At 37.5% G+C, this 70,915-nt stretch overlaps 7 protein-coding genes across 11 annotated transcripts in view; 3 read left to right on the top strand and 4 right to left on the bottom strand.

The window, feature by feature from the left end:
• The first annotated feature begins 5,542 nt into the window (after window positions 1–5,542).
• Window positions 5,543–13,510, top strand: LOC127804863 (uncharacterized). Its single transcript, XM_052341923.1, has 4 exons — window positions 5,543–5,994; window positions 7,968–8,071; window positions 12,995–13,124; window positions 13,221–13,510. Exons 1-4 carry the CDS (start codon window positions 5,875–5,877, stop codon window positions 13,257–13,259), a joined length of 393 nt encoding a protein of 130 aa, XP_052197883.1. The 5' UTR covers window positions 5,543–5,874; the 3' UTR covers window positions 13,260–13,510.
• Window positions 13,511–13,652: 142 nt separating this feature from the next.
• LOC127804856 (pentatricopeptide repeat-containing protein At1g08070, chloroplastic-like) lies at window positions 13,653–16,049 on the bottom strand. Its single transcript, XM_052341911.1, has 2 exons — window positions 14,902–16,049; window positions 13,653–14,733 (listed from the first exon to the last, which is right to left on the bottom strand). Exons 1-2 carry the CDS (start codon window positions 15,844–15,846, stop codon window positions 13,792–13,794), a joined length of 1,887 nt encoding a protein of 628 aa, XP_052197871.1. The 5' UTR covers window positions 15,847–16,049; the 3' UTR covers window positions 13,653–13,791.
• Window positions 16,050–22,642: 6,593 nt separating this feature from the next.
• On the bottom strand, window positions 22,643–28,443 carry LOC127798933 (PGR5-like protein 1B, chloroplastic). Its single transcript, XM_052332591.1, has 7 exons — window positions 28,124–28,443; window positions 25,850–25,912; window positions 25,667–25,753; window positions 24,899–25,133; window positions 23,810–23,883; window positions 23,559–23,657; window positions 22,643–22,977 (listed from the first exon to the last, which is right to left on the bottom strand). Exons 1-7 carry the CDS (start codon window positions 28,352–28,354, stop codon window positions 22,888–22,890), a joined length of 879 nt encoding a protein of 292 aa, XP_052188551.1. The 5' UTR covers window positions 28,355–28,443; the 3' UTR covers window positions 22,643–22,887.
• A 1,516-nt stretch (window positions 28,444–29,959) lies between these two features.
• Window positions 29,960–31,988, bottom strand: LOC127798890 (probable xyloglucan galactosyltransferase GT11). The gene is given in 3 exon segments (XM_052332536.1): window positions 29,960–30,217; window positions 30,219–30,797; window positions 30,799–31,988. Coding segments are annotated over 3 exon segments (1,668 nt in total). The 5' UTR covers window positions 31,786–31,988; the 3' UTR covers window positions 29,960–30,115.
• Window positions 31,989–33,916: 1,928 nt separating this feature from the next.
• On the top strand, window positions 33,917–43,574 carry LOC127798902 (uncharacterized). Of its 5 annotated transcripts, none has more exons than XM_052332563.1 (5): window positions 33,990–34,025; window positions 34,997–35,081; window positions 35,327–36,106; window positions 42,366–42,482; window positions 42,585–43,574. In XM_052332563.1, exons 3-5 carry the CDS (start codon window positions 35,351–35,353, stop codon window positions 43,293–43,295), a joined length of 1,584 nt encoding a protein of 527 aa, XP_052188523.1. In that variant the 5' UTR covers window positions 33,990–34,025; window positions 34,997–35,081; window positions 35,327–35,350; the 3' UTR covers window positions 43,296–43,574. The 5 variants fall into 5 exon arrangements, with proteins under 5 accessions (XP_052188515.1, XP_052188523.1, XP_052188540.1 ...); XM_052332580.1 differs by lacking the exon at window positions 34,997–35,081 and adding an exon at window positions 34,186–34,244 and having other exon boundaries at window positions 33,994–34,025; XM_052332547.1 differs by having other exon boundaries at window positions 34,005–34,025; window positions 34,963–35,081.
• Window positions 43,575–52,409: 8,835 nt separating this feature from the next.
• LOC127791943 (expansin-A6-like) lies at window positions 52,410–53,998 on the top strand. Its single transcript, XM_052322163.1, has 3 exons — window positions 52,410–52,632; window positions 52,724–53,042; window positions 53,653–53,998. Exons 1-3 carry the CDS (start codon window positions 52,485–52,487, stop codon window positions 53,960–53,962), a joined length of 777 nt encoding a protein of 258 aa, XP_052178123.1. The 5' UTR covers window positions 52,410–52,484; the 3' UTR covers window positions 53,963–53,998.
• A 9,826-nt stretch (window positions 53,999–63,824) lies between these two features.
• LOC127814171 (protein INVOLVED IN DE NOVO 2-like) overlaps window positions 63,825–70,915 on the bottom strand; it is a 9,437-nt gene continuing 2,346 nt past the window's right edge. The window contains exons 4-6 of the mRNA XM_052355514.1: window positions 70,864–70,915; window positions 69,928–70,131; window positions 63,825–64,158 (exon numbers count right to left, since the gene is read on the bottom strand). The exon at window positions 70,864–70,915 is cut by the window's right edge and continues 236 nt beyond it. Of these exons, the coding sequence (XP_052211474.1) occupies window positions 63,928–64,158; window positions 69,928–70,131; window positions 70,864–70,915 (487 nt within the window). The 3' untranslated portion in view covers window positions 63,825–63,927. The remainder of the gene's footprint in view (window positions 64,159–69,927; window positions 70,132–70,863) is intronic.

Raw genomic sequence — 70,915 nt, forward strand, 5'->3', positions numbered from 1 at the left:
AACCAATGCCCTCAACTTCGCCACACACCACTAGAACCATCCATCAACAATTCCCCAATCAACCCCACTCGAGGGTTCAATCCAACCAACATTACACAATTCATTATCTCACATGATGAAAATAACTAGAAAATAATTAAATTTATTTACCTCAACTAATCTGGAGGAGAAAACCGATCAGACGCCCACACCGGCATTGGCTCTCGAGCTGCCACTTGCACCCAAAATCTCATTTTCAAGCTTCCAACACGCTCTTCAAGCCCTGAATAATTTCCAAAATTTCTGGGATTTTCTAGCTATTTTCCCCTTATTTTTCTCATTTTTCATTATTTTCTTTTCTTTTATTTTTATTTTTCTTTTATTTTTATTTTTCTCCACTATTCATTGTCTCCTACCTCCTGCTTGCGCACAGCGCACCTGCGCGCTGCCCACCGGCCATCGCCATTTGAGCCACTGCTGTTGCCGGCGCTACGCTTGTCGGTTGCCCTCGACCGCCTCTCCACTACCGCCATCAGTCGACGCTGGTGCGAGCCCCCATCCGCACGCACAACCACACCAGCGAGCTGCCATGGCCGCTGCTAGCCCAGCTCTGCTGTTGTTGCCCCTGGCTCCCATTGACGACGTTGCCGGCCACTGCTACTCAAGCCGTTGCCGACCACCATCTGTAGCCTCTATCACGCCACTACAGCCCACACACAACGCCACCGAGGGCCACCTCTGCTCCAGCCATGGTCGCTGCAACCAGCGACGCTACAAATTCGACCAGCCCGACCCTCTCTCTCGATCACTCTTTTTCTCCCACATTGCTCTCTCTCTCAGCTATAGCTAACTCTCAACCTCTCGCAATTTCAGCCTCCCACGAGCTCTCTCTTAGCCTTGCTCTCTCATTTCAAAATTACAGAGATAAGAAAAGCTTCCTGGAAGCTTCTCACACACACACACACGTATATAAATATACATATATATATTACACACATTAATCCCTCAATTATTCCATAATTTCATTTAAAAAATTATAATTACACTTGGGGATTTCTATAATTGCACTTGGACCATTCAAACTTTAATTTAAATTCCATCAAACCACATAATTTCTTGATTTTCTAAAATTTAATAACCGACATCTTCTTAGCAATTTCGATTTCTTCTTCCCTGCTCCTACACAGGACCTTGATTCCACCTCAAAACACTTTAGGGTTGCCTCGCTCGCAAAACCAGACCACCCCTAGGGTCCCCTCAGCTTCCCGGAGGTCCTCTACCACGATTCGGTATTGGCACCCACTCGGATTTATACAGAATTTATTCCGAAAATTATTCCCAGTCTAACTGCTTCCAGCGTTATTAACTTCGTTTCGAGACGCTCATCAATCTCTTGCATTCTTCCCTGGACATCCAAGTCCCGAGGCACTTCCTGTCGTCAATTCGATAATTTTTATTAATTAATTTCTCGAAATTAACTCTTGGACTTCCCGAACCACCTGAGATCCTTTCAAAATAATCGAAAATTATTTATTTTCAATACCATGTAATACCAAGTATTACACCTTCGCACTTTGGATTTTTGAACAGTTCTAGTGCCTTCACGCTTCAATTTTCAAATTGTTATTTCACCTTTGTGCTTTGATTTTTGGACCATTCTCGCACCTTTACTCTTCAATTTTTTGACCATTCTCACACCTTTACACTTCGGTTTTGAGACTATTCTCAAGCCTTTACACTTAGATTTTTGGATCATTCTCGCACCTTGACATTTCGATTTTGAGACTGTTATCTCACATTCATGCTTCAGTTTTTGAACTGTTCTCACGCTTTTGAGCTTCAATTTTTGGACCGTTCTTACGCTTTTGCTCTTTGGTTTTCATATTGTTCTTACGCCTTCACACTTCAGCGTTTGAATTGTTTTCACGCCTTCATACTTTGATTTTTGGATTGTTCTCGTGCGTTAGCGCTTCATTTTTTAGGTTGTTCTTGCACCTCAACACTTCGATTTTTGGACTGTTCTCGTGCCCTCGTGCTTCATTTTTTAAACTGTTATTACGCTTTCGCGCTTTGGTTTTTAAACCATTCTCATCCCTTGATGCTTCGATTTTTTGATCGTTCTCATGCCTTAGTGCTTCGATTTTTTTACCATTCTCATGCCTTCACGTTTCGATTTTTGGATTGTTTGCACTTCAATTTTTGAAATGTTCTCACGCGGCGCCTTCACAATTCGATTTTAGGCTTCATTTGTCTAATGGCGTTTTTGCCCATTTTCAATGCGTTCATTATCCTGAAGAACAAAATACAGAAAAGTGAACTACCACAAGATGAGAGTTATTTATTCATGCATCACTAAACGACATATATACATTTAATCATGTCTATGATACTTTCCAGAGGCGAGCATATGAAGTTTGAATTCTTTTGTGAGCTTTTGACATTCGAGCGATGAAGGAAGTTTCTTGGATCTATCGAAAGGACCCTTTGCGCCCTCATTACTCTTTTCACCTTGAATTATGCACCTAACCTTCATGGTAGTCAGTATGTTATTTCCCCTCGGCTCATGTGTCCACAAATTCTACCAATTTTTTGTTTATTGACTAGTGCCTCAATCTGATTCTTCAAGTCTTAGCATTTATCAGTACAGTAGCCTTGAGTACTGTGGAATTGGCAGAAGGCATCATTTTTCCTCCCCATAGGCTTGTCAACCTTCTTGGGAAATTTAAGATACTCGTTCCTTCGACGACTGCCAGGATATTGGAGCATGACAGTGTGAGTGGAGTATATTCTATAAATTAGAGTTGAAGAGTATCATTGTGTCTTTTGGTCTTCTTTCCCCTTCAACTTATCTCTCTATCGAAGTCTTTTTCTTTTATTTTCTATTCTCTTTTTTCATTTCTTCCAACTATTTGCATTACTTCGACTTGTAAAATGTACTTGTTAGCTCGAGCAAACAAGTCTGTCAGGGTAGTTGGATGGTCTAAAGCCATAGATTTTTTTAGAGAAGTAGACTTAGTTCCTTGAAGCATGGTTATCACTACTATTCTAACTTGTAGGTCTCGTATTTCTAGAGTTGCATTACGAAACCTATCCGTGTATTGTCGAAGAATCTCTTTGTTGCTTTATTTGATACTGAGAAGATAAGTTGTATCTTTTTTCCTTTAACTGTTGATGGTGAATGTCTTAATAAATTCAAATCTTAGTTGTTTGAAAATGGATATGGAGTTTTCAGACAAGTTGTTGTGCCATACTCTAGTGTGACTGTCAAAGTCAAAAAAGAGGCTCGACACATAATTTCATCTTCCTTTCCATGCAATACCATAAAGGACTCATAGTTCTAAATATGATCGTGAGGATCACCCTTACCCTAATATGCATTCATCTTAGGCATTTTGAACTTCTTCTGCAAAGGTTTCTCCATGATGGCTGGGGAAAAAGGGATTCTCTTCCTAGAGTGGTCTTCTGGTATAGGTAGAAACTTCTTATTCTCTAAGAATTTTTTTTATCATTCTTTCCATATCCACTATTTCATAAGCATGAAATGCTAACTGATCCTCAATTTCATTAATCTTTTTCATGATGCCTCTTGGTGGAGCTTGTTCCTAGTTAGTGGATGTACTTTCAATGGCCTCAAGGTATTTTCTTTTCTGAAAATCCCTTTGGTTGCCCTTGGGCTTTCTTGGTGTTTTCTCCATTTTTTATCCCTTATTCGGGAAGGAGAAAGGTCTCGTGCTCGAGTTATCTAAGAAGGAGTGGGCTGTGACCAAGTTCTTTGGGGTTTGGGGTAGTTTTAAAACTTCATTCTTGTGTTTCTTGAAGAGGGACTGGGTCAGACCTAAGCTTTTTCAGAGTCGATGGCAGTGTCATTTGCGGGTCTATATTTTGCATAAGTTAGTAATTTCTCGCAACGCCCACATTCTTTCCTTATGTTAGTATCACAAAAGCGTCATATTCTGCTCATGGCACAATGAATTTTTTTTTCCCATATGGGTCTATGAATTCCATGAGACAAGCACCCTGAGGGTTCTGGAGGTAAATTCCCAGTTCGCCTTGGGAGTCTGTCTTTGAGGCTGCGCTTTATGCTAGCCCCAAGGATGAGCTCTCAGCAAGCCCTAAGGGTGAACACCTGACTAGTTGTGGTGGTAGTGCCCCTAGTTGGCCTTGGGGATTAACTTCCAATAGGCCCTGAGGGTGAGCACATGGTTGGCCATGTGGTTATGCCCCCAGTTAGCCCTGGGAAGGAACTTCCAACGGGCCCTGGGGTGAGCACCTAGTTGGCGGTGTGGTTATGCCCCTAATTAGCCTTGGGAAAGAACTTCCAACGAGCCTTGAGGGTGAGCACCTAGCTGGCTATGTGGTTGTGCCCCTAGTTGGCCCTAGGGATGAACACCCTGTGGCCCTCATGACTGAGCCCCTACTTTATCTTACTGCTATTAATTAGTGGTACTCCTTGTCTGGGCCATCACAAACTAGTTTGTTGGCTTTTCGTACGGGTACTCACAGATGGCATCAATTATTGTTGTTAAATCTTTTTTATGGGAGATGTTGTCATCTGGTTGCTTGAGTCTATAAGGAAAGAAACAGTTAAACGACGCAGGAGGATTTTCGTGCAAACACTCCGATATTTAAGTCAGATGCTGAAGTTGCTAGAAACTATAGAGTAGAATTTACATTAGTATCAAAGACGTACATTTTTTGAAATGAGTGTCTGCCTATTTATAGAGAAGCATAGAGTAATTCGAAGTAATTCATGATTAGGATTCTTACAAATAACGTATATCTTGACATTTCTTCTTATAGATGACGTTTATCTTGTCATTTTAAGATTATAACTCCTTATAGAAAATTGTCTATCCCTTTCATGGAATCTTCAGAATGATTTTCGAATGTCAGAGTTATCTAGTTTGCATATTGTAAAGACTCCTCTATATTTAGAGAAATACTTTGGCAGTGGTGTCGCCCCCGACGACTAAGGAAGCCCCCTGTAGAGCCTAACTTTGAGGTTGTGCAACAATAGTGGGGCTGTCTCCTAGGGCTGCATGGTTGCCCACGCAACTGCGAGTGCTTTTTGCGGGGGCCCTCCACAACCTTCTTTGCCAGCCTGTGGGCCGTATTGGCAATTTTTCACAAATCTCCTACAACCCTTTATTATTGGATCGTCTCAATTAAGTTGGGTTAATTCGTTTATTTATTTATTTTTTGATATTTTTTCTTATGACACGTCATTTATATTTTGAAAAAAAAGTCAAAATAGTTTATAATAATAAATAAATAAAGTTGTGAATTGAAAAAAAAAATACTAATTTAGAAGTAAATAAATTACTTGTATAAATATAATTTTATATATTGCTATAAGATAAATTTTGTGGGGATGATTTGGATGAAACGACGACTGATAATCCCAAATTTGCCCCCACACCTGAAATATTTTATCAAAAACTGTTTGTCTTATCCCGATAAAAGATCTTTGACCCGTCCGAACAACAATGTATATGTATAATTGCAATTAATAGCTCACTGACACTAATACATTAATTATATCGCAGAAAAATAAATGTGGCCACTTTTGTTTTGGAATTAGGAACTAGCTTTCTTTCTTTGCATCACGTGCATTCGGCAAAGACCGAATCACATTCCATCCGCCCAGCCTCTTCTCCACTGTCCAATCGTCTCAGATTTGCAGTCCAGCAAAGTTTCTTACAATCATATTCGACTCTCTTCTCGAAACCCGATCCATTGGATCGGGCTTCTCTGTCTGTCTTTTCTTCTCATTTCTTTTTCTTCTTTAATCCCTTTTTGTGGCACCAACCCTAACGGACTCGATCGAATCTGCGGAATATCACATTTTTGAATTTGACGCATTGTTTGTCCAAGGTTAGTCAATTTGAATTCGGAATGAAGGAAAGAAAATCAGCCAAGCTCAAAGTTCAGCAGCAAGAGAAGCAACATCAGAACGACCACTTGTCCCCCTTCAAGTTCGCCAAATTGCTTGATCCGGAGGCGTCTTGGGATAAGGTTTGGACGTGTGACCTTAGATTGTTGGTCCATTAGTATAGTTTTTTCTTTTTCCCCTTAATTTTCATTGGTTTTACTAGCACGAGATGGATATATGCTAACGCCAATGACTCCAACGACCCATTGCAACCAACTGTTGATCAGGAGTACCAGTTTTCTTTATTATTAGGTGGGGTGCCCTATATTTTTGTGATTTATTTGTCTAATATTTTAGAGAATAATAGATTGAAAATTTGAGAAGGCAGAATATGGTTCAGAGATTAGGAGGCTAGTAGAAGCAACTTTGTCTATTGGGAACTTGGATCAGAGAATATGTTTTGAGTTTGTTCTTATATCTTGCCTCATATTTACTATAACCCTGTTCAAGTTTTTAACCTCTGACCGGCCAATAAAGAACTGCCACTGTTGAATGTCACATGTTAAGGAGTCCGGCAGAGGTGGTCCGGTAGTGAGATACTGGAAAGTTTGCAGTGGAGAAGTTAAATGCCACGCGTGGAGAAGAATTCCATGAATTTATATTGCCATTTTGGGTTAGGTGGGTAGGGGATTGGAAAATAGAACTAAGGCCTGATATAAGGAAGTGAAAACACAAATAGGGTTCCCCTTCCTGGTACTTTAGGCTATCACTTTCCTTTTATTCATTGACTTTCATAATTCCCAAACATTACCCATATTCAGTCTTGAATCTACAGCACCATGGGTAAAATATTGGATAAACAATGAGACAGAATTTAATAGCTTTTGTTGAAGATCTGATTATTTAGAATTGAAATTCAATATGACATAATATGACATTTAATAATATAGTACACAGAAATTTATCAGAATCATGACTATTCATCAAATATTATATACCTATGAATAAGAGGGTGGATGGGAAAGTTTAAGCTCGAGAGACTTAAATTTGTATTGGCACAACACAATCTCACACCATTAGTTTACTAGGGAAGTCTTGGGTATATTACTTGGTTTTGTGAACCCATAAGTCACTTTTAGCTAACCCTTTTGAGTGAATGGTTGTGGACCTTGTAGTATTGCAGGGTTAACTTAGAACCATTAATGAGTGTGTGGGCCAGGAAAATGTTTTGAGACTGACTTAGAGTTCTGTATTGGTTTGTCTGTATTTATAGCTCCCCTAAGATCATTCAGAAGGTAGATGAGGGGACTGGTCCTTCAAGGAAGTCAATTCATGCTGCCACTTGGCAGGTTGATAAAAAAAGTTATCATTAAATCCTAGCAAAGTTTGACAAAAAAAAATTGCCAACGGTGGAAATTGCTGCAGAGGGAAAATTTTGATGGTAAGGTTATTGTTTTTAAGTTGTAGTTCTTTCATCTTCCTTGATGGTATGAAAGAGACAAAGGGTGGAGTTGGGGCCAAAGAAGAAATTACTAAATGATTATGTATAACATATTGAATACTACCTTTCTGATGAATTGTATCTTTTTGCTGCTGGTGAAAGACTATCGACGTATCTCACTCTATGGCGAGAAAAAGGGTTAGTTTCATCAAGTTGAGTGAGTTTATATCTTGCTTGAGTGTTTCTTTCTAATAAGCTTATATCTTGCTAGAACTATGAGAGTAAATGTTATTCTTGAGTAATATAGGGTGTCTTGGTGCACAAGGCTCCCCATTTTCTGAGGGTTGGGGAAGTGTTATTTTTGTATGCAGCCTTATCCTTGTTTTGCATAGAAACTGTTTCCACAACTCAACCCCACGACCTTCTAGTCACAAATGAGTAACTTTACTATTGCTACTAAAGAGCAACCTGTTGATTAATATAGGAATTAATGAAAAAGGTTTAGATGGTTCAAAAGAAATTTGGAAGTCTGTAGCATTTGATGCATGAGTGGCATAGTTTGAAAGTTTTGCAGCTAGGGTAATCCATTATTAACAATATTGCTTGATCTAAAATTACTACATACTAATTTTATTTTTGTTAGTCCATATGCAATGTAACACGCTTCTCTTGCAGGATCAATTGGGAGATGTATTGCATTGGATTCGTCAAGTGTTAGCCCTAGTATGTGGGTTGCTTTGGGGTGCCATTCCCTTAGTTGGAGGCATATGGATCATTGTGTAAGTTGACTACTGTAGTCCTCCACGCTCAGCCATATTATATGGCTGATATTACTTGTCCTGCTTTTGCTCCAAAAGTTTCTCAATGTTATCTTTAAAGATCTATTCTTCAACAATCAACAATTAAAACAACACAAAGCCTTTATCCCACTTGAGATCATCTATTCATTAAAAAGAAAGCTGTTGGTGCTTAGATATTTACCTACTTGATGGTGTCATTAGCAGAACTATTAGGAGATTGTTTCAATCTTGTACTAATTTCTTAATTCAAAAGATAGACCTGCTTTTTGAGTTTGTTAAATTCGGAACATCAATGAATAGAAATTTGCAATTGTCTGAAATACTTGCTTTATTTAGGCGGGGCAGCAATTGCTCTAGGATTGCCAGATGTTTGTTCTTCTTACCCTGATAGCAGGATAACTTGCCTTCCATTCTAAATTCTAAATTATAATGAGTCGACATAATTGCTAATTGTTAAACAATATAACTCTGAAAATTCTACTGTTATACATTTACCTTGCCATGATCTAATCAGATTAGTTATCCCATAGGAGCTGCACCTCTGAATTTGTCTGAAAAGTTCACTAACATAAATCCATGCATGCAATAATATTGTCTCAAGGAAGATTTGTATTTTGGAAATTTGCATAGACAGGGTAGGTTCTTATAATTGATTGTGTTGACTGAATTTAAAGCAGTAGATATGTGGAGCAATTGGAAAGGATTGGAGGGATGAAAGATCATACCTGACAAATGTGATTGCATTTTTTGTGAACATTGTGCTTCAACAGTGTATTGCAATAGCTTGGTTCCTTCCCCCAAGTGATGTGAACAAACCTTGTAAAACTTTAAGAAACATCAATGCTATTGTTAGAGCCTTACATTTAGTGAAGTTCTGGGTTAAGGATGTTTTGTTGATATGCTGAAATGCCTACATAATTAGCAAGCAGTTGGAGAGAAGAGAACACTTCAACATGAAGCTTGACTTTTCGCGCCTTCATTGGAGGGTAAGGAAGGTGAAAGGTTTTTTCTCTTGAAATACCTGCTGATGCTTGCTTGCCACATGGTTTAAAAGATTTTCCTTCTTGTCATATTTTATTTTTATTCTTTTTCATAAGTTGAGTAAAAGTGCTGTTCAATGGTCCTGTAATACACCTGGCCTACAGAGATTAAATGAACAGTTTTCAACATTCTTGGTGAAAAAAATTTGGGGTTGAATATGTTTGGGGGAATGGTTAAATGTTGATGTGGGAGTTTTAGATTTTCATGAGTATTTTGTTTGGTTTTTCACACATAAAATTGACTCATCAGCTACCCAAAAAGTTTACTTTCTTGTGAGATAAAATTATTGGTATACTGTAAGGAATGTGAAGTTATACTAGGAGAGTGCCTGGCTGGTCAATGTGTAGATTTATGTTCCTTGACGTCCATATGAAAAAATGGGCGATGAACTGATGAAGAATGATTAAAGAAAATGAAGTTGGACAATCAAATGGCTTTAAAAGGTGAAAAAACAAGCTATTTGTATAGAAAAGATGTGTGGTAGAAGAGATTAGTTTGTAAAAGGAGAGGCTAACCCAATGTGAATTAAGATGGCTACTCTGGTACTCCTATTCGAAATACAACAAAAACTATAAGAGGAGAGTCAAAGGAAAAACCCCAAATAAAAAAGAGTCTTAGTGGTGAAATGAAGATGTAAAAAAAAAAAATCAAAACTAAGAGAACTTGTTGCAAAACTTCACATACATGCTATCATATAAAATTAAAAAAAAAAAAAGAAGTTGAAGATCTATACTTCAACAAAGAAGACAGTTAGTGAAGTAAGTCAAAAGCTTATGAAAATTTGTACTGCCAAGTTGACTCAAAAAATGGGAAAGAAACAAAAAAGAAAAACATGATACTTTAGCCAAGTGAAATGAATAAAAGATGGGAATAAAAACCTGTTGGTAAATGAGAGAGCAATCAAGGAGAAATGAAAGGAGTATCTCTTTAAGTTATTCAAATGAATTTGGGAAATGTTGAGACATCTTAGTAATTTTATAGAAAATAGCAATTACATGTTCTATAGACATATTTGTCTAAATTTAGTAAAGCAAGCTATATAAAAGATGAAGACTGGTAAAGTGGACCACAAAATATATTGATAGAAGCAAGGAAATACATGAAAGAAGAGAGAGCATTTTATGATTAATAAAATTATTTAATGCTGTCCTTAAATTAAAGAGTATGCTTGATGAGTGGAGAAAGAACATTCTAGTGTCATTTACAAGAATAAAGGAGATATTCAAAGTTGTGAAAATTATAGAGGGATTAAGCTAATGAATCATATTGTGAAATTTTTGAAGAGGTAATTAACCATAATTTAAATAGAGAAACCAAGGTTTATGAAAATCAATTTGATGCCTGGTGGGTCGAAAATATAATATATGTATTTATGGGGGTGTCTGATAGAATGGTCCAAAGATAAATAGAAAGATTTGCATACAGGATTTGTTATAGACTAGGAAAAAGCCTACGACAAAGCTGCCAAAAAGAAGTTGTGTGGAGGGTTTTAGAGAAGAAACGAGTTTGGATTGTTTATATAAAAGTTATTAAAGATGTGTATTGTCAAGGATAAGCGTGTGTTAGGACTTGTAAAGGAGATATTGAAGCTGTGCAATCACAATTGAATGACATCAAACATACACATTGAGACCCTTACCTCTTTGCTTTGTAGTGGATGGACTTACAAAGCCCTTTACCTCTAAGATGTGCTTCGTCTGCAAATTGAATTACATCAAAGATGCCTTGAAATATGTTATTTTTAGAAAATATTGTTCTTGGTAGATGAGACAAAAGAAATTAAGCTCGATCTATGGAAGAACATTTTAGATTTCGAGTTGAGTAGGTCAAAAATTGAATATATGAAATGTAAGTTCAGCAAAAATAGAAGTTTGGACTATATTATGGTGAGACTTGAAGATCAAGTTATTTTAAAACAATATCAGTTTAGGTATCTCAAGTTAATTGTTTACAAAGAATAAGAAATTATTGAGGATATTACTCATAGAACCAAGATAGGATAGTTGAAGTGGAGATGTGTCTAACATTTTATGTGACTGTAAAATTCATTTAAAGCTAAATTGAAAATTTTATTAGACGGTTATAAGACCATCTTTGTTTTGAGCAATTAAGTTGCAAAATATAAGTGTAACTTGAGATAATGATATTAAGATGGATGTGTGTCCATACAAAAAGAAGATAGAATTTGAACGAAATATATGTAATAAAGTTGGAGTGATGCTTGTTAAAAATACATGTGCAAGACACAATTAAGATGGTTTGGATAAGTGCATCAAATGAAAGAAGTTTGTAACAAAAGATGTAGAGGAAGACCGCGGCAGGGGGGTAGAATCTTAGTACGAAACTCTTAAACATGACATGGATATAATGGCTTTCTAGAAATATAGAATTTCCGACCACATGAAATTAAGGCTTGGGATTGTTGTTTGTCAAGTTGGATATGCAATGGAAAAGATGATTTATCTGAATACATTTTCTATTTTCTTGTTACCTTGTAAAACCCATGCCTCTGCCGCTTGATGAAAATTGGGTTGTAAAACACATGTTCTTCCTTTGTTTCCAATTGTATAAGTAGGAGAAAAGTCAAGGAAATTATTAGGGCTACAAACAATTCAAGCCCATAAAAGCTTAGGCTTGCTTGTTAAGAATTTTGTCAAGCTCAAGCCCAAGCTTGAGTTGAGCTAAAAAATGAGGCTTGAGCTTGTTGAGCTCAAGCTCACGCTTAAGCTAAGCTCATTTATATTAAATGAGAGCTTTAAACTAGCTTCAAACTAGCTTTAAGGGAGTTTCATATAAGCTTTTTCATAAGTTCTAAATTTAAAGGTCATCATAAGCTTGATTTTTGGTTTGTTTAGGTAGACATATAAAATTAGTTTATGTTGATATAGTAACAAAAAATCTCAATTATAAAAAAGACACATTATTTGAAAATATACTCCAAACAAGCCTATTATCAAGCTTACAAATGAACCACAAATGAGTTTGTTCATAAGGTCAAATGAGCCAAGTACCTTAAATCTCAAGCTCGGCTTATTTACTAAACGAGTTTAACAATCAACCTCAAGCTTGTTTATTTAACTAAATGAATGAGCTTGAACAAGTCCTAATCGAGTGGAGCTTCGAGCCATTCGCGCGCAACTCTGTTCACTTGCAGCTGTAGAAGTTATTGCCTAATTATTAGTCTTTTTTATTATTTATTTATTTTGGTGTGAAGAGGTTACTTTTCCTCTGTCATTGCTTGCACAGGTCTAGTAAGAAATGGTTAGAAAAGCGAGATGATAATAAAATTATTGTATTAGTTAACCAAAGACAGGGCTCCAAATAAAATGCAAAAGTGCAAAAAAAAAAAACCCTAAGAGATAAATGATTGTGTTATGACTTATGAGCTATACTTTGAACCACTTTGCCTGACTAATGAATGCTATTCATATATTGGTTCAGTTATGGTCTTTAAGTTGGATACTATTGCTACATTTACTTATTATGATAGAAAATGTCTAAGTTGCCTTGTTGGAGTTCTTTTAAAATGTGAAATTGTTATTTTTTTATAGTTACTATTTCTTCTTCTTTTTTAAAAGAGAAGGTTTGAGTTAGTTGTTTCTTTCTGCATTCATTTATGGATACATGCGAAATACACGCATCTGATGCCTATGGAAATGTGCAGCATGACCCGAGTTCTCATGCTAGTACTTTTCTAATTATTGCTTGTCGTGGAGTTTGCATGGTTATATATAAATCATCTATCATACAATAATAATGACGCTCGAAAGATACGGTAAGTTGTACTCACTTAAGATCAACCTTTGCTGTGATGGATCGAAACACCCATTATCAACTCGGAGTACCAACTTTGGATTTCAGGTTCCTTCTGGTATCTTCTGGAATTATATATTGTTATTATGCCATGATACTGAAGATCGATGAGGAAGAATTCGGTGGCCATGGCGCTCTTCTCCAAGAGGGGCTCTTTGTTTCTATAATGCTATTTCTGGTACTACAAAACTTCTCATTATTGTTGCTATTCTTTCTCGTCAGAACTGCCTCCCCTGCTTTGCTAACTTTTTAGTTATTCTGTTCTGTTCTCCAGCTTGTATGGGTTCTAGTATATAGCTTGGCACACTTCTGATTGGCTCGGTTCCTCTCCCCCCCTCTATCTCATCCCCGAGTGATTCTTAAATCATTTAGCGCAGCTGTACAAGTCTTCAAGAACTACCTTGACAACAGTTTTGAAGCTTCCATAATTTCCAATAGTTAGATCTTCGTCTTCCATTGGCATCTAAGATTGTGAAATACTAAATTTTGCATTGAATGGCCGTTATAGTTTTCGGATCACAGAACATACAAGGACTTTCAATAGTATATAATATTCTTCCTGTATCGTGTGGAATGGAGCAGATTAATGCATGTCGCCTTAATCTCTATTTCTTGCATTGAATTATTGTTCTACTTTATTCTATGCACCATGTGATTTATTCCAATCTTCTCATTACTTAAACCTCTCAGTCTACAGCATAATCTGTTTTACTTTTAAGTTAGTTGATAGGCATAGATAGAGGAGGACACTTTTATTGTATGTCTTGACTACTGAAACGCATTGACATAAAGTTCCTCTATTGCTATCTCTCAAGTTCCCCCGTTGCAGCATAAAATTTGTTTGATCACCAGTAATCTCCGCAAGAACAAGAGCCTTTCTTGAAGTGGTGGAACCGGCTGCGATCCCTAACAATTATCTCTCTTTGATAGATCCTGGAAATCAACTTTATGGCAGCATGACAATCTGCACAAATTCGCAAGTTCTTTACCACCCGAATAACAGTGCCCTCACCGGTGGCAATAAGCCCGAAGGCAACGGCCATCTTTTCGCTGTGAAAATGCAATGCCTTCTCTTTTTCCTCCTCGTCCACATCAAAGAATACCTCACTTGTACTGGCAACGTGTCCTGCTATACTTAAACGCCTTGAGATCTCGTTTATCATCTCACAGATTTCTTTAGCTCGAGGATGAATCTTCTCCTCCACTCCAAATTCATGTATCTCACCGTTGATCTCTATCGAACTACAGCCCCGCAATTTACAAACACGTTTCTCTGTCATCATTTCCCGCACCTTGGCAACATCATTCCACCTTCCCGCATTGGCATATATGTTGGACATTATTGCCAAATATCCTCCATCCTCAAGGTCTAGCTGGATCAAGTGTTGAATTGCAATCTCTGCAAGATCAACATTTCCATGAATTTTACATGCACTGAGCAAGGCACCCCAGACCCCACTGTGTGGCTCAATAGGCATAGCTTTGATCACTTGATAAGCTTCGTTCAACAAACCAGCTCGACCAAGGAGATCAACCATACATCCATAATGCTCTAACTTAGGCACCAAACCGAGCTCTTTGGACATATGATTGAAGAACTGACGCCCTTCGTCTACCAATCCCGAGTGCACACAAGCGCAAAGAACACCAAGAATAGTTACATCATTAGGCCTCACACCTTCGTTTTTCATACGTTGGAAAAAGCTCAGGGCCTTTCTGCTTTCCCCATTCATTGAAAATCCCATGATTATTGCATTCCAAGCTACAGCATCTCTTTCCAGAATCTTCTGAAAGACATAAAAAGCACTTACTAAGTCACCACATTTAGAATACATGTCCACTAGAGCAGTCCCAATGACAGCACTTAAGCGTAGCTTATTTCTGTCAATATACGAGTGTAACCATCTTCCTGTATCCAATGCTCCAACTTGAGCACAAGCAGAGAGAAGACTCACCAGCGTGACTTCATTAGGGTTCACTTTCTCCATTTGCATCCAGTGGAAATGCCTCATAGCTTCATTAATCTGGTTACCACGCACAAGTCCTCCAATAACCGAGTTCCAGGACACCAAATCTCTCTCTGCCATGTTGTGGAAAAATTGCAACATAACTTCCGGTTCACCATGCCTTGCATACCCACCTAAAATAGTATTGTACATTAACATATCCCTCACCGGCGCTTGATCAAATAAATTCTTAGCAATCCCAATTTCTCCAATTTTCACATACCCATTTATCATTGTATTCCAGGACACAAGGTCCCTCGCTGGCATTTTATCAAACAGTTCCCGTGCCCTTTCCATGCCATCACATTGGTTGACATAGCCCGACAAAATGGCGGTCCAAGCAACCGTGTCTTTGATGGGCAATTCATCAAACACATCCTGTGCAACCTTCATATCACGAAAACCACTGTAAAAACCAATCAAACTTGTACCAACGATAACATCCAACTCAACCCCAGCTTTGAACATCTGCCCATGAACACACACGCCTGTACACAGATCCTTCAAGTCGGCACAAGCCCGTACCACGAAGGGAAACGTGAACCGATCGGGTCGAATGCTCCGGACCCTCATGCGGTCAAAGTACAAGAGGGCGTTTCTGGGGTCTTGGTTTTGCTGAAACCCTCTGATCATGGTGTTCCAGACGAAAGAGTTTGGTTCGAGCATTTGGTCGAACAGTCGGGCTGCGTAGCCCATGCACGCCAGCGTGGCGCACCGGGCGGCGAAGTTGCCGACGGCGAAGCTGCTCTGGTGAAGGCCCGTTCGGAGGAGGAGGACCTGGACGGATTTGAGGCAGTTCAGTGATGTGAGTGATGATTGGGGATGCTTGAGCAGAGACAGTACGATCTGTTCCTGTGATGTTTCTTGTTCTGCCCTCGACCTTAGCAAAGCCATCCATTATATTTAGGTGGTTCTCAGTAATCCGGATGCCTGTAAATCATGAGATTATATGTTTCTCATACAAGTAATTGCATTATATATAACCGTACAAAATTTATAACTTCTAACATTCGTCCTAAGGCTGGCTGGTGGCTGGTGGCTGTTGGCTTATTATAGCTCCGAAGTCCGAACAAACAAGTTGTGCCCCCCAAACAAAGGGACAACTCGCTGGCGGTTATGCTTAAATGGATTTTAAGAATAAAGAAATTAATTATATTGTCATTTATGAGGATTAGTCGTTGTCTTGATGAGTATTAAATTAGCTGACCTCACGAGCAGGTTGATGCGTGGACTTGGTGTTGAACCCACAAGTTGCAGCCACTATGGCCGAGGTTCCCATCATGCCAGCCATTGGCAGCAATCTGTCGCAAGTAGCCCCACACTTGCTGCATTCGGGTGCGCATGACAAGCCCATGGGTGCCAAGACTGCAGATCGCGCCCCACAGCAGGCCACGCTGCTGCAAGCCGGGGCCGCACTGCCGCACGCTGAGGCCATGCTGCCGCACAGCAAGGCACATCGGGCCACACCGCAGCCATGCGCCTATAGCCTGGCACCAACAGACGCAACCGTTGGCCAAGCAACTGCCACCCGCGCACCAACTGACGCAACTGAGGCCCGAACGGATGCCAGCCGCGCCCCAAACAGCTGCGAAGGGCGCGCGCGCGCGGCCACCATGCGACTAGCTGCCCAGCCAGCTACGCCCCACCTGCTGCCTAGCCAGCTGCTGCCTAGCTAGCTGCACCCAGCTGCGCCCAACTGCTGCCCGGCTAGTTGCGCCCATCCGCTGCCCATCCGACCATAACCGCCCGTAACCGCCAACCCCAATGGTTGCGGATTTTCATTTCCAGCGCACATGTCTTTTATTTAATAGTTGTATCTCTTTAAAGGGTCACGTTCAACCACTATAAAAAGGGTTGGCCGGACTCATTTGTATTCATTCAAGTAAATCAATACAAAGAGACTATTATTCCCAAATATCCGATTTTCCCTTCTATTTTCGCAATAGCAAGGTGTTAATCACCCCATTGAGGATCAGCGCATCCATCATTGGTGCTTTCGTTGAGAGTCAAGCCAGCAAAGTTCCAACGATCTATTTTTCCAACCAACAAAGATGGCTAGAGTACCAACCAACCGTGAACGACTTGAGAACCTTGAAAACATGTCTAACATCATGGAAGATAGGTTTTCGAGGATGGAGCAGAATCTGCAACGACTTGCGCTATTGGTTGAACAACAGCAATCATCAAGGCGAAGCAACAGCAGATCACCCCCCAGACAACGAACTCCTGCCTCTGTTAGCCAAAGGCACGATTCAAGATCTGGGGACGACTCTGAAGATGAACAACAAGAAGACAACAGGGAAGCCACTACAAATCCCTTTGCCCGCAAGCAATCCACCTTTAAATCGCGACTGCAATTTCCTACCTTCAATGGTGAGGATCCGATTTCTTGGCTCAGCCGTGCCAATCAATTCTTTAAGTCACAAGACATAACCAGTCAAGAGAAGGTAGACTATGCTGCCTACTTTTTAGAAGGAGAGGCCAATCACTGGTGGCAGTGGCTCTCTCGCACTTATGAGAGCCAGGGCAAAACAATCCGGTGGAAGGACTTTGAACAAGAAATTCGCACCAGATTCGGCCCTACCGGATACATGGACTACGATGAAGCATTGTCAAAAATGCAGCAAACGGGATCCCTCCGTGACTACCAGAAAGAATTCAAAAGAGTTGCCACACAAGTGAGGGACTGGCCTGAAAAGGCCTTGATTGGGGCATTTGTTGGAGGCCTTAAGCCAGAATTAGCAACAGAAGTGAAGTTGCATAGACCCACCCACTTGCGTCATGCCATAGAGATTGCAAGACTGAAGGATGAACAGGTGCAATCCATGCGCAAGTCATATGCCTACAAAGGCCCTACTGTGGCCACAAGTAGTAGCGGGTACAAGCCAAAGGTACCACCCCCGCCACAAGCCATGTCCAGTAAGTCTATTCCCCCAGGCGTGCGGCGCCTTTCATGGGACGAAATGCAGAAGCAACGTGAGCAAGGCTTATGTTTTAACTGCAACGAGAAGTTTACTCCGGGCCACAAGTGCAAGAAGGCCCAAGCCTTTCTGATCGAGTGCGACCACCCTCAGGACTGGGATGAGGAAGAGGCAGAGCCCGACATGCCTCTTAACTGGCCCGCAGAAGCCATTGAAACAGCCAGTGACGAACAGCCCGAAGTATCCCTGCATGCTTTGGCTGGTTCATCCGGGCCACAAACCATGCGCATCACAGCCATGTTGTGCAACTGTGAAGTCAGTCTACTCATTGATAACGGGTCGACACACAACTTCATCAGTACAAGGATCGCCCAAAGGCTGCAGATCCCTATCACCCACATTGACTCTTTCCATGTGCGTGTAGCCAGCGGAGAAAAGCTGACATGCACCCAGCAATGCAAAGGTGTGAATCTGAAGATCCAGCACATTGCAGTGACGGTGGACCTGTATGCCATACCATTGGCAGGGATCGACATCGTACTAGGCGTGCAGTGGCTATCCCAGTTGGGCAAAGTGGCTTTCGACTACAAGCGACTGACCATGGAATTCACACTTGGAGACCAACAGGTATGCTTGTCCATGCAGCCTGGTCACAGCCATGCAGTCAAAAGAAACGAGATACAGAAGTTGATCCGAGCGGGAGGTGAATGCTATGCCATTCAAGTAGCCACCCAGCCCCGCAGCCAAGAAGATTTTCCCACAGCAACCGACCCACAGAGGGAAGAAATAGCAACCGACATTCAAGAGGTGCTTGCAGACTTTCCCTCGGTTTTGCAAGAACCCACCACCCTACCACCAAGCAGGGCGTGCGATCATCGCATCACCCTCATAGACGAACAGCAGCCCGTGAACGTACCCCCATACAGGTACGCCCACCATCAAAAAGACGAGATAGAGAGGCAGGTGAAGGAGATGCTCAAGCAGAATCTCATACGACCCAGCACCAGTCCCTTCTCTTCGCCAGTTCTACTTGTCAAGAAGAAGGACGGGTCGTGGCGCTTTTGCACAGACTACCGTGCCTTAAACAAAGCCACTGTGAAGGATCGATTCCCCATTCCATCCATTGATGACATGCTGGATGAGTTGGGAGGCGCAACAGTCTTTTCGAAGTTGGACCTGCGGGCAGGATACCATCAGATCCGCATGCACCCGCCTGACATCCACAAGACAGCCTTCCGCACCCATCATGGCCACTATGAGTACCTTGTCATGCCGTTCGAACTGTGCAACGCGCCATCAACCTTTCAAGCAGCAATGAATCAAATTTTCCAGCCAGTGCTCCGTAAGTTCGTCTTGGTTTTCTTTGATGATATCTTAATTTACTCCAAGACACGGGCACAGCATCTCCAGCATTTGCGTCAAGCGCTCACCATCTTGGCCCAAGCCCACTTTTGCATAAAGCTGTCCAAATGTGCATTCGGCCAGACTGAGGTAGAGTACTTGGGACATTGGATTTGTCCAGAAGGAGTTAAGGTGGACACCCGCAAGATTGCTGCCATGCAGTCTTGGCCTCAGCCCACCAACATCACCCAACTCCGAGGCTTCTTGGGACTCACTGGCTACTACCGCAAATTTGTGAGGCATTATGGAATCATTGCCAAGCCCCTTACGCAACTGCTCAAGAAGGGCAATTTTCAGTGGACAGATGAAGCAGATCAAGCCTTCACGGCACTCAAGCAAGCCATGACCTGCACCCCTGTCTTGGCTATGCCAGATTTCACCCAACAGTTTGAAGTGCACACAGATGCCAGCAACGTTGGCATTGGTGCGGTTCTGGTGCAAAGAGACCAACCATTAGCCTATCTCAGCAAGGCCCTTGGGCCAACTAAAGCCACATGGTCTGCATATGCCAAAGAAATGTTGGCCATCATCGAAGCAGTCAGAGTATGGCGTCCATATCTATTGGGGCAACGGTTCAAGATCGTCACTGATCAACAACCACTGCGACATCTTTTGGAGCAGCGTGTTCTCACACCCGACCAACAGAAATGGGTGGCAAAGCTTATGGGCTTTGACTACGAGATCGTGTACCGCCCGGGTGCCCAAAACAAGGTGGCTGATGCCTTATCCCGGCGAGAAGATGGGCCACAACTACTACCCGTCACAGGCCCCACATGGGCCATTTGGCAGCAAATAAGAGACGCCCTCACAACCGACCAGCGCAGCCAGGAACTGATGCAAGCCATTGAGGAAGGTACTTCCCCTGATGACTATGAAATGAAAAATGGCTTGTTACTGTACAAGGGACGCGCATATGTGCCTGATGTACAAGATCTAAGGGTCAATCTGATCCGACATTTCCATAACTCAAGAGAAGGGGGCCATTCCGGAAGCTACCGCACCTGGCAGAGACTTAGCCGGCTCTTCTATTGGGAAGGCGTGAAGCAGCAGATAGCCAGGCACATTGCAGAGTGTGACACCTGCCAGCGCGCCAAGAGCGACTCCACACGGCCTAGCGGTTTGCTGCAACCCTTGCCCGTGCCTGAACAGATTTGGGAGGATTTAACAATGGACTTTGTAGAGGGTCTGCCAAAATCTCAAGGATTTTCCTCTATCTTAGTCGTGGTGGACAGATTGAGCAAGTATGCTCACTTCATCCCTTTGGTTCACCCATTCACTGCCCAATCCGTGGCTCGAGTGTTCATGCAGACAGTGGTTCGGCTACATGGCCTGCCACGCACTATTATTACCGACAGGGACAGAATCTTCACAAGCCACTTCTGGAAGGAGCTGTTCAAGATGTTAGGGACTGAGCTTTCTGCTAGTTCATCATACCACCCACAGACCGACGGACAAACAGAGGTCACCAACAAGACCTTGGAGCAGTATCTCCATTGCTTTTCACAAAGCAATCCCCACACTTGGGCCGACCGCATTCCGTGGGCAGAGTATTGGTACAACACATCGTACCACCAGTCATTGGGACGCACCCCATTTGAAGCTGTTTATGGGCGAACTCCCCCAGCACTTGTCTCTTATACGCCCAACCAGTCCCCCATGGACAGCGTGGATCAAGTGTTGGTGGAACGAGATGAACTCTTGGACGAGTTGAAGGCCAACCTGGTCAAGGCACAATCCCGCATGAAGAACTACTATGACCAAGGAAGGCAAGACCGAAAGTTTCAAGAGGGCGACTTGGTTTATGTCAAGCTTCGCCCACGCAGGCAGAAGAGTGTTACTCTTGCTGCTAAGATGAAATTGGGCTACCGTTACTATGGGCCCTATAAAATCCTCAAGAAGATCGGACCCGTGGCCTACAAATTGGACTTGCCAACGGATACACATGTACATCCAGTCTTTCACGTGTCACAACTTAAAGCCAAGGTGGGTCATCTGACAGATGTTGTGCACGACTTACCCGAGCTTAATGAGGACACCACATTGCTGGTCCAGCCCTTAAGGGTCCTAGACTATCGAGTGGTCAAGAGGAATCGCAAGAAGATATCTGAGGCCTTGGTGCAATGGGAGAATATGACACCCGACGAGGCCACATGGGAGTCAACCCAATATCTTGCCTACCAGTTTCCCCACCTGCATCTTGAGGACAAGATGGTTCCCAAGGGGCGGGGAATGTTGAACCCACAAGTTGCAGCCACTATGGCCGAGGTTCCCATCATGCCAGCCATTGGCAGCAATCTGCCGCAAGCAGCCCCACACTTGCTGCATTCGGGTACGCATGACAAGCCCATGGGTGCCAAGACTGCAGATCGCGCCCCACAGCAGGCCACGCTGCTGCAAGCCGGGGCCGCACTGCCGCACGCTGAGGCCATGCTGCCCCACAGCAAGGCACATCGGGCCACACCGCAGCCATGCGCCTATAGCCTGGCACCAACAGACGCAACCGCTGGCCAAGCAACTGCCACCCGCGCACCAACTGACGCAACTGAGGCCCGAACGGATGCCAGCCGCGCCCCAAACAACTGCGAAGGGCGCGCGCGCGCGGCCACCATGCGACTAGCTGCCCAGCCAACTACGCCCCACCTGCTGCCTAGCCAGCTGCTGCCCAGCTAGCTGCACCCAGCTGCGCCCAACTGCTGCCCGGCCAGTTGCGCCCATCCGCTGCCCATCCGACCATAACCGCCCGTAACCGCCAACCCCAATGGTTGCGGATTTTCATTTCTAGCGCACATGTCTTTTATTTAATAGTTGTATCTCTTTAAAGGGTCACGTTCAACCACTATAAAAAGGGTTGGCCGGACTCATTTGTATTCATTCAAGTAAATCAATACAAAGAGACTATTATTCCCAAATATCCGATTTTCCCTTCTATTTTCGCAATAGCAAGGTGTTAATCACCCCATTGAGGATCAGCGCATCCATCACTTGGTCCCTTGATGTTAGTTTAATCTTTTTTGTACAAAAATAAACAAATGAAGGTTTTTTATAAAATATTTGTGATTGTTATAACAAGCGCAAAATAGAAAATTCACCCCATTCGTCTTCCATTCCTGCCTCACTAATTCAATTCTTTTTAAAAAATAATATAGCTTATTTATACATTTATATTTAAAAAAATTAGTGTGATTAATCACCGGGTATTTTTTTAAATAAAAATTTATAAAAATATCATTGTCTATTCTTGTAAAGGTACTGATTTGTACCCATGATTGGGTATATCTTAATTCCATCAAAACTTAATCCCCTAGTGTGAGTCCACGCTTGTATTTGAACATTGAAAATGAAATCCCCAACTTTTTTTGCACATGGAATGATATAAACAATAATAAGAGAAGATAATATTATTCACTTGAGTTCTTATAGAAGTGAGTCTAATCAGGTCGCATAATACAAGACATTTGACTGTTGCAGAGTGCCTGTTCTACTGGTATTACAATTGCACGGGGGAAAAATTTGAAAGAGAAAAAAAAATCACTCAACAGCATGCAATGCAATGCTTTGCCTGGTAAAGATGACAATGGAGACGAAGAATGACATCTTGACATGCCAATGCATCCTACATCCATCTTTGACGAGAATTCCTGCGCCGTCGAATCAAGTATATGCGTCCATAAACCCACCTTCTACCTGATCTTGTGATGGATTGCTGCAAGTTAAAAAGTTATACATCAAAACTCCAGACAACCTTGTTCAAGCATTAGTATTACTGAAGGATCAAAAACTTGGGGTGGGGGAGGGTGTATATATCTTTGCAACTAGCGTTAATTATGACACTTCATGCATCCTGCTTGTAGTTAGTAACTTAGCAGAATTCCCGATTCGTAAGACTTCAAATTTCCTAAGAAAATTGAACTCAATGATGACCTGTAGTTTTCCCACCATATAGCACTTCTACATTTCCAATTCAATTAGCATTCTGATAAACACCACGAATAAGCACATAAAACGCTTCCTGACTGTAACTGCAAAGCTCAGTTGCCACAGTAGGATAAAATATACTGTACGGATAAAATACACTATGGAATCCCATTTAAGCAAAGAACAAATGATATTTACGGATATGCTCTCAACAAATTTGCTTTAAAAAAATCCCATAAATATTCACTGCAGTCAAAGACAGAATGCAAATTTAGTTTGCCAAGCATGCAGCCTTGTACTCAGAGCCTGAAAATAGAAATCATAAAACATGAATTTTCTAACATGAAACTGGTGGTGAACTTCTATTACCTCAATCTTGGTGCGAAATTCCAGAGAGCATTCACATACATGGCAATCTGCTCTATGAGGAGAGTTATTAGATTGATCTGATCTCACAAATGCGAAAACCTGAAGATTGTGGCACTTAAAGCAGTGAGGATTATGCATTCAAATTTGAACTATAAATTTGTTTACAAAGACATGACAGACAATTTAAGGCAAGAACTAATAATTTCTGAAATTTTGAACTACAACAAAGCATATGTTTGGTTAAGAACAACCTCCTCTCCACAGTTAGGGCAGGCTCCCTTCAGTGCTACCAAATCATTCTTCCAAAGACCCTGAAGTGCTCCAACTGCAAAAATAAGATGGAATTATGAAACATGATATTATGATATTGATATGGTAACAACAAACTTGAAGTGCAGTTTTTTGGCATAAACAACAGGATATTTTAGTAAACTAAAATAGGACAAACTTATACATGTATACTCCATAGTTTGATCCTTGTACAGTTTTTTTGGCACAAATTTATACTGTTATACATGATACCTATGTCTTTGTATATTATACACAAGACGACATTTCAGTAAGCATCAGTTCAGTGATTGCATTAACCAGACCTTTTGATAGCACTTCGGGCAACAGATATTGACCACAGCTTCTAAATGAAAATATATTTTGTAACAGCAATTATATCCCGCCATCTTATTCATGTATTTTAGTACCTGTTTCATAGTAGACCAGTGGTAGAAGTTTTGAGGAAACCGCAAACTTAATCTTGACAAGATCACTAATTGTAACTTTATTTCAGCCTTTTCAATTGACTGAAATATATTATTTTGACTACAACTATAACATCCTAATACATTGATGAGATCACATATATTATACATTGTACTTATAATTCATGGTAAATGATAGCCACCTCCATAAAGAAAAGAAAAATGGATGAGAAAACAGACAGAAGGGTAAAAATAATAATTGAAAATTAGAAAATTAAATAGCTGAAATGGATGTCATTTTGAGAGTGAAAAAAGCAATCAAAATTGATACGTATTTTGTGGGGGTACATATAAGCTCAGTTTTTGCATGAGCTCCTGCTTGACCTAACAAGGAGAAGAATTTATACCCAAAATTTAAAAGCCTTCCATGGCAGTCAACTTTACTTTGAAGACAGCACATATGTCAAATAAGATATATATTCTCTGAGTCCACACAAGCATGAAAAACAACTGTTCAGATAACACAGCAAGATATAATTTATGTCAGCAACATTCCCTTTTTAAATTCTTTTCCAGCTAAAAATGATTTTAGACAGTGAAAAAATAGATAGATACATGTACCAGTGTGAAGGCAAAGATTATTACCAGAAGCTGATGCAATTGGATAACCAATCAGAGATCCAAATATCATAGTAAGAATGCCATTTAATGTAGCAAGAAACTCCAAAGATGCCTGTCTGCTGTACGAAAATTCTGAACCGAATGCATCTTGATAAGCTAGAATCATAGTGTAGATTATTGGTGCAAGACATACTGAAATGCCAAACCCGAGAAACAGGATCCACACACTTGCTAATGCAAAAACCTGTGAAGGGTCTTCCTGCCCTACATCCACGTCATTAAATCTTCAAATAGAGAAAAACTAACTGCACTTTCTTCTCATCTAAAAGTAAACTTAGAGTAACATCAGTAACTATCCATTGAATACAGCCAGATACGCTGAAGCAATAAACCATATGGAGCCTTTAATGTGCTATAAGATACATCCACGTCATTAAATCTTCAAATGGAGAAAAACTAACTGCACTTTCTTCTCATTTAAAAGTAAACCTAGAGTAACATCAGTAACTATCCATTGAATACAGCCAGATACGCTGAAGCAATAAACCATATGGAGCCCTTAATGTGCTATAAGATATATCGGAAAACCAGGAAATGTAGAAGCCAGCAGCAAGGACAATGGCAGCAGAATTTTTCTATTTTGGATATAAGATGTTATCATTGATCATTTGTGAGTATTTATCTTCAATGCAAAGTTTTCATGCAATGTTATGTAATACATTAGCTACGCAGCAATGCAACTGTAATAATGAGTACAAACAGTTGTACAATGCAAAATTGGAATATAATTACCTCAGCATCAGCATATGTTGACTGCCTTCTAAGACTGCACCGCGGGTACTTGACAACATATTTTGAACCATAACACCGCAGTTTCAACTGTTTGAGTTGTATATTTAAGTAAGTATGATGATGTCTACACAAAATATTACAGCTGTTACAAATAAACTAACAAAAGCCGTGGAGAGAGTTTACCTCTACTCTATCAAACATATCATCAACTATTAAAGGATTCCCGCTGTAATATGCATCCTGTGCCTAAAACAAGAGAAATCAATAGGAAATGTGAGAAGCAAAAGAAAGAACTAGGGGAAGGGGCAAGGAGTGATGATGGGGAGGTAAGTTAGATTTCTTTGACACGAGGTAGAGGAATCAGTAGGAAACACAAGAAACCAAACAGAGAACAGAAACTAGAACAGCGGATGTGAGAGGGATACCAGGCATTTTTTTTTTTTTTTCAAGGGTTGGCAAATTATTGCAATGCCTATAACTTACTTAACTCTAAACTAAATCAGTCTTTTATTAGGTCAGGTTACTATTAAGGAGGCTTGCATATCTAGAGAAAAAAGTTGAATAAGGGTTTGAATGGATAGAGCCAACCAGTCAGGGTAACCTGTCCAAAAAGAATCTTATATATTTCCATCACATTGTGCAATTTAGTTTTGCAGTGAAATTTTAGTACAAGATATACCTATACTTCTATATAAAGGGAAAGTGCCAGCTCTAGATGATGTTTACTTTTTCTTGAAGCTGTGTCACTTTTTTGTGACAAATAATACATGCTCTGTTAATACAATTATATATTATTCTAATTATTTCCATATTAACTGACTTTGACGCATTATGCAGATGAAAACAATGGAATAATTTCTTTAAATTTTTTCCTGCTTCCAACTTTCTCTCACATTTTCAAAAAAAAAAAAAAAAAACTGGAAATTGAAGAAAAAGAGGCTTTGCTTCACCTCTAATCGATGCATAATTTCTCTAGTTTCAAGTATTCTTCCATTTCTTGCGTGATATTCAACTAAACATGTCCATTCCAATGTAATTCTTAATTTTGGAGTCAAATAGATTCTTAAGTAATAAAGTATTGATAAAAGGTGATAAATCTGTTTTTTATTGGAGGTGTAACATAGATTAGTAACATGGATGCCTATATCACAATTCCTCCAACTCTATGCAATCAGCTAGCTTGTTATTAAAATTGGAAGACTTTCTTAATAGATGTCCCTCTCAGAGACTAGCATCTGAGCTGGTGTCTAGGTCAGCAGGCACAATCGACTCTCATTGTCTTGAGAAGGGGGGGGCGGGGGGGCTGGCGGACAACGCAAGGTGCTAAGACTTGGATAGGATGGAGTGAATAAACCTTGAGGAGATAAACTAGAGGATTCAGATTCAAACCGGCATAAGAAAAGACAAAATCAAGTATAAATAAGTACAGAAAAAACCAGATTTCAAAGTGCAAGAAAAAATAATTCTCAAGACTTCCAGAAAAGTTCCATTTGTGAAATCAAGTATAATCTGACTTTGGCATCAGAATTCCTGAGCTGGATGCACCAGCCACAGAACTGATTAGTGTATTTGCAGAATGAGAGCTCAATAACTTGACAATGCATCCACTGTGATCTCAAACCTTCAAACTTTCAATATGAAAAGGCAAAATCAAGTTTGCTGAAATCCATGAACATTAACAGATGGGAAAATTAAAAATACCCTTCCAACACGTTGCCAGGATCTAATCCATCTTAAAAACTTCTCCTATCAGCTACAAACCAGTCACCTCAAAATAAATACGGCATCCATGTTTAACACACACTGAATACAATGCTTGCCGCACACATTTAATACATGTTAGGTTGAAATGTGGACCCAATTCGAAGATGGAAAGTTAAAGAATCCCGGTGTCCTGTTTTGTTTTGGTTTTTCCACTATCATGGGATGTCAGGAAGATGGTACGAATTGTGTTGGACAATGCTCACATTTGGTTTTTGATTCTATTCATTGAGTATTGAATGTAAATACTGTTCTATTTGCAGTGTAACACCAGTACAATATGAAAAGGAGATAATGATGGATTGGTGTTCTCTATTTCTGTGGCCGTCAGAATTTATCAGCATCAATATCCTTGCAGAAAGTATTTTGTACTCAGTTCAACTTGGACGGTTATTGGATGGGCAAAGAAGAAAAAATCTCAAAATTGACAAAGCCACAAATCAGATTTATTAGACCAGAAAAATGAATTCTACGGATAAGTTTCTAAATTGATATCACCGTTTCCTTCATTGGTTTCTTCTTGAGCATATTGCAAATGGACAACGGATGCAGAAGCCCTAGTGTTGATCAGTGGAAAACTAGGGTTTACGGTGGAACCGTTTTTATAATGTAAATTTACTAGTGTTTTCTACACTTTCAGACATTCAGTGGCTTATAGATATTATTGAAAAGGAAACGAAGAATCATAATTAACACCTGGCGATAGAGGGCTTCTAGGGTTTCTTTGCTGGCAGTCTCGATCGGGCCGACAAAGATGCAAGACGGCCCCTGCGCCTCGTCGCGAGTGAACACGCCGTTGCCCTTCGCAGAGATCCGGACCGAGAACGGGGCGCCGGTGCGGCTACCGGTTCGGGTCAGCTCAACAACCGTGGAACCTATCACGTGGGGCGACACGGAGGTGCTCGTGCCGGCGGCGGCGGCGGCCATGAACAACGGTACTACGGCGGCAGAAGATTTACCAAACGTGCGGTTGGCACGGGAGGGTTTGAGAGTCGTTAGTCTAGGCCACACGTTTAGCAAATTCGGGTTATTTATAGTGAAATATGACAAAAATGCACCCTGAGGTCCTCCTTTTCTCGCCCAAATATCTCGTGGCCCGATATTTATTTCCATTTTTGTGATCGGTATTCGTCCTTCTACTATTTCAAAAATTACTTTTCAAAACATTTCAGTTTTTGAAATTAAAAAATTAATTTTAAATATGTTTTTGAAATTCATCGATGATGTCAGATTACACCTTCAAGAAAATTGTCACTAAAGTTTGGCCAACCACATTAATCAAATGTTGTAATATAATTATTATTTTAGAGACTTTTTTTTATCTTAGTGTTTAGAAAAGTGAGAGATCGGATGCCTAATTTATTTTATTTCATTGGCATGTTAACAAGTTCTTTAGCTAATCTTTATTTGTATTTAGATAGAGTTTCTTTATAAATTTTGTAAAAATAAATTTATAGAATAATAAGTGATTTTTTTTAAGATATATGTTAGTGTCCGATTCTATTAATTATCAAAAAAAGTATTGTGATTATGTATTTTATTATCAAGGGCACAAATGTATATAAATAAGAATTCGGCCATGTATTGTCTAAGATTTAGATTCGTTACGAAATTTTAAATTAGAATAATATAAAATAAATATTTTTCAAAAATGTTATTTTTTTGAATTTAAAAATTTATAAGACTAAAACAAATAAAATATTAAAGAGAGGGAGAGACTTAGAGGCTGTTTGGCTTAGCGATTTGACCGCTTATAAGCTGCATAAGCAGTGTTTAAGATAAGCAACATTTTTTAATGAAGTATTTGGCAACTCAAATTAGCTTAAACGCTATTATAATAGCATTTGAGAAAAACTGGTACCCTCAACCTTTTGCATAGAACGCTATCACGTTAACTAAATAAAAGACTATTCTACCTTACCTCGTCATCTTTCTTTGCTTCAGCCATTACTGCTGCATTAATGGTTGTTGTCATTGCCCCTTCTCCATAACTAGGTCATCGTTGTCTAATTGGGCCGTCGCAAGCAGTCGAAGTGTTGGTCGCGCCATTGTTGCATAACCAAGTTGCACTATTGCTGCATCTGGTTCTAGATTTGCTACCACAAGTCGTCGAGCATCGTCGACCATCCCTCCATTACTGTCGTCGCCATCAGGTATCGCCTCCAACCTCAATTGCCGATGGCATCCCCCGACCTGTAAGCCAGAGTATATACAATATATATATATGTACCCGTAAGTGTATATATATATTGTATATATATTAATGATAATATTTTTAAAGAAAAAGATAAAAAATATATATATCATATTAATATATTTTTTTAATAAGTATGTATAATTTATCTAATATTTAGAAATTAATTTATAATTTTTTTATAAAAAATAGTATTTTTATAAATTTTATTTGTATTATTTAATATCATGTCTATTTTAATATTTTTGTCAAGTTTTAACAATTTATCAACTTTTATAAATCAAACACATAACTATTAAGTGTTAATTTAAAAATATATTTATCCAAACACTACACAATTTTTATGCTAATAATTAATTAAATTAAAAGCTACAATAAAAAGGGTAAGCGAAACAGCCTATTAGAATGCGCATGTGTGTCTAATGTAATGCGTGTAATATTCACGGGACTCGTAAGGTTATGCCTAAAAGGCTGTCTTATCTAGCGTCTAAGTACTAATATCTATCTTTGGCTTTTCTTTCGAAGAAATGGTCCCATTCACTGTTATCTAACCTCCCGAAGAAGCTCTTCTTCCAACTGAGCTCTTCAGCTTCAGAACCACCACCATTCCCCCCCCCCCATGGCTTCCCCCCTCAATTTCTCCACTCTCTCAAGAACTCCCTTCACCGTAAGATCAAACGCATCCTCAACTCTCTCCAATCTGGAACTGAAACTCGGATCCGCATACACCACCTTTGGAATCAGTTTTATCACCTCCTCCCTCATCGCCGCTACCTTCGCCGCCGGCATCTTCCGCAACTCTCTCTCAATGCTCACCTTCCCGGCCTTCACCTCGTTCTCCGGAATCAGAACCGAGTACTTCCGGAAATTCCTCGGCAGATGCCACATATACTGAGTATAAGCCGACGCCGGGTGGAAGAACACCGGAATGCAGCCGGCGACGATCGAATCGAACGTCGACCGCCGGGTGAACGAGTCGCCGGAAGGCTGCAAGCAGAACACGGAGCTCAGAAACAGCCGCATCAAATACGCCGGTTTCATGCACTTGTTGCCGGCGCTTCGGCATTCCAGAAGCTTGCACCTGCGCCTCGACGCTTGGCACTGCGCCATGATCTCGGATCTAATGGAGTCCTCCATGTCCGGCCTCGGAGCCCCGGCGAAGGAGAACAGGAACCGCCCGCCTTAGCCGCCGCATCCGATTCTGCCACTGCAACACCTCGCCGTCGCTCGAGGGGTGGAAATACGTCGGATACGGGATCGCGAAATCGTTGCCGTTCCAAGGGCTGGACTCGATCGTCAGCATCGTTATGTTCTTCGATTCTGGCAACAACATCAATTTGTTTCCCCATGCAGAATCTTCATCCACGCCTCGTCTGAAATCCCAAGTAATTCTCCCAGCAACCAAGAAATGATCTCTTCCCGACATAAATTCCCATTCCGGTTGTTCTCTCAGCCACTTGTACAAATCAAGAGCGCCAGAATCTCGTAACGAAATGCCAGAGCCCCATAGATATCGATTAACATCGAGGCCGGCGTAATACGGCACGAAGATGGCAGAAGCCATTGAGGAATTCCTGGTTAAGCATTTGTACTGTTTCATTCTGTTGTGGAAGATGATTTCCAGGGAAAATTGGTTCGTGGCGAACCAGCCGGTGCCGGAAAAAACCTTGTCCCTTGGAAGCCTCTCGCCGAGGCCATTGTTGTCCATGTACCGGCACATATTGGTCCAGTCGCTGAGTGACCGGCAATTCTCAACCAAGTCGTCGTTGAATCTTTTGGGAATTTCGTGGATATAAACGTATCGACTGGAGCATAATGTTTCCAGTTCTCTGTTTTTGGTATCTGGTTTGCTCTGATTCTCGGTGCTATTATCCGATGAAGACGCTATTTGATCAATGATCTGAATTGTTGCCTTCTCAATCACCAATGGTTCGGTTGGATTCGTGGTTGCTTCGTCGATTTCATTGCTGGAATCGGGGGGGTCAACGGAATCGGCGTAGTTTTGGATTAATGGGGAGACTCCGTCAAGAGAAGACCAATCGTGGACGTAGATCAACGAGTACCACAAGACAAACACGGCGAAGGCGACGAACCATAGAAGCTTGCGGCATCTTGTGAGAGATGAATTCTGCATATTATCTCGGTTGGTCCTCTGATAGGTCATCGATCATTTGGGCAATCTCCGATCATGGGCTTCCCGGCGTGAGAAAACACAAGATCAAGAGATCAAATTAAATCTTCAAAGGGAATTGTCGCCGAATTGCTTGGATTCAAAGCCGGAATTGGGGAGAGAAAGAGATTGCGTTATAAGCAGAAAGATTGGTAATTGAAAGTGAGCCATTGAAGACTGAAACTCCTAATATGGAACCTCCTAAATATGACACCCAGCTGATATCCAACCAGCTATTTTTTCACCTTGACTTCGTTTTTTTTTTTTTTTTTATTTATAGTTTTGTTGATTTTATTTTATTGAGTGACATTAATTAATTGATTTGGAATATAATTTCTATATTACCCACCCAAAGATTCCATGATTTGACGATAGACGTATCTCGTTTATATTTTGTCTCTTATTCTAATGGGATAGAGTTTTCACCTCATACCCCCACTTCAAATTTGATATCATTTGATAATAAATTTTAAAATTTTATATCTTTAATAAAATAAAATAATTATATATATATAGAGAGAGAATATGGGGACACGGGAGAATTAAAAAATAATAAAAAATTTCTTAAATCCAACCGAACAATTAATAATCTTACCCCACATTCGAGTATTTTGCCAAACCCACCATTTACCTTGTGTTTGTTACCTACGGAACAACGAATTGGGACTATTTAAGCATTGTGCAACTGTAACTACTTTTAAATATATTAAGTATTATGTGATAAATTATATTTTTTTTATTTCAAAGATTATTTATTATTTAATTTATAAAATATATTTCGGCTCGACCACAATTTAAGTGATAAACCATGAATTTCTTTTATTTTCAATTTTACGCCACAATCTGGTTTGTTTGAACATCATTTTCGTTGTCTTCGTTCTCGGGCTTTTATAAGGCCCAAAAGCAAATTCATGGGCTTGTGGTTGTGTGGGCTCATGTGAAAAATGTTGGTCACTATGCTGTTCTCTTAGGATTGGAATTAATCACCTTTTATTTTGAGTTTTTAATTATTTTTGTTAGTTGAATAGAAAAAAAAAAACAAATTTGCATATAAGAAAAATATTTTCTCAATTTAAATGTAGTGTTTAGTTAATTATTTATTCTTCACTTTTTATCATTAATCAAATCGTTAAAAAAGTTGTTAACGATTGTATAATAAAAATTAATTTTTTATAAGAAATCTAAATTTTATTTACTACTTCAATAAATTTTTTTAACACATTGACAACAATATTTGGTGACTTGTTTAATAATTTTTAATTCAAAAGGAGTTCGGGATGAAGAAAAAAATAAAAAAATAAATACAAAACTAAAAATTATAAAATTGTATGACAATATGTTTATAATATAAATACGGTGTAACTAAAGTAAAAGTAAACAAAAATTTGACTGGGAACATGATATATATAATTTATATTGATAGTTAGTGAATGTGAATAATCATTTATTTTTTTTAGAAAAAAAACCCCAAAAGTAAGAATTTAATGACATTTTTTGATAATTATTTGAGAAAATATGTACATTGATTGGTTAAGCAGATATGCTTGCATACTTGTCCATATGAGATTCAAACTAAGTATTTTTGTATCCATTACTCATAAATATAACTATTTAATAAAAAATTTATCAATAATATCATAAACTTTTTCGTGTTAAACTTTTAATTTTTTGATCAAGGTATTATTAAGTTATAATATACGTTGTTTTAAAAAAATATTTTTTAAAATTCTTAAACAAATGAGATATGAAAAATATTTTAGACAAAAGTATTTTTTATTGTATTTGTTAAATTTATCTGTCAACTTATAAAAAAGAATTCACGTAAAGAATTATTAAGATAAATTTATTTTTCATTTCTTTAAATAAATTTAGAAATTAATTTATCTCAAATTTATAAATAAAAAAATTACGTATATATCTTTAAATATATTTTAAGAAAGTTAAGAAATAATTTAATAAAAATATTAAAATAATTTTTAATTTTATCTTAATTATTTTATATATTGATTTAAAAATTATTAAAATCTTATTTTAATATAATTTTATCTTAATTATGAGCAGGTCAAAATATGCAATACTTTTGAATGAGCAGGTCAAATCTCAAAATCACACAAAAGGCGAGGGACTTGGCGGTGCAATTAACTCTCATATAGACTTCTATATATATGTAATGTACTCACTTCTGGAAGCCCTTTCTGTAGGGTTCGAATATCTCAATCTGTTCGCAACAAGAGGTGAGCTCACTTTCTCCTCCTCTCTGGAACTGCTTATTTTCGTTGATTTTCATTTTGCCTACATCTGTAGAACTTTCTGGGTTTCTTTGCGTATGGATTATCCGAACTAATCGGTTGCGTTTTGGCAAATTGGGTTTTCCCCGTCTCTGTTTTTGCGTAGAAAATGTAGGCGTGCAAAAGGAGAAATGCACTTTTGAGCGTTTTTCTCAGTGATGCTCAGTTAAGTTGTTTGGTTCACAATTATATCTTTCTACTTTATTTTTTCCGTTTTGATTTCCTTTGTTTTCCTGGATCGAACTGAGGGGTAGGGTAGGGTAGGGTTCAATACCTAGTTATGGTTTTTCGTTTTATAATTCGTCCAAGCGCTGTTGAGTTCTGTCCTTTTGTGATGTTGATATGGACTAGTTTTCTTGCTCGTTTGTATTTACACCATAGAAGTCTTATACGGCGTATCCAATCTTCCAACGCCTGTTGAATCTTTTGACAAGTAACCCCCCTTTTTAGGATGGGGTAAGGAGAGGAGCGGAGGGAAGGGCACACCCTTACCCATGTTTGGGATAGGGTTTTATACCCCATTTTCCCTTACATCCCAATTTGTGGTGTAGGGTGGGGGAAGGAAAGTCAATAATTAACATTGTTATTGATTTTACTATTTTATCCTTTTTACTTTTTAAAAATCCGCATTACTTTTGAAAGTGAAGGATAAATTATCACCTCGTTTTTGTTACATTACCATATCATCCTTTTCCATTCTCCATACAAATAAAGTGAAGTTACATTAAGAACCTTTACGATACTTATGTTACTGTTTTGTTTCTTTTTTGTTATCTTTCCATTATCTATTCCACCCCTCTTCCAAGTATGAACTTAATTTATACTCCTTCCGATTTTTGTTTATATCAACTTTCCAGTTGTTAAATGAAATTCATATAATCAGATGAATGACATTGGTGAATCATTCTTGATGCTAGCTGTGTTGGAGATGTTGTCCTTTAGAGTCTTGGTGGTATTCCCTTATCAAAAACAATAACAATCACAAGCCTTAATCCTATTTAGGTGAGCAGTGGTATTCCCTCATCAAATCGCAAATTTTAAAATATCATTTATTTGGATCTCTTATTTCTTGGCATAGAACTTTGTTAAAATACTATGGTCTGGCCTCTTTACTGGAACAACTATCAACTTGATAAGTTAGGCATTACCATAAAAAAAACTTTCTTCTTTTTTCATTTTTCCCTTTTGGTGATTATACCTGGAAGCTATGGTGAATGACAATTGAAAGTGTACTTTTTTGCATTTAGTTTTGAGTCTCAAGAACAAAAACCATGGAGGAACACTCTCAAAGTGAGACAACTATGTCCAGCCAGTTCAAGAAAAAACTTAAAGAAACTGAGCTTGCTTCTAAGAGTAAAAACAAGCTGGGCAATGCAAGGAAAGAAACAACAAATGAAGAATATGGAAACACTGGAATCCAAGAAGGGGAGAATGTGGAAACTGAAAAGCAAGAAAAAAAACAGAAAGAAAAAGTTCCTATGGAAGAAGATCAGAAGAATGAAACACAAGCACTAGAGGAATATGATGATGAAGGAAGTGAAATGGAAGAAGAGGAAGAAGACATTGAAGAAGACGAAGGGGAGGAAGGGGGATTAGAGGAGGCAAAGGTAGAAGAAAGCGAAGAGAAGGCAATTGAACAAGCAAAGAATAAAGAGCAAGTAGAAAGAAACTCTGAGAAGCAATCCAAGATATCTAGGATGAAGAAGGTTGCAGGGAGGGGTTCTAAGACAGGACCCACTAATTTGGAAGAAAAGCCTGGACCATTGAGCAAGAAAAAGGTGTCAAAGAAGGCTGCGAGTATGGGGATGATTTTCATGTGCAGTTCGAAGACGAAAAAGGATTGTTTTCAGTACAGGGTTTTTGGGCTGCCTGCAGGCAAGAAAGATATGGTACAAAAAGTTTATAAAGGGATGAGGCTTTTTTTATTTGATGTTGATTTGAGACTGATGTATGGGATCTATAAAGCTGCCACGCCTGGAGGTTACAATATAGAACCCAAGGCTTTCAAGTCTGCATTTCCATCTCAGGTTTGTATGCAATCCTCTTTTGGGTAATTGTAATTCTGTGTTCTGCTTTAATTTTCATAGATTGATAAATAAATGCATATATTGATGATAAAACAATTTTTTCGAGTATGTTCTGTTTTTCAATTTTATCCACAAATAATTTCTTTTTGGTGGGTAATTTTAGCCAGAATTATTGTTATAGTAATGGTTGCCATCTGGAAGGATGCGGGATTGTAGGGTGTATAGGGAGGATCAGAACTAATAGGGTCAAGTGAAAGAAGAGATCCTTTTTAAATTTCTCCCTGTAGACTGTAAATAGTCAACTAGACCAGTTGAGTTATTACTGCGAGTTGTTATGTGGTTTCTATGCAATTTTTTACTGGTTCTTAATCATAATAATGGGAGCTTTGCTAGCTTTATTCTCCTCATCACATCTGCAATATTTCTACATCACAGAATGACTTTCAACCAGTGCTGGAATCTTTACAGATACTGAACGTGTGTGAAGGTCTTCAGACTTGATACCTTATACTAGAAATGGCCATTTACATACAGACTTGCCAAAGTCCTTAGCTAGGATGATTAAGTGTTTGTTATAATAGTTTCATTTCATAATAGCTCAATTTGGGATTTAATTTTGGTTTGTGCCAATAGGCAATGCTATAATTTGTTTATGACTTGAATAATGAATGAGGTGTTTCCATCTGGATAATATGCTAAATATTGCAGTTCTGAGAAGCAACTGCCTCAACAAATTTAATATCCTAATGGTTCTACAAAAGAAAACCAGAGTCATAACTGGAATTTACATTTCAAGTATGCTGTTATTTTTTTACGTTCCCTTATTGACTGCAATATTATTTGTACTATTATGTAAACATTTATTTATCGCCATTTAATATAATTTGCACCATTGTGCAAACATTTATGTGCTAGATAACTATAAAGCATGGACATGCCCCTACGGCTGCCATGCCGGTGTTGCCGGCATGTTGGACATAGTGGAACACCGACATGCTGGCTATAGACTACATGTATCGTGGCATTTCTGAATTTTTTTTATTGTTTTAATAGACATAGGAGGGGGCACGTAGGACACGTGTGTCCCTCCTGGGGACACTTTGCAGACACTGTTGGGATGCTTTTTAAGTAGCTAGGCTTTCTCTGATGAGCCGGACTTGAAGGGTGTGGTTCTTGCAGATGATATTGATGCTACTGAAGTTGAAAATGAACCAGCCAAAGGATTGAAGGATTGATTTAAGTTTTTCGTTAATTTATTTCCTACTCTTTATATTTAGTTTTTCTATGTATCTTAAATATTTGTTTTGGTGCTTGAATCTGAAATGAGTAATGCCTTGTGCATTGGTTGCTAATTAAATTAGACTTATTATGAATTTTAAATGATAGTTAGAGTTTGGAACATAGATTTGGTACTTTATTATGCCATTAGAAATATAAAAATTCATTTCATCAATTAATGACTTAATGTATTCCATTCATGTCATGTTCTACTTCCTGGGAAATGCCTTGTCCCTGTGTTTGTGTCTGTGCTTCATAGTTAGATAACATTTGATTTTCGTGATATGATCAATTCACTTGGTTATCATGGAGCATTCTTGTGTGGGCACCAATTTGTTCCATTTTCTTCTCATTTCATGCTTTAAAGAACATGTTAATGAGACACAAACATGCATATTCACATCAAGGGAGCACAGATTTTTCCCTTTACTTCTCGTTCTATAGTTTGAAATGGAAGTAAACATGCATGTAGGCACACACTCATGCACAAACATATAGGGTTGTTTTGGCTTTTCAAATTCTTGTAGAATGAGTCTAGCTTCTCTGTGGTGTTTTGATAGAGAGGAAGAATCAGTAGAAACAAGCTCAAAAATTGGGCCAAAACATTGTAAGATCCAATATGGAATGATGATATGGAAATTAGGACTTGTGAAAATCTCAAAAGTTTAATTGGAGTAAAACAACTGCCTACAAAGTGCCTTAAAAGGTTATTTATACTGAGGTTACAGCTGTAATAACTTTCAGCCATTTATTTATTGCAAAGAAATCCTTCTAATCTTAGCCATCCATTTATATTACAAGTCACATGACTACTTGTTAAAGGGTTACATCCCCACAATTTGTCATTTGTTTAGAATTTATGTTATTTGATCCGATGAGTGTTATGTTGGTTGTTGACTACCTAAGCAACCTTCTACCTTTATCCAGTCTTGTGACCAACTATAAATAGGTCCTCATAGAGTTTTTCTAAATTTATAGTCACCCTATGCAATTTGTTTGTGCTTATATTTGAATCTTTCCGTCAGATGTCTCTGCAAGTATATGGTTTTCATTGTTGACCTACCAAACAGGGAACCAAATAGATTGTTGGACACTTTGGTTTCTCTTCTTAATCTTTGCTTTGTCACTCTCTCCCAAAGTTTCATAGTGTACCTCATTAGCATATTTTATAGTATTTTTTGCAATTTTGAACTTCTCTTCTGTTTAAAAATAAGCACTAGAGTGCTGTTGCTCCATTTGGCACATATCCTCTTTGATTTAAGGATGATATTGGATAGTTTCGTTAAACAATAATAACTTTTATCCATGCATTTCTATGCTTCTATTGGGATATTATCTCACCCAACTATTTTACCATTTTTCATATTTTTTATGGCTTGCTTCACTTCTTTTGAACAAATACTTCTGTAGGATATATAGTTCCTTGTTTTTCCAGAATTCCTAAGATGTCCTAAAATAATATTTTCTTTCCCTACATTCACTAAATAGTTTCAAGAGATACTTCTGGTCTTTGTTAGTCAACTAATATATATATATATATATATATATCTCCATTTAAATTGTTTTTGTTCATTCATTAAATTGTTAGTCAGCCTCTGGTTTACATTCATTAAATTGTTTCTGTTCATCATTTTCTAAACAACAACAACATATCCAGTCTTTATCCCACTATGTGGGGTCGGTTACATGAATTCTAGACTTTCATGTATTTCTGTCTTTTGTTATATCTTCATTTAGGCCCATACACTTCATATCAAACTTTAATGTCTTTCCCAAAGTCTTCTTGGGTCTGCCTCTACCTTTTTTCCTGACTCATCCTTTTCTAGTCCACTTAAATATATATCCTCATTTTTTTTGTTGACATGTTAGTTGTACAATTTTTCATATGCTTTATACCTCGTTTCATAGTTATTCACAATTAGAGTAGCCAGAAATCAACAACTATTTACAGTTCACTTAAGAGGTTTTATTTTGGAAAAAATGTGGAGAAGTTGGAGGAGATGATATTATTGAAAGTTGTTGAGAGACCTTTTATCTAGCCAAAAAAAAAAAATTGTGACTTTTTGAGGTTGTGTATGAGAAGTTCCTAATTCTTTGTGGGCAAGGCTTAAAATTCTAACTGAATTCATATGTCCATGTAGATATATAGGCTTCTCTTTTTTATTTGTTTTTCTTCTTTGACCTGTTTGCCCCCTTTACACCACTTTTTAAATCCATGATGAGTTGTTAAAAATTAAAAAGAAAAGATAAAAGATAAAAGATACAAGATAAAAACAGAATTTGAACTATGAGATCAATATCACAGTCCAAACAGCATCTCCTACTGGTCAGTTCTTATGTATTTGCAACACCCAATGGTCAGAACTATATACTGCTGCCACTTTTTTACTAATAGCTGTGGCATTATCACTAATTCAGTTCAGAGAAGATTTAGGATTAATTCATAGGCTTAGTTTCACTGCGCTCTCAAAATTATGAACAAGCTTTTGAGGATTATAACAAAATTATGAACAATCAGTCAAACTCTAATTAAGAATTTTAAGGATATGCAAATCTAAAAGTATTGATGAAAAATTGTTCGACAGTTAAAGGGTATCTTTTCTTTCTCTAGAACAAATTTAAAGTTTCCAAAAATCATGAAAACTACACAAGGATTGGTGAGAGGAGCACAATATATGATTTTGTATTGTGTATTTTGTGAAGATATGGATTCTATGTTTGTTGGTTTGTGAAAAGATGAAATAAGGGTTATATACAATTGATTACTGTAATGTTTATAATTTTAAATATTGATTAGAGTTGACTTTGATGAAAATATTTTATTTTCCGCTTTTGCTTTTGCTTTTGCTTCACAGAAAAAGCTCCAATTTTTTTTTTTTCCCACAATAGAAGAATAGTTTTTGTTGCCAACTATAAAACATTGACACGTGCTTAGGGCTGTCAAGCCGGTGCCATCAGTGTGTCAAACATTACATCAAACCGGCAATACATAACCGACATGCCCAAGTTTGTTCAAATTTTTTTTTTTTTTTTAATGAATACAGGAGGACACGTTTGTCCCCTCTATGGACATTCTTGGGTGAAAATTGCGTTAAATTACTTATCTTGCCTTCATCCTCTTCATCTTGTAGAAGAAATTGGAGTACTTAGTTCTTTTATGCATTTCATTGAGAGAAACAAGATGACTCCAAAGCATGCTAAAGAGTTGATTTTGTTGATAACAACCTTTGCCTTTTATTAAGAAAACCTACACAGTAGAGTAGGAGATTCTTTTAACCCATTTGAGGATATTTGGATGCTTGAGATAGCTATCTTTCTCCTGATGAATTGGACTTAGAGGGCGTGGTTTTTGCAGATGATATTAATGATATTACTGAAGTTGAAGATAAAGAAGCCGAAGGAGTGAAGAATTGATTTACATTTTTCATTTATTTATTTCCTACCCCTAGTATTTGTATTGAGTTTTTCCATGAATCTTTGACGCAGTATGTAGCGTGAGTGTGAAGAAAACACACCAAAAGAAACCCTTGAAAGAACAAACTTCAATGGTCGAAGCTTGACTTTCAAGAAGATGCAAAAACAAGACTATTTTGCTAAGAAAACCCAAATAGGTTGCTGAAATTTGATTAAGAAAAACTTGATTACAACTCCTAACTTCTAGGTATATTTATAGTGTTTGGCTAATCCAAATCCATATAATATTTGGAAAACAAAATCCAACTAGAATTCTATTAGAAATAAATCTTAAATAAAAGTCAACTGGAATCCTAATAAAAAATAAAACCTTAATCAAACATGAAGTAGAATCCTAAATCCAGTAGAAACATGAAATAGAATCCTAAATCAAGTAAAAATATAAAGTAGAATCCTAAATCAAGTAGAATTCTAAAACTTAAGAAGTATTAAAATAACATTATGACACTACTATTTTGGTGATACTGTTTCGGTTTGGTTGGGTCAGCCTTGGGCCAAGTCTTGATTGGTGACTGCATCAATCTTAAATATTTGTTTTGGTGTTTGAATTTGAAATGAGTAGTGACTTATGAGTTGATTGCTAATTAGATTTAACATATTCATTTGGAATCTTGAATTATGAATATTAAATGCATATTTATGAGTTCGGAGTATAGTTTTGGTACTTTATAATGCCGTTAGAAATGTAAAAATTTATTTTATTAATTAATGTTTTCCTATCATGTCAACTGCTAGTTTTTTGGAACATGCCTTGTCCCCATGTCTCTGCTTTTAAATTTAGCCAAACACCACAAAAACCTCATAAAGGTGATCTAAAAAAAAAAAAAACCGTGTTTTTGGATTTCCACCCTGCAGGCAAACAGGCTATTAGTTTAGTGTATGAATTGTGGGGTTGACGGTTCTGTTGTATTGAAATGTAGTGGCTTCTTTGTCTTTTTTCTTTGGCTATAATGTGAAATACCATTCTAGGAGGAAGAACCTAATAAGTCTCCTCAAGTTCTTTATTAGGCAATTACTTACATAAGTGGCTTAATGGTTATTGTGTTTACAATCAGTTGATTCCCCCTCTTAGGATCACTTCAACTCCTTTTTCAATCAAGGTGTAAACAATCATGTTCTTCCCCAAAATTTTCAATTTGAGCATTCTGGTGGCGGTAATTGAATGTACTTTTGATATATTTTCTAGTTTATGCCCATTTAAGTGAAAAAGAATCCTTGTTTGCGACCCCAAATCCCTCTCAAGACAAATGGAAGAGGGATGATGATAAATGATCTTTTTCCTGTGTTTGTTATATAAAGTTGTGCTGGTTTGATGTGTAATGGAGTTATACCTGTGCATTAACCAAGAGGCCTCCAATCTCTGAGCCCTTTAACATATTTTTTTGCCTTCCGTTCATTATGTATCTAGGCAAGTTAGTCGTCTATTTATATTTGGATTCTTACTGGCATAACTCCATGGCACAGACATTTTGGTTGCAATTGAGAAACTGAGATTCTTTTATTGTAGGTTCGGTTTTCTGTTTTGGAGGATTGCTTGCCCTTACCAGAGGAGAAGTTCAAAACCATTATCAAAGATAACTACTTCACGAGATCCAAGTTTGATTGCCAATTGACCTCAGAACAGGTCTGTCTTTATTTGTCTTTTTTCATGTTGTGGAATTTAATAACATTGGATCATACGAGGATAGGTGAAGAAATTTAATAACATCTATATAATCTTCTTTAGGTGAAGAAATTGTGTAAGCTGTTTGTTTCTGCTGGCAAAGTCTCCAAGTCTAAAAATCCAGGTCGAACAAGAGACAAACCCAAACAGCGGATACGAGATGAAAAGAAACGTGCTCGTTTTGGTGCAGACTACCCATTGCGTGGTCATCAGGATCAGGTTATGTATGAAAGGGAGGTTTTTGCACCTAAAACAGCACCTTCGCGCCATCTGCCACCTCCTGCTCCATTACATGCTTCTCATGCAAGGCCCAGGGAAATGGAAGCATACGGACGTGATGCGGTAATTGAGCATCGTCGTCGGCCTTTGCATTTGGGATCAAGACATCTGGATGAGGTCGAAGAACATCGTCCTCGAATTTTGGATTTGGGACCAAGGCATCTGGATGAGGTCGATGAGCATCGTGGTCGACTTTTGGATTTAGGACCAAGGCATCCAGATGAGGTAGTTGAGATTCGTCGGCGGCTTTTGGATTTTGGACCGAGGCATCAGGATGAATTCCGGAGCTATGATCCCTATGTCTCTTACGGGGACCGCCCTCCTTCATACCTTGATGATCCAATGTATTCTGCCCGCCGACCAGAATACAGTTCTCATCCTCGTGTGGGATTGCATGGAGAGTACCCTCGTATTTCTGGGTCGCTGCCTGAGGACCGTTATCCTGAAGGACCGTCATCTGAATACGCTTCTCGTCGGTCCTTGTATCGATACTGAGCAACTGAAGGTAGACCAAAAAAATCTATCATGTAGAAGTGTAGTAGTTCCTTTGTTGTTCGCTTCTGCAGCTTAGCCTTGTGTCCAGCGAGACTTTCCTCTTAGGAAGGAGATCGGTTTGTCTTTTCTTTAGATTCATGCAAGCATTTGGACTGGATATGGACACTATAAAATCATCTGGAAATTTGTCTTTTAAGATATTTTCTGAATAGACGGGTTTGCTCTGCACCTGGAACTCTTTGCAACTTTGGTTTATATAACAAAAAAGCTTTTTAGCAATTTCGTATCGTTTGTACTGATTTGGTTAACTCAATTGCTTCAGTTCATCCATCTTATCCTATCAGCAGCGAGCTTGTGATGTAGTTATATTGAATATTATTATTTAATGCACAGATGGCAGTCAGCCTTGTGATCCGATACTGAAGACTTGCATTAGCTAGTTAATAATACACATAAATTTTGTCTGATTAAACGACATGCATTGAGCATTTTAGGTCAATCGCGAACTAAAATTTATGTAGTGGATTCCACTGGACTTGATTTGTTGTGTTATTATTTCATGTGTAGATGCTTAGGAAGAAGATTATGATTTAAGATTTATGAACGTATTTTTCTATAGAGATGTCAAATAGGTCGCATGATTAGCAAATGCTGGGCTTGGACTGTCTGGGTCTTGTCTCGGCCCACTCCAACTTAGCAGATTATTCTCTTCTTAGGTACACGTAGTACACCATGGTTTTGAAAATAAAGGGAAATGGGCATTTCCCTGCATAGTTCTTACACATATTAAAATACTCTGAAAGTTATATTTCTGCTTCATTTACACTGGACAACAACAAACATAAATAATTAACAGCAGGAAGGTTAAAAATTCTTCCTAGAGGGGTTAGGAAGGGCAACTAGGATTTATGCGATTGAAAATTGCAAAAATAATGTTGTCATGATAATAACTGGTGGCTTATTGGGCACACCCTTAATAATTATTTCCATAACTACTTTCATTAGAAAAGCAAACATCTTTCCTACCCAAAATATATCAGAACTCAAAATATCAATAACAGACCCCCTCTTGCTTCCTTAGAATTTCTTTAACCAATCATTCATTCATTCAAATTTGTGTGCTTTTTTTTTGTGGGGGGGGGGGGGCGCGGCGAAAGAGTTGGGGCCTGTGCATGGGTACCCTACATAGCATTGTAGAGGCAGGGGAGTTGGTTGTGGTAGTTCATTGTCTTACTAACTTTGAAAAGCTTTCGTTGCCAATTGCTGCAGTACTCAACTCTCTGCAAAAAGGCCAAAAAGAGAAAACAAGTCTGACAGGAGTCGCTTTCCATCTCTACATACATTTAAACAGTTTTATTTAACAAAGATTATAAGTTTAAATATAGAGAGAGTATGAGATTGAGCACCAACACTCATTGATAAAGGTGATTTTCAAACACTATCTTTTTTTATCTAATTAAACTCCAGCGCCCATCCCCCCCCCCCCCCCCCCCCCCAAAAAAAAAAAAAAGAAAAAAAAGAAAAAAAAGAAGCCTTTATTGGAATATAATTTTTGAAATAAGGACGGCCATAGAAGTGGAAGATGCCATGGTTGCTTGGTTGAGAAACTTTGGTGGTCTCTTGAGCTGAGGGGTTGCGTAAAGCAGAAAATGGTTCCCCTAGAAATTAAAAGAAAAGTGGAAGTGTGTAGGGCTCCTAATAATAATTGATAATAAAATGAAAATGCATATATATATATATATATGTTAATAATAATAATAATAATGCAATTTACAAAAGACAAAAAAAGATATGGTCCCTCCATCCAAGCAAAGACCCGGCAAGGCCTTTGATTATATTCTGCATGCAAACTTTATTACCCACACACTTGTAAACACCAAATCATTAAATTGTTTGAACCCTGCTACCCATTGGGTTCTTGGTTCTGACTTTGGAGGGAAAGCAATTCTCCTGCACCTAGCTAGCTACCTTGTTTTTAAAGGATGCATGTCTCCGCCTAGTATTATTAGTTATAATGTATATATACTCAATAATTACCCACTACCTGTGATTAATTAGTAAAAAGTTAAATAGAGGTTTTTGGAACGACTCTACACATATATAGACATTCTTGTATGTTTACATTAATTTGATTTAATTAATTTGTGAATTATTAGACATAGACGTACGTACGACGCTTGCCCTATCAAGTGTGATTGATGTTATTTTTTTTTTCTTCTGATATTATATACCTTATCTGGCATTATCTTTTATTATTTTAATTTCACCTTCATGAGTTTAACCAAGACATGAGTCCAGCCCATAAAATATTTGACTCTTAATTAGATGCATAAGTAACACTTTGAGAGTGAAAAATTAAAGTATTTTTTTTTTAATCCACTTATTAAAGACTCGTGATTCAGGAGTGGTATAAGGGCAGAGATGGGCAATATTGTGGCTGTCAATTTATAACTCCAAAGTGGTAAAGCTTGTCCGGGGCCGCCGAAGCAAATGCAGAACAAGGTGTGTACTGTAAGTCGGTGACAGCCCAACACTTTTATCAATGCCCATCGTCTACACTACATAACACATGCTTGCTTGCTTGCTTGCTTGCTTTATATGCCATGTTGTTGAAGCTGCAGTAGTTGGCTTTAGTACTTATAATAATAAATATTGAGGAGGAGGAGGAGGAGGAGGAGGAGGAGGACAGCAACATTAATTGTTCATCATCTCATGCAAAATGCAATCAACTCTGCCTGGCTCATAATTAATGTTGCTCTCATTCTGATCAGTCTGTTACTAAAATATATATTATATTTATTTTTAACAAAAATTAATTATTTATACTAAAATTTGTTTAGCCGTTAGTTGATATATATATATATATATATATATGATATGATATGAGAAGCACTGAAGCATGCATGCAGGCTTATGATCTGATCACCATCACCGGCCCACATCACATGATTTGTAGTTAGAGATGCACTGTCTTGTCATATTCATCCACAACATCTACACTTGCATGCATGTGAACATATATACTGAGACGCCATCGATCTGATAATAGCTAACTAACAAACTCTCCTTAATTCTTTGTTCTCGACGCATGCATGATCCAGCAGCAGCAGTTCATCAACCACCCACCCATGTGCATGTATATATGTCTATTCTGTTACTACATATGGATAACCAACACACACACACACACACACACACATATATATAGTTTTGTCCCAACTCGATCCATGCTTGGATTAACTTGGAAAGAAGAAGAAAAATAATCGGTCAACTCTCGTACGTACGTACGTTTGTACATCGAAGAAGTAAAATAATCAGTCAAGTACTCTCGTACGTTTGTACATCGATCGAAGAGGAAATTAAAACCATGTTGAATTTTGAACAACATATGACATATCTTGTGTATGTTTACGAGATAGACCACGTTTACACCTTTAATTCACACATGAACGCGAAATCACCTATAATATATATAGATATATATAGTACTGCAGGAGGAGTACTATATAATAGAGATAATTAGTCCACTAATTAATATATATATTTTGAAATCGTGACAAGTACTGTACCATTTATATATTATTAAAATAATAGGATAATTAAGAATTAAGTAGTATAATCAAGTTGAACCTAAAAAGCATCCTGACAATATTTTTAACTAGTGATACGTACGTACGATATGAGCAATTTTTTAGGAGGTCCTTAATATATTAGGATATATAGTCGTTAATTCTTTAATATTATGGTTTCATGTAATTAAAGTTACTAATTAATATATATTTTTAGTTAAATCAAGAATTCACTTAAAAAAAATATTAATTGGCGGGGTTGTTAATTAGCTAGCTAGCTAGCTAGCTAGGGATCCATATATATATATATATATATATATTTATTTGAACTAACTAAAAATGAATAAGAGACATTAATTAATTAATCTATAAGTGTTTAGCGGGCGGGAAATTAAGGAAATGATAAGGTCAAAAACGACGACGAGGACGACAACGTCATTGCGTTAATTAGCAGGTAGCGGACACAAAGTCATTCATTCATCTAATCATCTCCTCCCATGCCCACCCCCACTACGTGCTCCCCAAAATTAAGCCTTGATTTGTGGCACCGGCCTGCCCAAATTCCAAACTTGCCCCTACCGAACCACCGATCGATGGTCCACAACAACAACAACTGCTGCCAGACCACGTTGAAGAAGATGATGATGATGATGATATATAGACTAAAATTTTATTTGAAAATTACAAAAATTAGTTCTATTTTTTTTTAATTGTTTGTTATATATATTTATTTTTAGAATAAATAAATAAATAAATAATTATATATGCATAAATTATGTTGTTACTATAAAATTGAAATATATATAGAAAATATCACTTAATTCCAAGAGTATTATTATAATTTTTTGTGTCTAAATTATATAAATTAAGTCATGTAGAAAGTAGGTAGGAATTAATTAATTAGCAAGACATACATACAAGAAAATGAAAAGTCAGCGACTAATTAAAGAAAGAAGCGTACGTAGTGATATATAGCGGGTAGACGATATTAATGTTGTTACTGTATAAATAAATTAACAAAGATCGATCGATGGCATTATAATTTTTCAAAGGCAATAATTAAGGGCTCATGTATGTATGTATGTATGTATGTATGTATATGTATTCCATACTTGATAAGGTTGATTTTTGCATTTTGCTGCTTCTACTTAATTTGGTTGGTGAAGTACGGGGTGGACTGAAAATAGAATACTTGGGGGGGTAAGTACGGCCGGCCATGAATTATGAATTAGTTAATTCTGGTCGTCGAATCAACAACGTTATACGCATGCATGTTATTGGGGAGCACATGCACATGCACATGCACATACACATGCTCTCTCTCTCTCTCTCTCTCTCTCGTGAAACAAACGAAGTCCCATGGAATTTCTCGAGAGTTGTACGTACGTAGTGGTGCATTTTAATTTTAATATAATATCGAATTAATTAACTTCTAATTAGTCCAATTATATATGTAGCACCCGGTTTTGTGTGTTTGGTAGGGAATATATATATATAGATAGGGATGACGAAGGTACTGGAGATGATTAATATTTGACTAATGAGTTATATTTAATAATAATAATGGACACCAATTATTCGAATGAATTTAATTATATATAAATAAAATTTATAAATTATGAATAATATTATGCACCAATATTGGACACCTTCAATAATTAGTTGGTGAGAGAGCAGAATTGGTGCATGCATGGTGGGACTGGGATGATATATATATGGGTACTGAGAATGAAGAATTATCTTGAATTTATTATTTTATTATTAATTATATGGGTTCTCTAATATTAAAAAATTGTATCCATTATTATTCTCGACACCTCGCTCAGTCTACCTTCACTTGATCATATTCAAATAATCAGTCTTATCAATTGGGATAATTTAATTAATTTATAAGATCAAATACCATTTTCCTTTTCCTCCTCCTATATATTCTTAGAATTAAGTTTGTTTAATTTGGCTAGTTGACTTTAATAATAATAATAAAAAATTAAGATTATAAAAAGAAAAAAAAATGACATGCTCTGTCCATGGCATTGTCATAATACTTCATACAAAATAATAAATAAATAATATATCTACATGGTGATTTACCAAATGATAGGTATGCATGGGCTAATTAATTATTCAAGCAGGTTTAATTAATTTAATTAAAGATTAAAATATATAATACTAATTATAAGTAGAATCAAACAACGTGATGAAAAATAAGCACAAAAGTCCACGAGGGAGAAAACAAGAACAAGCAGCAGGTACCTACTTTACCATTACCATATATATATATATGGCATTGAAAATAAAAATTAACCAAAAGAATCGCATAATACTTTTTCATCCAATAATCTCCCAAAGGAAACATTCCAAAACTGTAACGCCTGTCCAAACCAACTCCATAATTTTAACAAATTATAAAAACAAAAAACAAACAAATCTCCAAACAAGTTGATTCTGCTTCCATCACCATCGATCACAGAGCCAGCGAAAAGACTAGACTTGAACCGTTGAACTGAATTGAATAATAATAATAATAATAATAGGATGGGACTGACATTTTATTTGAACATAATTTTGTTCTCTTAGTTGGATTTTTCTTCTTAGCGGTTTGCTAAATTAAAAGTCAGAATGTGACTTTTTTTTGTTGGTAAAGGCCGAAAGTTTGATTGATGGGCATCCATTTATATTTTAGTATTATTTTTCTGAAAATTATCACATACATATATATATATATATCTATGGCAATCCAGTTAAATCCCAAAATATTAGTGTTAAAACCAAATTGACAACTTCAAACTAATTATTTTATATAACAAAATCGAACCAAATTGAATTAATTTGTTAAAAGTTGAAATCGAAATAGCCAAAATTAATTAGTTTGATTTCAAAGCTGGTTTTGTACTCCAAGAAACTTGAATGATTTAAGAATTTAGTATATTTGCTAAAGGAGTTTTGGCCTAGTGCCAAAAAGTTGATGTCCCAGCAATAGATTTGAGTTCTGTTATATATACATTTTTAAAAAAAAAAAAAATCTAATCTTTTGTTGATCTTAAAAAATTTCTATTTAACATTTTTATTTATGAATGATTTGGTAATTGAGATTAAAATATACTTGTACATCTAAAAAAAAAGTTATAATATAGCGTTATTTTTTATTTTTTTGATGACCCAAGTATTCGAGGTTCGTCTATTTAGTCTCAGAAGAGATTGACTTTTTTCCTAGTTCGACTTTTAGGTAAATCAGATATAGTCGCAAGTTTATATACTCTCAAGCGGACACGGCGGTCAATTCGTACCAAATGAACAATTTTTGCCTCTATCAGGAGTTGATCCTCACCGCTCTTAAAAAAATTTTAAAAATTTTACCATTTACTCCATGCTTTCGGAACTACAGTGTTGTTTTTTTGTCACATGAAAGGGAGAGATAAGGTGCCCAATATAACAATCTCTTTTGAATGCAACTGTAAGAGTCACCCCTTGTTAGAGAATAATACCCAATTTGAGTCATAATTAACGTTGGTGAAGATGAATCTATCAGCAACACAACACACAATGTGAACCTTTTCACCTGACATGAATTATGTTTGTGGATGCCATAACTCGATTCCTTGATCACCAATAAGAAAGAATGCCTCCCCAACCGCTACATGATGGTAGCAAAAGACTCGAACTAACAAGGGACTGTGAAAATTATTTTACTGAAATCTTGTACTGAATGGGAGGGTGAGTGAACTGAAATGATTGGAGGGGGCAGCATAAGCACTAAGGCGAAAGGGCACGCTCTAATAAGAGGCAATGATGAAGTTAAAGTATTGGTCGGGGCTAGACGCCGAATCCGAATCCACCCACATGCCCCCCATCATATGTGTGGCGCTAGGGGCGTCCCCGGTACGTGGACTAACGCCATTGCATGGCCTTGGCCCGTGCACTTTCCCTCCTCCTCATCTCTAAGCTAGCTAACATTGCAAGGAAGGACTTGCCCTTGCGTTGCACATGGAGTTGAATTTAGGAAGATTCACCCATGACGCGACACTGTGAGAGCAAGAGAGGTAGAGGGAGTGAATAAAGGGGTTGATGGGAGGTGTCCTTTTCTTCTGTACTGTGCTTGCGCTCTTTCCTCTGCCATTTTGTGCTTCCGGGAAAGTACCCAGTCGCTAGAAATTGGAGAAAACGCCTTAATGGTAATTGCTATTTTGCTATCTCCATAAACTCGGGAAGCAATTTCGTTTTGAGTAGATGGGGTTCTTCTAGTGGTTGGAAGGATCATGCGAGATTACAACGATGCTACATTGCTTAGAAGTTACATCAACTAAAATCATGTGATATACAATTTTAAGTACCTAATTTTATGGCCACAGACCGTATTTAAGGCCCAAATGGAGCCTGAAGAGAATTTATACCAGAAAAGTGGGCATTTGATGCTCTATGACGCATTTTTACAGACAGGTGGGGGGCAGGGCAAAGGATTCCACAATTAGAAAGAAGGTTAATTAGGACAAAAGATCGACCCATGAGTGAAAGTAAAATTGCAATCAAAACCTGACCTGGCCCCACTTACAGTTAAGGCCGGCGCACTGTACGGACCGTTGATTACGGGATTAAGGATTTGGGTGTAGCACTCAAATCAAATCCCCCTCTCTCCCTCCTGCGTAGGTTCACGTCTTGGGTGGGTTTTGTTACTTACTTACGAGTGTATTCTAAGTTGCGTCCACTCTCTACCCCTGTCCCTACGGAGACTTTTTAATACCTTCCAGTCACACTGACTATATATATATATATCATCAATTAATATTCTAAATTAATCACATGCCGGTTACATATTTATTTATGATAAAAATACATATATATATAATTAACCTGCAGTGCATGCTGTTAGGTCCCCACGCAGCCATAATAAGATATACTTACAATTTATATACAAAATGGTAAGATAAAACTGAACTGGGATGGATGGAAAGGAAGGGAAGTTGTATATTTTCTCCTGATCGTCGCGCCAAATCTTCAAATTACAGCCGCTTGTTACGCCACAACCTCGGCTCCATTGCGTCAAAGCTGTAATCTCGACCTTTTGCTTTCCCACTATTCTCCCCGATTCCATTGTTATTCCCTCGTTGCCCTTGGATTTTCGTCAAGTCATTGGAAAGGACGGCACGACGTACAAAACTACCGAGGGCATTTGCGTCCAAACAGAAAAGTCGATTTGGTCGCCCATGTCATCAGAGACCTGCTTTTTCCAGGCTCACTTTCCGCTGTTGCCCTTCTCGTGTTACAAACAACAAAACAAAAGGGCGGGGCTCGGCGTGGAAGGAGGAAAAGTAGACTTGGCGAATTCGACGTGGACCCCCCACAGGATCCCGGCTCAACAACCAATTCCATGTTTCCCATTGGCCGGGTGAAACCACGCTCCCAGGGCGAGCGTGGGCAACCCGAAAAATAAAATATTTTTCAATTTGGGCAGATAGGAGAGGTTGTTAATCGTTGGTATAATTTTGTTCGAAATTACACGGATTGCCACTTAGATCCGACCCGAGACTCCTCCATAAGTACCCTACCTTCCCTTCCTCTTTCTCCCCACCTCTATCTATCCCTCTCTTTCCCTCTACAGACTTTGTCCAATTGTTTGAGAAACATGGCGGCTCTGAGCTTGGCGTGCTTTGCTTCTCTTACGTTGTTCTTGGCCGTCGCCGAAGCGAGAATCCCAGGCGTTTACAGCGGTGGCGGATGGGAAAGCGCCCACGCCACTTTCTACGGAGGCAGCGACGCCTCTGGCACAATGGGTGTGTCTCGTTCAGCCTCTATTTCGCTTAAATTTATTCCAAATGCCATTTCCATAACTGCATTGTGATTTTTTGCTCTGTTTGAACGCAGGCGGAGCCTGTGGGTACGGGAACCTGTACAGCCAGGGCTACGGCGTAAACACAGCGGCGCTCAGCACGGCTCTGTTCAACAAAGGGCTGAGCTGCGGCGCTTGCTTCGAGATCAAATGTGCCAACGACCCCCACTGGTGCCACTCCGGAAGCCCTTCGATCTTCATTACCGCAACCAACTTCTGCCCGCCGAACTACGCCCTCCCCAACGACAATGGCGGCTGGTGCAACCCTCCCCGCCCTCATTTCGACCTCGCCATGCCCATGTTCCTCAAAATCGCCGAGTACCGTGCCGGAATCGTCCCCGTCGCTTTCCGCCGGTAACCCCCTTCTTTCTCTCTCTCTCTCCCTCTCTCTCTCTCTATATATATATATCCGTTTTGCTCTTATCTTTTCCTGAATTTAGTACAAATATGGAAAGTTCCATTCATCTTTTAAAATTTACATTAAGTAGCCAATGTTTCATTTACAAAACGTTTTATTAAATTTTAGAGGTGTTAAGTGTTAAGTTTTACTCTTCTTCTATTGTGTGTGTGCTCTGTTTCATTTGGGTCCGGTACGCCAGGGCCTAGTCCGGGTGGGTACATGGGGCAGATTCTGGTTGAGCTCCTTTATTGCCTTTCTTTTTCTCAGAACACAACTGACCAAAATACCCGTGACCTTCCTCGATATTTGCTGCAACAACCCTTCATAGGTTGTTATCCAGCACGTGCCTATCACGCGTAGGACGGCGTCAGTTGCTTTTTCTATCCTGCGCCCGTAATATTGACTTTCTGATGCGTCCGGAAGATCAGGACCGTCGGATGGTTTAGCATCATAAAATCAGGAAATCACTTTCTTTTATGCGCATCTACCCCTGATTTCCGTCCGCCATTCCATGCTAAATTGCTAATTAACTAAACTAGCCAGCTATGTGATGTAATTACGCAGAGTGCCATGCCGGAAGCAAGGCGGGATAAGGTTCACGATCAACGGGTTCCGTTACTTCAACCTGGTGCTGATCACCAACGTCGCCGGAGCAGGAGACGTCGTGAGGGCGAGCGTGAAGGCTTCGGGAACCGGGTGGATCAGCATGAGCCGCAACTGGGGGCAAAACTGGCAATCCAACGCCGTCCTGGTAGGCCAGTCGCTCTCCTTCCGGGTCTCGGGCAGCGACCGCCGGACCTCTACCTCCTGGAACATCGTGCCGGCGAACTGGCAATTCGGCCAAACCTTCGTTGGCAAGAACTTCAGGGTCTAATCCTCCTCTCTACTCAAAAGAGAGAAAAAAAGAAGAGAGAGAGAGAGAGAAACTAAAGATGGAGTCTGATTTTGTTTCTAATTTTACCCTTTCGGCGCCATTTCTGAAAGCTGCTGTGTTTGACCGTGGAGTTTGATGTGTTGGGGACTGTGAAAGACAGTAAAGAGTGGAGTCTGGTTTTTTTCGACTTTTTTTTACCTGATTTAGGGGGGCTGTTTGGGAGTGGTGACTTTTGAAGCTATTTTGAGGGGGCGGGGCTGAGGTGGCTGCAGAAAGAGGCATGTAGCCCGCAGCCCCTTTGAGACTTTTTTTTAGTAGGTTATATTTATCACAACAATACGAACCATATAATTATGTAATTCTGCGTGTCTTGGATATCGATTTTTGGAATTCTGCATGGTGAAATGTTAATTCTTTGTTTTATGGGTCTCCTAATGGGCCAGCATTTAGTGGGCCCAGCCCAGACTTCTGACATGGTTTGTTGGCCGTAGTAGTATACTGAGCTTTGGATAATATTGGGATAATTGGATTGAAGGCTAATCCAATTCGTATTCGCGAGTTTACATTACATATGAAAATTGACTAAAAAGTTGTCGAAATGTTTAAACTCTTCAGCGGCAAAGCGTAGGGAAAAGTCTTGGGTTGAGTATAATATATTTGTCTTGAATTCTAATTGGAATTGATTCAATCCGTGATGAACTAGTTGGTTTGAGTTAATGAGAGTTAACCTGTCTGATTGGACTTTGAGCCCCCTATTTTGGACATATGAGAAGAGGTGGAGACTTTGCTCATTTTTGTTCTATTTAAGGTTAAGAGTTGTTGAATTTGGATTTAAATATGGTAAAGGTTTTTTGTAATCAATTCAAAATTTAAGAAGTTAACTTATTTGACACACATTGATCTCTCTATAAATAGAGATCATATTGATTATTAGATTAGATTAGATTAGATTAGCAGAGGTGCATGTGGGATTCTGTGGGAAACCTCAGTTTGGATGGATGGATGGATGTATTGAGTTAAGAGTGAATTAGTTTATTTATTTATTTTTGCCATAAATATAAACATATCATTAAATCATGTTAAATCTAATGGATTTCTAACTTTGATAATGTGCAAAAATGTGAATAAAGGTTCAGCATTACCTTTATTAATCTTATATAATATATAAATAGATGAGAAAGCGAAGGTCCATTATATGGTTGTTAATAGAAATCGTCCATATATTGTGGGATGAGACACTTACACTTATATAAAGTACAGCACAATCACAGCGCAAATCACGGCACTTTCAACTTTAATTTTCATTTCAATGGGTTGCAGTTGCACTGCATATCCTTTTCCATTTGTTAATTGTTAGGATACTGATATTTAATCTTATAAATAAATTAATAATGTGTATGAAATGTTTAATACGCTCTTATATTAGTTTTAGCAACCACAATGGATTACTACCAAAACTGATGCACTGACATATTAAACATTTCAAGCAGTCAATTCAGACTATTTTTTTTATATGACCTAATTAGGATTTAAGAAACAAATATAATAAATATATGTGTCCATTAAAGATAAAAAATATTAACATAAGTAGCGTTACCCATGATAAAATTCTATTGTAAAATTTTGTATGTTTAAGATCACAAGTTTAAACTGTATAAATAACTCTTTTAAAGTGAAATTTACTCGCACGAACAACTCTTAGAACAAATTAAGAGTATTATGAAGATTTTACAAGATGCGTGCATCATGTTATATGATTAGAATGACAAGACGTGAAAGGGTAATAATTGGGGGGTGGGGGTTAAGTGCAAGTCCAAGTTGCAATTAGTAGGGGCGCGGCAGACAGCTTGAAAAGAAGATACAATCCATTGAATCAACCTAACGTGCACATGGGCGTGGAACTAACGGGGAGAGAGAATATTGCTTCTCTCCTCCACTGCAAAATTTCACCAGTTGCCATTTGGTGAGAAAGGTTCTTTGGATTCCAATGGCAATGGATAGAGAGCATTATTACCCAAAAAGGCCAAAACCAAAGGTGGAGCTTTAGATGCCTTTACCAGCTATCTCCCTCTTTGTGGGTTAGTTTTTTGGCTGTGCTTCCTTTCACATCAATGCCTCCCTCCGTCCATTTCTAGCGACTGGGAGAAACAAAACCTTAGGGTCTTTTCTTTTTTTTCTTTTTTTTTAGTATTTATAATAATTACTATTTTTCGAGTGACATCCACTAAATTTAATGATCATGTACAATAATTCACGTCTCATTAAAGATTGTTTGCCTAATACAAAATATCGAAAAATAAAGAGATGAGATGTTTGGGATGTGTTTTTATTAGACAAGGTGAGTTAAGGGGGGAAAAACTTAAAAGCTAAATTTCATTAAAAGGGGTTGATGTGTAAGCCTAATCCTTATCCTAATCTAATTTTTTTGACTTTTTCCCAGACTATTTAAAGTTTCGTTCAAAATTTAATTCAAAAGGTGGTACTCCTTGGTCTTGCTGCTCAATTATCATACATAGGGCTTGGGATTAGTGTTTAGTGCCATACAACCTACCACTTTGGGACCAACTTTCTCTTCAAACAATACTCCAGTTGGTACACAAATAATTTTTTTTATGTTAGATGCATAAAATTGAAATAATTAACACCTTTTATGTCCATCTATTGAATGTAAAATCCTCCAAAAGATTTGCCCACCCAGTTCATCAGTGAGACAGAGTAAATAAAGGTATTTTATGATTAATCTTTCTCACGTCCTGTTGGGTCGGGTGTGGAGACGTCCAGGGTAAGCGATTTTATCTTTTGGACCAATAAAGGTATTTTTCTCTTTTTTCTTAGGTGTTGAGGTATTTTTTTCAATTAAGGCAAATCAAAAGATAACATGTTGAGAGTGAATATTGTAATGCCATAAAGATAATCTTAACTTTTAAGACAATTATTTGTTTGAACTTTATTGTGGTCTTATTAGGTAATGTTTGGACCCATTGAATAGTTGAAGTTTGGCATAAATAGGTAATCAAATGGTGCCATTCATTTCTAAAAATTACTCTTGTTATTATCATTTTATTATTTTAATTTTTGTTTAAAGGAAGGGAGATTATTATTATTATTTTTTAAGAAGTAAAAAAGTGCACTATAATTTAATTAAATGTCAAAAATATCAAATAATATAGTTTACTCATACATAAAACAAAAATAGACTTCTAATTCTATGGCATCTTCCTGCGATCCAATGAAAATTGGTGGGCCAAGGAGAATGTTTTAGTGAAATGGGCTTATATTATATTATGCTGCTTCCGCTTGGAGTGAGTAGACACTTGGTTAAACCGAATTAATCAAATCAAATTCGCCGATTCAATTCCATTATTTAGGTGTCGATTAGAAGTTCAATTATTTTTTATAAAAATCTTGATAAATTTTTATTTGTTTGATTTTCCTTGATCAGTTAACTGAACTAATCGAATCACTACTAGTCCTTACTTCTATCATCTTCTTTTTTACCGTCCATTACAATTCTATCTTCTTCTTTTTTTGTTGTCTGACCCGGACACCCCCACCACCACCACCTCTGCCTCTGTTGCCACCAATATTACCTCTTGGAGATGAAGGGCCGAATGGCAAAGTGAAGGGTCGAAGCTAAAGGGCTAGCCCTTGGTTTTCATTTTTGATTCGCTCAGCCCTTTTGTCTCCTTCTGAAGCCAACCCAACATCTGTCTCTCCCTCCAATTTGCACCACCGTGCTTGCCTGTCGACATCGATGGTACATTTGGTAAGTTTTTCGATAACTTCTTATAAGTAGGTATTTTATATTAAAACTTAAATTTACTAAAATTCAACTATTAAATCCTTTTGATTTTTGCGTATGTGGATCATTGAGGCAAGACAAATTTGATGGTCGATTTCGATCGTCAAAATCTGTGGTGGATGGTGGTTGGTAACGTTTTTCTAGACACATGATTTGAGTTTTTTTATCATAAAATTAATTTTTAGATCTAAAAAAAAAATCAACCATTGGATTAAACTCATTTTTGGATATATGAACCACCACAATTGGGAGAATTCGATAATCGGTTCCGATCATTGGGATTGTCGGCTGGCTAGGCGGTCGACAATAACAATAAGGCCAAAATTTAGTTCAATCTGTTAAGTTATTTTGTGAAAAAGTTCGATTTTTACAAATTTTGGTCCATTAGTTCGGTTTCGGTTCGATTATTTGGGGTGTGTCGATTGATTTAGTTCGATTAATGATTTCCAAACAATTCAATTTGATTATAGTTTGATTAGTGATTTTCAAACAATTCAATTTTGATTATAAGTGATTGCACACCTCTAGCTTCCACTCATGGCATCTAGACTTCTGCTTTTCCCCGCATATGCATCTACTTCTAATAATACACACCAGAGGAATTAATGACATATATTATCGCGAGAAAACCTAACAAGATATTATTGAGATCTTTGTATAATATGTTAGGTATGGCTGACCCTATAAATAAATCTTAAACAAGATTGTCAAACACATCATACATAATTTCATGGGTAAAACTGTGACGTGAAAGTTCAGTATCAGAATTTCTAAACCATCAATTTTATCTAACAAACCTTACTGGAACTAGATGTTATTCAGTTCTACACTAGCTAGTTCATACATAAATTCCAGAAACAGTAACAATAAGGACAAAAGAAAGTAGCTAGGATCCAAGTCTTCTATCATTTAAGTTTAACACCACCAAGCTCATTATTCTTTAGATCTCTCAATTATTTTTCATCTTCATCAGTGACACCCTGGGCAAACACATCCAAATAAACCAGTGGTAGTTTAGCAATAGGTAGTTGGACTAGTAGTTTTAATTGGAGGGCTCCCTGATCTCACGTCATACTTAATAATTGGATTTAAGGGTGAAGAGACTCGTGACAGTACTGTTAGAAAAGCTTAACCGGTTATCATACCTAATCTCATAGGTGGAGCTGCGCGTCGAGTAAAGTCAATTAGAATAATCAGTAGGATATACTGTCAATACCAAATTACTAATTGTTAGATGAATGCTTCAGAGGCGTCGAAGATGATTTATGCAGGCAAACAAAATTAAGCAACCTTACCCACAACAAAACACCAGTGGAAAATTTTGATAATCTTAAAAGAGATGCCAAAGATAACAAATGTAATCCTGCATGCCATACAATCTTCATCACTCTACCTTCTATTGATGGCAGCATGAAGAATAATGATATGCAACCGGAAGCGGTCGACCAAAACTGCAAGCCAAGTGGAAAATTAATTTTCCCATTTTTCCATTGCTTTCGGATTCCTTGACAAAGAGTGTTTGATTCATGAACTCCAAATCTTCAAGGTTCTGATCCTATATTCTTAAATTATGCTGAATTGCATCCATCTTCATCTTAAGCCCTTGTACATCCATCAATCATATGGAGATAAACACATTACCATTTCCTTTCCAGAGTAAAATTTCCTTCTCTCATTTATTCATAGCCTCCCTCTTCTCCAATTCTTTCTCCTGATGCTCAAGCTCTTAATCTCGGCATCTATGTGCTTTGCAATCTCTCCATGCTCCTTCAAAATCCTTTCAAAAAGCATTCTGCGTCATCTTCCTTAACTCTATAACAGGGTTTTGAAATGAAGAAGAAGAAGAAGAAGAAGAAGAAGAAGAAGAAGAAGAAGAAGAAGGAGAAAAAGAAAGTAATGTTGTTTGCTGGAAGTAACAAGAGCAAAATCAATGATACATTTGACTGATCTGCAAATCACTGGTCAGAACTAACCTCAGCAAGCGCAGGTAGAAAATAGTGGTGTGATTGCTCCACAAGAATTATCATCTAAACATATTAGGGAACATGGAGATGGAGGTTCTCATAAACCAATTTTGCTCAAGACTTGGGAGGATAACCAACAGACGTAGACTTGCATGTTTTGCAGGTCCAATAATGATTACAATGAAACATTTAGCCAAAAAAAAAAAAAAACGAAATGATTAAACTAGCAAAACAGAAGTGATGATGCAAGATTTTGTGCATCCTCAAGAGGTGCATGGCATGAGCTGAGCTGGCAATGCCCACTGGAGGCATCTCTTCCAACCACAAAGTACTGCCTGAAGAGATAGCTCCTCTAATGTTTAAGTGAAGCTTGAGGTTATTTCTGGGCTTAAATAAGAGTTATTTTGGGAATTTTTTAATAATATAAATAAGTATTAAAAATGATTTAAAATTTATATTTTTTACTTTTTGAGGTGTAATATTACTAATTAAATTTTTATATTCATGTTTAAAAAAGATTTTTTTTAATTGACAATATAAATAAGAGAAAAAAATCTAAAATGTAAGAGTTGAATAAACAAAATAATTCATATCTCACTATTCATTGCATTAATGATTTTTTAAGAGTTGAATAAAATGTAAGAGTTGAATAACGCCACTTCTTACTTTTTTTTTTCCATTGCGTTTAATGATTTATATCTTACTATTCATTGTCTAACATTAGAAAATAATTCATAAACTTGAGAGATGGGAGGCCTTTCCATTTAAATGACACCTCACTATTTATTATCTAATATTAAAAAATGATCTGTGAATTTTGAGAGTTGAGAAGTCTTCTCGTCTAAATGATATCTCATTATTCATTGCTTAATATTGAAAAATGACTTGTGAATTTAGGGAGTTGGGGGGTTTTCTAATCCAAATAGAACAACGAAATAAACAAAATATGAATTCAAATAAAAAATTATTATAAAATAAAATGAGTGATTTTGCATATCAAAAAATAAGAAAAATAAATTTTAAATAATTAGTAATAAAAATTAATAATTTTGGAGTCCATTCTTTTTGGGGGCCCTAAGGCATAGCCTATGCCTTGAGTCGACATTGGTTTAAGTTATAAAATTTTAAGGTTAAGAAATATGCGAGAATAAAAAAGGAATAGAGAAATTTTAACATTGCTCATATTTTTTTTTGATAAGAATTTGTTTTTTATACACCCTGTCCCTTATGATTTCTAACAATTGAGGTAGTTGAAATTGTAATGTTGCCCACGCAAAATCAGGGAGGGGGGCATGGTCGGGCATTAAAAAGTTATCGATTTATTTTTATTTTTTTTAATGCCTAGATAAATGTGGATTTTCTAGATGAAATTTTTGTTATTTAAAGAATTATTTTATCAAATTATTCTTCTAAAATAACATCACTTTTTACTTTTTTTTTTCATTACATTAATGGTTTATATCTCACTATTCATTGCCTAATATTAGAAAATAATATGTAAATTTGTGGAGTTAAGGGCCTTCTCGTCTCAACGACAGCTTACTATTTTTTGTTTAATATTAAAAAATGATCCATAAATTTTGAAAGTTGAGGAGTCTCTTCATCTAAATAGTACCTCATTATTTATTGCCTAATATTGAAAAATGATATGTGGACTTGGGGAGTTAAAAGCCTTTCCCATCCAAATGGAATAACAAAATAAATAAAATATGAATTCAAATAAAAAAATTATTATAAAATAAAATTTGTGATTTTATATATCAAAAAATAAAAAAAAAAAAATTTAAATAATTAGCAATCAAAATTAGTAATTTTGAAGCCCCTCTGGTTTTTGGGGGCCTCTAGGCATAGAACTGTTAAGGTCTATGGCTTGAGTCAACACTAGTTTAAGTCAGAATTTTAAGGTTAAGAAATATGCGCGAATAAAAATGGAAGAGAGAAATTTTAACATTGCTCATATTTCTTTTTTATAGGAATTTGTTCTTTATACATCCTAACCCTTATGATTTCTGACAATCGAGATAATCCAAATTGTTATGTTATTTGTGTTGAACAAGATAAGGTTAGTCCGACGTGAACAAAATCAGAGGAGGGCGTGGACTCCACCGCTCTACATGCCCGCATTAGGCTAATTTGATGCGGGCAACATAACATAACAACTAAAACTGTGTTCTTTTTATTTTTCAATTTTTAGTTTTAAGTTTTGAATTTATTTTTAATTTTCTATTTTGGTAGTCTATTTTTAGAAAATTGATAAGGCCTTCTCTTTATTATTTACAAAAATTATTTCTCAAAACAAAAAATTAAAAAATGCGTTCTCTTTGAAATTTTTTAAAAAAAATTTAATAGTATTTTATTCAATAAATTTGATTATTTAGTAAATTATAAATATTTAATATTAATATATTATTAAAAAATATATACATTTTAAAATTAATAAATTTTGTAATATTTTTTCTCATTACAATAATAAAATATGAATAAATGAATAAATAAATATATTTTGAGTTTAGAGTTTATTTTAGATGAAAACACTTCAAACAACTTTTTGTTGTTTTGAGTTTTTTTTATAATTTTTTTTATTTTTAAAAATATATTTTTAAAAATAACAAAGAGAACATGTTTTCATTATTTTAGAAAATTAAAAATTAAAAATCACTTAAAAATAACAAAGAGAACGCAACTTAAGGTAGTCATGCTAAATTTATCTAATCTCATATCTTATAGATTACGTGAGAGAATCCCACCTATAAAAATTTGTAGGCCATAATTACTGAAGATGGCTATTATTTAAAGCCCTTGATGGTGTTCGAACCCTTTGTCGATTGAGGGAAGGGAGATGCATGCAACTTACTATTAAAATTAATTTTTTAATATAAAAAATAATTTGTAATAATAATTTAATAAAAAATTACAATTTATCTTAAAATCTGTGATGTGTAATTTTATAATTTAAAAAAAAAAATTAACCTCCTCTTACATAGATTTTTTAATCCACCCTGATTGAGGGAGAATAGGAGTTAATAGTGTATGAAAATGCAAACTGTAGTAATGTGAAGTCCTAGACTTACAGCCATACCAAGAAGAAAATAAAACATTTTGACAAATTATAAGATTTGTAGTTACTTATTTCACAACACTGAAGAGCTCATTTCATTTAAGTAACTTGGTAATGTATCTGAAAAGTACAAAGTTATATTTCATTTGGCAAAAAAATAAAAAAAATAAAATAAAAGGTATCTGTTACAACCTGATGATTGTGCTCTCTGCCTCAAATATTCTCTCTGCAGCAAAACATAGCATATAATAATAATAATCCTATTAAGCTGTCTCCTGTTGAATAAAAGAGATCACACACACAAACACTCCTTAATGCTTTCACTTCTCTCACTCACACCCAAACACGTACGCCACACTCTATTCTCCTGTCTTTCTCACTCACACTCACACAAGCCCAAGTCCTATACTTGTACTCTTTCAAGGTCAGTGGCGGAAGGTTGTAGAGAAGAGGGCAATTTCTGTAAAAAAGCTTCTGGAGAGGGAAAGTCAGCGGGCAGATGCTGGAGAAGAAAGAACAGAGAGAGAGAAAATTACAGAGAAGGAGAGAGAGAGAATGCTGGAGAGGGAGAGAAGCCGGTGAGCTTCAACATCTCCAACTCCATGTCCTAAGTTAGTTACCAAAGAAAAAACTCACCAATTAAATCAAGGGACTCAATGAATATATATTTCTCCTGCAACAAACAATATGAGTGCGAGGAAAAGGAAAATCAAAATCTGTTACTCGCATATTTTCTTCGCAACCAAACAACGGTTACACACTGCTTACAAAACAAACAGAGGATACACTGTAAAACCAAGTGTATAAAATACAAGCACATATTCACTGACATTAAGATCTAGTGAAATTGCAAACTCATTGAAAGCAGTGAATTATTTTGGGCAAGATGAAACATAGCGCTCCCTCCAGAGGCTTTTCGCAGAACAGAAGTTACAGAACCAATTCACAAATGTGAAACCAGTGCTTCAGATAATACAAGGCCATATATATTTATAAATTGGTGGAACAACAATGAGTTTGTTCCTTCTACTGTTGCCAAATTAGAAAGGTTTCCACTCCTCAAGGAATATAAACAAATTCAGAGCCATTCAATGTTCAAAAACTTCACATGAGCTGCTGCTGCCAACTACCATGCAAGTTGTCAGTTTCTCCTGCGTTTGTAGAATCTGAATTGTCTGAGTAAAAGAGAAACTCCCTCCGGCACACTTGCCCTCCTTCCTTCCCTTGAATTCCATAGCTCTGGCAGTGGGTACCGACCCATGGGGTTGTACGCATTCAACTCCCTCAATGCTGTTGTCACGGTCTCGTATACTTCTTCCCCCAGCACTTCCCTCAAGCTTTTCAGTTTCTCATCCTCCTCATCAATCACTTCCTGAGACCCCAAATTCAATGCAAAATCACACCATAAGATTCATGCATGGTTATAATTCAAGATATGGAATAGATGTATCATGGAGCAAAAACACATGCCATATAGTGTAGAGGAGATATTGCGAATTTCCTTTCAAATTACATCAAGAACCTGCATTAAGCATTTATGTCTTTGCCTTAGAAAAGAATCGACTCATTAAACATATCCAAATAGAGGGGCCTTGGTGTATAACAATTACCAAACTAATACTCGAATATGAATGAACACTGTAAAATTTAGAGGTTGTAAGTAGAGTAGATTGTAATACGAATATATAAAATATAAGTTTAATGAAAATATAAGTATTGATGACGTTATAGTATGAGCAAAATCAAGATCTAAAGACGCCAAGAAACCAGATATCATGTTGACAGAGAAAAGAAGGAAATGAATAACTTCTTTTTATTCATCAAACTGGTAAAAAAACACTATCAAGCCTATTTACATTATATACAACTTAACCTTGATCCTCTACAACCGATCTCATTTTATATACATACTACCACTATACAAATATAAGCATTTAGCTATTTTGCTCTGCCTACTACACTGCTCTGCCTAATATAACCAAGAGCCCCCCCTCAAGTTGGAGATTGTGGAGAACACAAGCCCAACTTGGCAACCATAGAATGATGATGAATTGCAGTCAAAGGTTTAGTGAATAAATCTGCCAGCTGCAAATGAGAGGGAACAAACTGAGGAGCAATAAAGCCTCGTTTAAGATGATCACGTACAAGATGACAATCGATATCAAGATGCTTCGTACGTTCATGGAAAACAGGGTTAGCGGCAATATGTAAGGTAGCTTTGTTGTCACAATGAAGAGGAATAGGCAGAAGGATAGAAATACCAAAATCCTTGAGAATATTAGAAATCCAAACAAGTTCACAAGTAGTAGAGGCCATACTTCGATATTCAGCCTCGGCAGAGGATCTTGAGACTGTAGGTTGCTTCTTAGTTTTCCAAGAAATCAAAGCACCACCAAGGAAAACACAAAAACCTGTTAAAGACCGACGTGTAAACTTACAAGTGGCCCAATCAGCATCACAATAGGCTGAAAGAGAAAGTTCAGCTGTAACTGGATAAAAAAAGGCCATGAGATGCTGTACCTTTAAGATATTTAACAACCTGAAGAGCAGCATCAAAATGAGGCTGACAAGGAGAGGACATAAATTGGCTAAGATGCTGCACTGCATGACTGATATCAGGCCGGGTAAGATTGACATATAACAATCGGCCAATTAATCTTCTGTACTGATCAGGGTTGGAAAGAGGTGGTCCCTGATTTGGTTCCAAAACCAGACCCTTAGACATAGGGAAGGAGGAACTCTTAGAATCTTGCAAGCCGGTTTCTAGAATAAGGTCCTTAATAAACTTGTGTTGTGACAAAAACGTTCCACTAGAGGACCTAGCAACCTCTAACCCAAGAAAATATTTGAGATAACCAAGATCCTTAATAGTAAACTTGGCATCAAGGGCAGCCTTTGTAGAATCAATAACATCAATATTGTCTCCAGCAATAAGAATATCATCAACATAGACCAAAAGAGTCACAAAATGAGAACTGGTCTTGTGGGTAAACAAACAGTGATCATAGGGAGACTGAACAAACCCTAACTGAATTAGAAAACCACTGAATTCCAAGTTCCATTGACGTGAGGCCTTGTTTTAAGCCATAGAGAGACCGTTTCAGCAAACATACTTTACTCGAATCCACAGAATAACCAGCAGGTGGGGTCATGTACACTTCCTCATCTAGATGACCATGAAGAAAGGCATTATTGATGTCAATTTGATAGATAGGCCAATTTCTAGAAGTAGCAACAGCTATGAATAATCTGACAGTAACCAATTTTGCCACAGGAGAAAACCTATCCTTGTAATCAAGACCCTCTATTTGATTATATCCTTTGGCTACCAAACGTGCCTTGTATCTATCAACCTCACCATTAGGCTTATACTTCACACGATACACCCATTTAGAACCAATAGGCTTCTTACCCTTAGGTAAATCAACAATTTCCCATGTATGATTAAGTTCCAAAGCCTGCAACTCATTCTCCATTGCGGTAACCCAATTATGATCTTGAGAGGCTTGATGAAAGTTACAAGGCTCGGGAGTGGAAGAAATATTATTTAAGAAAGAAGCATGAGTAGAAGAAAAGAAAAATGAGTCAGAAATGTTACCTGATGACGTAGAAGTAGCAGCAGTGACAGGTGAATCTTGAACCAAACTGACAAAGTCATTAAGCCAAATAGGCCTTTGTGGAACACGGGTACTCCGGCGAGGATTAAGTAAAGGTGAGATTTGGTTTTGAGAAGTAGCTATTGGTGAACTTGGAGAAGTAGAAGATATATCAAAGGTCCTATCAGCCAAAGGAGATGAAGTAGATACAGGTGCAGAAACAAAATCTTGGGTAAGCAGGCTGATAGGAACTTGAGGTAATGGTGTGTTAATGGAAAGTTCAGTAGAAACATTATCTTGAAAAGGAAAAGTGGATTCAAAGAAGGTAACGTCCCTGCTAACAAAAATTTTCTTAGCTGAAAGATCAAACAGCTTGTATCCTTTTTGACAGTAAGAGTAGCCAATAAAGACAGATTTAATGGCTCTTGGAGAAAATTTATCTTTGTGAGGAAAGGTATTTGTGGCATAACAGAGACATCCAAATGTTCTCAATGAGGTATAATCAGGGTGTTTATGAAATAGGCGAAAATAAGGAGTTTCCCATTTGAGAATGGAAAGAGGCATTCGGTTAATGAGATAGGTGGCTGTCAATACACATTCGGACCAAAATGATTTAGGTAAATGAGAATGTAACTGTAAAGCTCTGGCCACTTCAAGCAAATGTCTATGTTTACGCTCAACAACTCCATTTTGTTGAGGGGTATATGTACATGTTCGTTGGTGAAAAATACCTTTGGATTGCAAAAAGGTAGAGACTGAATGATTGACAAATTCAGATCCATTGTCAGTTCGAATTGTCTTGACTGGAGTTTGGAATTGGTTTTCAACTAGCCGAAGAAAGGCTTGAAGAAGAGAAAGACTTTGACTCTTATGTTGAGCCATATATGTCCAAGTAGCTTTGGAATAATCATCCACAATAGTAAGGAAAAATTTTGCTCCAGTCAAAGAAGGGATTGAATATGGCCCCCAAAAATCAACATGTAAAAGTTCCAAAGGACTAGTGACTTTAGGTTCATGAATAGGAAATGGCAATCTAGTTTGCTTTGCCAAGGGACAAGTTTCACAATAATAAGTTTCACTAAACAAATGCCTCAATACTGGTATATGTTTCAAGTTTCTAACAGGCATATGCCCCAATCTATTATGCCACAAACTAGAATTAGAAATTGCAGCAAAAGAAGTATTTTGATATTGCAAAGTAATAGGAACAGTACAAGAAGAGATATCAGCAGTTGCAGTTTTATTCTTGGAAAGGAAAGAATCAGATATAAAACGTAAATTGAGAGACTTTAGCTGGGAAAAGAATTTGGTAATAGTGTCCACATGAAAACTTGACTTGTCCAGCTTGTACAATCTCCCTTCAACCTTGCCCACAGCCAACACTTCATGCGTCTTCAGGTCCTGAATAAAGCAGCCCATAGGAAGAAAGGTTACTAGCAGTTGATGATCAAAAAGCAACTTGCTAACTGACAAGAGATTAAATTGAAATGAAGGTATGAACAAAACGTCCTGAAGCTCAATAGCAGGATTTAAACAAACTGATCCTGCTTGTGAAACAAAAGTGGTTGTGTTATTTGGCAAGTGAATTGAAACACGGTGTGATAAGATATGTAGGGAACGAAACGACCTTTTATGATAGGTAATGTGGTCAGTGGCACCACTATCAAGTATCCATGTACCTTCATCAAGCATACCAAAATAACAAGAATTGATATAATTTGGGTTACCAGCAAAGTCAATCAAGGCTGTGTTAAGACTGGCATTTCCAGCTCCAGGAGTTTGCTTGAGCATTTTGAGAAGAGCAGCTGCAATCGAACTCCCCAAGTCTTGATTCGCTATTATTGCTGCATCAAGTGGTGTTTCTGAAACTGAATCAACTTGATTTGTAACATTTGCAACTATCCTTTGTGTTGAATCCTTATTTATCCTCTCCTTATACCAGTCAGTATATCCAACTAATTTGAAGCAGGATTCCTTCAAATGTCCATTCTTTTTGCAATACTCACAAAAACCCTTATTCTTAAACTTCTTCGAATCCTTTCTATTATTCACATTCTGCTTAGAAAATAATGCAGCTCCATCATTTGTTTCATTTAGAGCTGAAGTTACCTGCCTTTGTGACTCTACTCTTAAAATCATCGAGTAAGCCTTGTTAACACTCGGCAGTGGTTCAAGCAATAAAATTTGGCTTCTCACCTGATCATAACCATCATGTAGTCCCATAAGAAACTGCATCAACTTATTTTCTTCAGCAAACTCTGTTACGGCCTTAGAGGCACCACAACTACAATTTGGTAATGGCCTAACTGCCGCTAACTCATCCCACAATCGTTTCAACTGAGTGTAGTACACGGACACAGAAAAATTTTCTTGACTAACGGAACTAATCCGACGTTGGAGCTGGTATACAAGAGCTCCATTACTCTCCCCAAATCTCTCCTCTAATTCAGACCAAAGTTGTCTAGAATTCGTAGTGTATATAAAAGCATCTACGAGTTCCTTAGAAATGGAATTTAACAACCAAGAAGTGACCATGTAGTCACATCTTTTCCAAATGTGAAACTCCTCGCTGTTCTCATTCGGAACTGAAATTTCACCATTTATAAACCCTAGTTTATTCTTAGCTCCTAGGGCAATTTGAATCCCCCTACTCCAAGATCTGTAATTGAGTCCAGTTAATGGAGCAGAAACTAGGATCATACCTGGATGATTCGAAGGATGCAGTTGCAGCGGATCCCTTGTTGCTGTGTTATTTCCGATCGAAGCCATAAGCAACTGATTCAACGAAGAAAAATGGAATCGAGAACTTACGATTGCTCCGACAATTAATCCGACAATACTGATGAAAATTCAGCCTTCAGATCAGATAAACTCCACGGATCTCCGTTCTGATACCATGTGCAAAATCAAGATCTAAAGACGCCAAGAAACCAGATATCATGTTGACAGAGAAAAGAAGGAAATGAATAACTTCTTTTTATTCATCAAACTGGTAAAAAAACACTATCAAGCCTATTTACATTATATATAACTTAACCTTGATCCTTTACAACTGATCTCATTTTATATACATACTACCACTATACAAATATAAGCATTTAGCTATTTTGCTCTGCCTACTACACTGCTCTGCCTAATATAACCAAGATAGTAAAACTTGAAGATTGAATCATACCAAGAAAAAATTAGTACATATATCTTACCTCAGTCATCCAAAAAGATTGGAAGATTAATCAGAATGCTACTCATAAAAGCAAAGCAAAGTAACATGTCATGTAATAATTTTGTTTCTAATTCATATCAAATACTTTATCATATGAGCTTTTTTGGACCTGATTCTTGTTTTTTCACGTTTGAAATTAAGGGTTTTTATTTCAAATTGAGTACTCATCTATATACAGCTCACGAATAATGATTCACAGTCTAAATATTATGTGAAAATGTCAATTTGCAGGGCAGAATGCTAGAGCTGCTTTGGTAAAAGAAGGAAACATATCGGATATAGAAAAGAAGTTTAGGTAACGGTATGTCAATATGATGCATACCTTTTGATCTTCTTCCACTGAGATGATCTTAAAAGGATGCCAGCTTGGATCCCTTAGGTTCTCCTCCCATAAGGAGAGCCACTCCGTTGCTTTCACCATTGCTTCTTCACCCATGTACTTTCTCTTTGCTGCAACATAAAATGGCTTCTTGTCGAGCTCTCCCACTCTCTTGACACAAATAGTAGCACGACTGTCCTTAAAACCCTGTAAGCCAAGAAAAGTAGGTATCCATTAAATCTTGATGGAATTAATTTTAAAATGAGACCTGTTCTCATTGCAGAAAAAGGAAAAATAAAGTGCACTGAAATGAAAAATCAGAAGTGGAACAGTCTTCTCTTTCTGATTTTGTAAATTTCAATTTACTAGTGGAAGATAACATTCTTCTTCACGCGCACGCATTAAGGGTCCAAGTTCCTTATTTATACCCGTTCAATGTCGGTGGAGGAAGATTGCAGAAAAATGGAGTTTTCTGGAAGAGTGTTCTGTGGAAAGAAATGGCAGCTTTCGGGAAGCTTCTGGGAGAAAGAAGAAGGAGCATTTGCAGAGAAGCAGAGTTTTCTGGAGAAGAAGAAGAAGAAGCTGGAGAGAAGAGAGATTAACAGAGAAAGAGAAGATTTCAGAAGACAGAAGAAGTCGGTGGTGATTCTTCAATGATGTCACAGAACAAGTATTTGTCTTGTCTTGCATGCTATAATACCTCTCTCAACAAAAAAAGGGTCTTAAGCTTCAAGAGTAGCATTAAGGCAAAGCTGCTTAATTAGCCCCGATCACAGAACAACACTAATAACCTTCTACTGTGCATCAGTCTTGGGTCTTTTAGCAAATCAATACTATGGCCTTTTCTGGTTTGCAAATCTGTGTATAAAATACATAAAACATATATATGCTTTATCAATATCCATAGACATTGATAGATAAACAGCGAGAGAGACTTACATTAATTAGCTCTTTGCGAGCTCCCTGCAACTCCTCGCTAGTATTACGCTCC

Source organism: Diospyros lotus, chromosome 1 (genome assembly GCF_014633365.1).
Source record: "Diospyros lotus cultivar Yz01 chromosome 1, ASM1463336v1, whole genome shotgun sequence".
NCBI classification, from domain to species: Eukaryota; Viridiplantae; Streptophyta; class Magnoliopsida; order Ericales; family Ebenaceae; genus Diospyros; species Diospyros lotus.

What these genes read in the sequence shown, in the direction of transcription:
- LOC127804863 (XM_052341923.1), top strand. Translation starts at nt 5,875, where the DNA reads ATGAAGGAAAGAAAATCAGCCAAGCTCAAAGTTCAGCAGCAAGAGAAG. An exon ending in CGGAGGCGTCTTGGGATAAG is followed by an intron (nt 5,995 to 7,967) that starts GTTTGGACGTGT and finishes CTTCTCTTGCAG; the next exon opens with GATCAATTGGGAGATGTATT. An exon ending in GGAGGCATATGGATCATTGT is followed by an intron (nt 8,072 to 12,994) that starts GTAAGTTGACTA and finishes TTTGGATTTCAG; the next exon opens with GTTCCTTCTGGTATCTTCTG.
- LOC127804856 (XM_052341911.1), bottom strand. Translation starts at nt 15,846, where the DNA reads ATGGCTTTGCTAAGGTCGAGGGCAGAACAAGAAACATCACAGGAACAG. An exon ending in ACCCTAATGAAGTCACGCTG is followed by an intron (nt 14,734 to 14,901) that starts GTGAGTCTTCTC and finishes TATGTCTTTCAG; the next exon opens with AAGATTCTGGAAAGAGATGC.
- LOC127798933 (XM_052332591.1), bottom strand. Translation starts at nt 28,354, where the DNA reads ATGGCCGCCGCCGCCGCCGGCACGAGCACCTCCGTGTCGCCCCACGTG. An exon ending in ATATGTTTGATAGAGTAGAG is followed by an intron (nt 25,754 to 25,849) that starts GTAAACTCTCTC and finishes CAACTCAAACAG; the next exon opens with TTGAAACTGCGGTGTTATGG. An exon ending in GCCCTAACTGTGGAGAGGAG is followed by an intron (nt 23,658 to 23,809) that starts GTTGTTCTTAAC and finishes CACAATCTTCAG; the next exon opens with GTTTTCGCATTTGTGAGATC.
- LOC127798902 (XM_052332555.1), top strand. Translation starts at nt 35,351, where the DNA reads ATGGAGGAACACTCTCAAAGTGAGACAACTATGTCCAGCCAGTTCAAG. An exon ending in AGTCTGCATTTCCATCTCAG is followed by an intron (nt 36,107 to 42,365) that starts GTTTGTATGCAA and finishes CTTTTATTGTAG; the next exon opens with GTTCGGTTTTCTGTTTTGGA. An exon ending in GCCAATTGACCTCAGAACAG is followed by an intron (nt 42,483 to 42,584) that starts GTCTGTCTTTAT and finishes AATCTTCTTTAG; the next exon opens with GTGAAGAAATTGTGTAAGCT.
- LOC127791943 (XM_052322163.1), top strand. Translation starts at nt 52,485, where the DNA reads ATGGCGGCTCTGAGCTTGGCGTGCTTTGCTTCTCTTACGTTGTTCTTG. An exon ending in CGACGCCTCTGGCACAATGG is followed by an intron (nt 52,633 to 52,723) that starts GTGTGTCTCGTT and finishes GTTTGAACGCAG; the next exon opens with GCGGAGCCTGTGGGTACGGG. An exon ending in GTCCCCGTCGCTTTCCGCCG is followed by an intron (nt 53,043 to 53,652) that starts GTAACCCCCTTC and finishes GTAATTACGCAG; the next exon opens with AGTGCCATGCCGGAAGCAAG.